Source organism: Colius striatus, chromosome 12 (genome assembly GCF_028858725.1).
Source record: "Colius striatus isolate bColStr4 chromosome 12, bColStr4.1.hap1, whole genome shotgun sequence".
NCBI classification, from domain to species: Eukaryota; Metazoa; Chordata; class Aves; order Coliiformes; family Coliidae; genus Colius; species Colius striatus.
Genome location: NC_084770.1, coordinates 24218370 through 24275913, shown reverse-complemented (window position 1 = coordinate 24275913; position 57544 = coordinate 24218370). Strand labels below are relative to the sequence as shown.

The window sequence follows — 57544 nt, the reverse complement described above, 5'->3', positions numbered from 1 at the left end:
CAAATGTTAATGTCTTTTTTTTTTCTTCCATATTATGACTTAACACGTACTCTGTAGTTAGACCACTAAACTTTGACTTGATACTGATATTTCAAGCAAATATTTGCTCTTTTATAGTCCTACTTAGAACTGTCCAACAATACGATGTTGTCTGTGTGTTCGCTGGTGCTGTGTGTATGCGTGTGGCAGTGGGAGTAGGGGACTGGTATGTACTTGTCTTGCAGAAGCATTCCCAATTGAGATAATGTAACACAAGCTCCCTTGAAGTCTAGCAGACTCTTCAAATTTTATCATGAGAGAAGATCATAAGCAGAACTAGAGTAGCACCAAGTATGTCACATCAGCAGATCAGAGGCATATAATGAGGTCATCACAGTACAACAAATGAAATTAACAGGCAGTCGCTTCCTACAGCCTCTCTGAGTCTCAGTATGAAGCAAACTGGGTGCTCTGTCCACATTTAAGAGGAGGGTAAAAACCCTGTTAACTTCGTAGCTACATGAACAACAGATGACAGGTCAAGGTTCTCTACATGGGCAAGTTCTTCTGAAAAAAAATCTCTTCATAGAGACAGGAGAGCAGGGGCTTAATACTAAATGGAGTGACTTTCCCCAGAGTCTCTTGGCAGCTAAAAGCCTTACCAATATAAAGATGTTATATATAGGAACATCCATTCTAGCCTGTTTGGTTAGCGTGCTCTTTTAAGATGAATTGTAGATGTGCATATGTGCCACTGCAGGTCAGTTAGTACTATGCTTATAGAGCAGCATTACCTACCTGGCTAGTGCTGTAGAACTTGCATTTCTCACTCTATATCCACTACGGTATGCCATAAGTTCAGAAGCAACTATCCTTACCAAACTGTCAGTACAAAGACAGCTTGCAAGGCAGAGTTCTTAAACTTATTTACAACATCTGTGGCTGCAATTGTACTGACAACTGCTGAGCATTCAAGATACACTGTAGAATAGTGGGACTTTGCAGATGCTTCATATTTTAAGCAGCATGAATTCCTTAACCTCTCTGGAACTAATGGTAATGTTTTACTGATAGTAAAGCAAAGGTTGGGTATCTGCCACAAAATTTCACTTCCCGGTATGAAAGTTTGTCACCCCTAGGTGAACATGATACTGGGTCAAAACACTGGTGTGCCCACAGCCACGACTGTGAATCTTTAAAACTTTATGAGGTAAAGAAAGTTTTAGCAACTGAGTCTAGTCAGAGTTCTCAGTCACAAATCCAGCACAATGTTGTCATAACTATCGCATAAGCTTCGGTTTCAGCTGTTTAGGATTCAGCTACTGTTGTGCTCAAGCTACTCTAACAGCTTCCCGATTCTCAGTTGTGTGCTCAAAGTAGACTGTGAACTTGACAAAAATCGGTCTGTCTGGAAAAAAAAAAGGCTGTATGGAAAGTTTGTGCTATGTAGCTGTGACCTACTGGACTTGGTAGCGATGCCAACTAAAGCCCTGGCTGGGGAAGGAAAAACAACCAACTAAACTACTCTGTTCCTCAAAAGCTGCCTGTAACAAACTAGAAACCTTGAGGCAGAGGTATACTTGTGCATTCCAGCACATGTGGTCAACCGTTACAGAAGACGTAAGAAATACTGACAGTTTCCTTGTTATTACAGTTTTCTGTGATATGTCATGTGGTCTGGCTCTGGAATAACAGTAGAGCTAAGTCTTGGCAATTGCTCCTTCCCCAGGAAAGTGCTCAAGAAAGTCTTTGATGAAGTCATATTGGTTAATGTCTTGGATAGTGGGGATTCAGCACACTTGGCGTTAATGAAGAGACCTGAGCTGGGTGTCACACTAACCAAGCTTCACTGCTGGGAACTGACACAGTTTTCAAAATGTGTTTTCATGGATGCAGACACAATGGTAAGTGACAGCTCTTAATGACCCGGTATGGGAATTGTTGAATCTTTTCCTGTGTGTTGCTTTTAGCTTTGTTACTTGAGTTTCGAGGGGGATGGGGTCAGTGGTGGCTTTTTTAAGATGGGTAACTGAGGCCTTTTTGCTATTTGGACTAGTAATTCTAAAAACTGTTGATCCAAATTAATTGCAATGTCTGTGGGGACTGTCTGTCTGAACTATTCCATAAGACAAGAGTGCCAATATGAGAACTCTTTGACACCCACCTTAAGACGTGAAAAAATCCATTAAAACTTGATATCCCCCATTCCTAACCTAAAAAACGGGACACGTTTTTTTACCCCTTTTACAACTAGGTTTTGTCAAATATTGATGAGCTCTTTGAGAGAGAAGAGCTGTCTGCAGCACCAGATCCAGGCTGGCCTGACTGTTTTAACTCTGGAGTTTTTGTTTACCGACCTTCCATTGAAACATACAATCAGCTGTTACAGTTTGCCACAGAGAAAGGCAGCTTTGATGGTATGTATGAATTTGTATTTTAATACAAGTTAGGCCAAAATGGTAATAGTGGTTGGGATGGCTCAGTAACTACAAACATGTCATATGGAGGGGATTCTGTAGGATAGAATCCTGAACTCTGTTTAAATAACAACCCTCTCATAATAGAGGCTATTGTTACAATATGTAGTAATAAACTATTTTTTTTCAGACTTCATGAAATAAAGAAACCCTAAGTTTGGCCTCCAAACTAGCAGCTGTAACGAGAAATCTTAGGGTGGAGCAAGCACAAAGCATGCACTAGCAAATGAAACTGCACTACTATGCTTCATGCCTTCCTAAGAGCAAAGACATAAACGTCCCACGCTAACTGAAGTTGCTGTGGGAATAGTAGCACTGACAAACTGGAATGTAGGTTCAGAGAAACATTTAAAGATGCTACTATGTCTTCAAATGCTACATGATAGCTTCCTGAAGGAGGGTGACCATCTTTTTCCCAATATCAAGTGCATGTTGGCTGCTTTGAAATATTGGTCACTAGGGATTGCCCACTGTGCCATGTTTAAGCTTGAGAAGACAAGTTCTGTTGTCCTGTAAGTCTCAGTCTACTACTGTTGCAGTAGTATGTGTTGCTTGAAGACTGCTGTAGTTAAAAGGCTTCTGAATGAGTTACCATTGTCTCCTGTCACTAGATTTCATTATGTAACTACCGTGGTACAAAACACTCTTAATAGAAAAAGTTACAGAAATAACACCTTGAAATGGAACTCTTTAATGGAGGGTAATTAGAGAGCCTGACTTACTTTCCAGTACTTGGTAAAATGCAGAAGTTCTGGATGTCACTCAGTCTGCAGAATAATCCCTGTTACTGTGTGGGCTCCTGTGTGTGGCCTCTTAAAAAGAACTGATGCTTGATGCCACCATATGAATAAACTCTAGGGAAAACGAGTACTGTAATGGAAAGTCTGTCTGCACCTTGCTGCTGACAAGGTAGCAACTGGTAGCTCTAGAAGGGCTCTCAAATGATGGGTCTAAATGGACCATTAGCCATGACAAAATTGGTAGCATGGTACTGAATTTTTGCATTTCAAAAAAAAACCCCACCAACACCCTCCAACCCCCACAAAAAGCACCCCACAAAGCAAGCACACCGTTGTGCAAACTGACTGCTGAGTAGCTCCAGTAACATCCTGACTTGTGATTGACTCCTCTGAGCTTTGTGCTCAACTGCCAACAGACCTTGTCTTCTAGGGCTAAGGCTCTTGTCCTTTATAAAACTAGAACTGCTTTCACAATATACTTTGTGACTTGGAAGTTAAAACCACCACACGATGGTGAAACTTCCTCAGTGTACTACATGTGAAGCAATGGTTGCAGCTCTTAACAGCAAAAATGGTGGGTTAATGGTTTAGGTACCAAACTTCTAGAACTGTAAGCCTTAAAATTTGTCTAGTTTTTATTAAATGGTAGCACTGATGTCAGTTAAGAGACCATGGAGAATTACACTACCCACATAAGTTGTTGCTGAGCTCATGAACTTAGTCGGGAGAAAGAAGATTCAAACATAAACTGATCAGGACAGTAATAAAAGTTTATAGCCTCAAAGAGAAATACCTGTGAAGGGTGTTGTGGTTGAAGCCCAGCTGGCAACGCAGCCACTCGAGCCACTCGCCGCCTCCTCCTTGCCACGCTTCCCCTAGCATGGGGAGGAGAACTGGAAAAAGAAAGCAATTAAAACTCATGGGTTAAGATAAGAACAACTCTAAGAACTAAAATATAACAGGAGTAAGAAGAATAAAGTATAACAACAGTAATTAAGTGAAACAAAACTCAGCAAAAAGACAAATGCTGCCCAGTGCAGTTGCTCAGCATGCACTGACCGATGCTCCAGCACTGATCTGTCCCTCCCAGCCAACCCCCCAGTTTCTATACTGGACATGATGTTCGCTGGTGTGGGACAGCCCCATGGCTGCTTCGGGTCGCCTGTCCTGCCTGTGCTCCCAGCTTCTTGGGCACACACTGCCCTCCCGCCACCCCCAGTCCACTCACTGGCAGGGCAGGGCAGGGAAAAAGGCAGAATATGGCCTTGATGTATGAGCACCGCTCAGCAATAACCAAAACATCCCTGTTATCAATGTTCGCTTCAGCATAAACCCAAAATATAGCCCTGTAGCAGCTACAAGGAAGAAAACTCTATCCCAGCTGAAACCAGGACAGAAGGATAACTGCCCTTAATAAGGGACTGGGATGCAAACTCAAACAAGCTACAAAGCTGTGCATACTTGAAGTAAAGCTCTAAGCACTTTATCTGCGCCAGCAGAAATTAAGGAGTGCAAGATTTACCGAGTGTTTTGTATTTATAACAGCAGAGAGACGCATCCTGTCTAATCCTGTTGTCCAGAAGTGGTAGAGTGATGGCTACTTCTGTAAACAACTACTTGGATTATTTGAACTTCACCTTTCTAGTGAGGAAGACATCATGCAGTAATTCTGGATGCTATCTGAAAGGAAGGGTGGGGGAGGAAGTTTGGTTTTAAAAGAAATCTGGTAGTACTGATACCTTAAGAATATCGCTGTTGTGTTGACAATCCTCTGGCTCTTTAGCCTGTGAACTAAAATGCTTGCTTTTACGTAGACATAACACAGCAAGACTGTATCTGTAGAGGTGTATCTAACCAAAGTACTGCCTGATGTCTAAAATCCAGTTGATAAGACTAATGTTGAAGTCTGAACTAGGACAGCTAAATGCTGCTTTCACTAGCTGCTTTGGCACAAAAGCATCCATCAATCTGGAAAAAAAGCTGAGTATGGTAAAACAATCTGTAAGAGAAAGTCCTGTAGAGTGATTGAAGTACATTGTTGCTGCCCCTTCAGTTATGAGTTATCTCTTCTGAGAGGGCATCCCAGGCTCATCTTTTAGATGACCTTACTGTTAACGTATACATTCTTAACATATAATTAGAAGGTAAAATGAAACATAGCTGAGTAAAGAGCAGGGGACTTGCCTGGTTTCTTTGACTCATCTCTTGTGATGGACACAACTTCTTCAAAATGCTTTCCCTCTTTTATGAGCTGAGAGGCAAGTCAGAGGTTTGAAGTTACTGGACTGAGTCTCTAGGCAATTTCTCACTCTGCAATCTGCATGTATGCTGACAGCTGTAACAGGACACTTAGAATTTATATTTGTCAGTGTAATTCTGTACATCTAAGTTTATGCCCCGTGTCCAGGTAATTCAGTTTCAAAAAAGCAAATTTTGCTCAAACAGCAGTGAGGGTATAAACCTTAGTACTGCCCTAAATCTAATTGTAGGCCAATTAAAAAATACCAAAAACCAACCTTTCCCAAGTCAGCAGAGGTGGAGCACTTTAGAAAATTAAAGATTAAAATAAGTTTTACCTGTTTATCTCCTCTATAGCAACACTAAGGTTACAGGTGAAGGGAAGATGGCAAATGAAAATTGAGGGTCTCCCTTTGGTCTCCTTCATAAGAGGAACTATTAGCATTTGAAGACTAAGTCACTGCAGTAAGGAACGACTGGATATAAATAAGTACTTTTTACTTCTCAGGAGCTGCTTATAAACTAGTCTGCTTTGGGCTAGAGGCTTTTTTTTTTCCCCACCTACTCCTGACATTAGTGAAGAACTCCAGACTCATTTGACCTCATTACAATCTCTACTTGCAAATTAAGAGTTGACTCTTCCCAACACAGTAGGGCTGGCCGTAGCTTAGATGGTTATCCTCACTTAGAAGTTAATCAGCAGCTTTTAAGTACAGAACTAGGAATGCTCATTGCCTGTTAAAAGATTTCAAGTTTTACTAGAGTTGTTGCCAAGAGTGAATGTGCTTATCAGATCACAGTGTAGGTGGATGCATTCTGCACTCCAGGTCTAACACACCACCGATACCCTGACTCTGCTGTTGAGATGGAGGTCACACATCTGTGTGCAGAAGTAATGAAACTAATTGTTGACACTTAATCCTCTCAGCTGTGGCTTTCCTGAAGCTGAATGGTACTCGGTTGTCAAGTCCTGTTTTTTGCTGCCTTATGCAGCTGGAATTTAGGCTGTAAAAGAAACTGAATGGCAGAGGTTGCACACAGCTTGAGTGCTTTTTAGCAAAAGTAACCTCACATGTGATCTTTTTAATTCTCTGCATTTTTTGGTTTTTCAAAGGCTGCATGGTTTACAGGGTTGTTCCCAAACAGAACTCTAGCAGCCTGTGCCAAACTTCTACTGGACAGAACTGCATTACTGACTTTTCATTATCAAAGTGACTGAAAACTATCCTAAGCAAGCTATTGGATGCTTGTAGCCTATTAATGCTTTCTCTTCCAGGTGCAGATCAGGGGTTATTAAACACCTTCTTCAGCAGCTGGGCAACAACAGACATGAGCAAACATCTACCATTTATTTATAATTTGAGCAGCACTTCTGTATATACGTACCTTCCAGCATTTAAAGCGTAAGTTCACAATTCTAAGACAACTTTCAGAGCTTATATAAACTAATTTCCTGTAACAGAATAAACAAGCACAATATAAACTTGGACAGTTTTTTCTAAAAGAAGGTATATTAGTTTCCTTAAAACACAAAAAAGTTGAATTAATAGTAGTTAAATGATTCATCTCGTGATAAATGCAGAGGAAGATGTATCTGTAGTTTAAACTGCTCATCCCTGACAGTATCGCTGAAGTGGATTTAGATTAAGCACATTTGGCAGGTCACTTGCAAAAGAAAGAACCTCCGGTATGGGATAGTCTATTACAGCTCTAATCAAAGGCAGCAGCTCTTGAATCAGCTTGAGCTGAACTTCATGTTACTGGTGCTATTGTTCCCACCTAAATAATTTGCCCTTTCCTCACTCAGATTACCTAGGGGTATTATTTGAAGTAATCTAATCAACCTGTACCATTCAAATAGGCACGGTGAACAAAGACTTGTATAAAGCTAGAATCCTTTCCCAACAGTCTCTCTAGGTCTCGGATAGTTCCTTAAATAACAGCAAGATGGAATAAAGACTTCAGCCAGCCACCATAACGTTGTGTGTTTCCTGTGTTGGGAAAACAACTATCCACCCTAGCTAGCAGTATTAGATGTGGCATGTGAGTAAACCATGTATCAGTGTCAGGGTCACTCAAAGTGTTGTAATAAACAGAGGAAAATGGGGGAAGCATGGGAAGCTGAAAAGTTACACAAACTCTTACTCTTTAAGAGTTGCACAAGTGAGAACAAGTTGAGGGAAAGTACCAATTGCATAAAAACAATCTGATCTCTGAATGACATCAGGTTACGAGTGTCTAAAGCAGCAGCTAGCATAAGCAGGACTGTTGCTGGCTCAAGATCCAACTATGTCTTGTGATCAGAATACCATTTGAAATCCTGTCATGCTAAAAGTGGAACACTTATTTAAAGAAATACATGCAAGCGTAAGAATGACTAAGTAGTTGGATAGCATTCGATAAGTTAGCATCTATTGTAAAGTACGTCCTCATTCCATGGCTGGCTGGTTGCTAGTCACTTGACCTTAAAATTAGAAATGACCTTGTTGCCACAAAAGCCTAATTGGACACGAGGGCTCCTGAAAAAAGATTCCATTTAACTGACTGGATCAATTGCCTAACTGATTTCAGCAGACCTTCAAAAGTAGAATGCTGGAAGTACAGCACTGTAAGTAGAATGCCCTGCTCAAGAGGAGGAACAATTTCCCTTGGTTAGATCAGCAGATACACTCCTGATAATCAGCAATTGGAATAAAGTGAAATTTAAAGCTACTGACATCAATAGCCAAGTTTTTCGCAGCTTTGTGCAGCGAGACTACATTTCACAGCAGTCTCAGTAATCCTTTTTCCAAAGGAAAATGCCAATTCATGACAAACGCTCTGTAACTTCAAAACATTGATCAAGGACTTTTCTGGGAGATGGGGAAAGACGGATTAGTTGCTAGGCCAGTGTGGACATACAACTTCCTAACAGTTGAGCTCGAACATTTAAAGGGAGTAGTGTGGATCCAGAAAGTATCTATAAAGCAGATACTGAAAACACTGCAGAAGCTTGGCATCTGTCAACTGTTAAACAGGTCTTAGGTGGACAGAATGCTACGAGTACACTTTCTGCAGCAAGTGTAATGTAACACTACTTAGGCATTCTCTAAAAAGGCTATTTAAATTAAACAATGATAAATTGCCTCACAACGGCAGCAGCCTAAGATAAAGAAAACTCAGGCCATTAAGTAGAGGTGTGACAGCCAGGAAGATTAATGTACTCTTCTCATTCCAAATCTTGACATACAGAATTCAACAGATCAGTTCCTGATCTTTAAACACAATTGTTGGGGTTTTTTCCCCTCTTGCAATTAGTGCAAATAACCGACGTTTCACTCACAAATAGGTTTTGATTCTGCAAAAACATCAGTTGAGTTCAGAACACTGAACATCAATACTGAAACAGGGCCAAGGACCTTACAACAGCACAAATAAAACCCACCCAAATGCACACCGCCTTATTTTGAATATTAGAAAGGTTTTGAAACGCACCTGCATTGTCTCCATATGTAAAACCCCTTAAACATCCCAACCCTGGTCAAAGTGAGGGTGTGCCTAATGAAACATTAAAGCCAGTTTGGCACGATTGTCCATTTAATTGTATGATGTTGAGAAGAAGTCCTAACATGGTACAAACTGAACTAGGTGGGACAGTCAGTTACTGGAGAGACTGAGCGTCGCTTGTTCACAAAACTGACTCAAGCTGACCTCTAGTTTGGAACCACAGAATAAAGGAATGAATGTTGTCTCTTTGCTTTAAGCCCTTTACTTCAAAAGGAGTGCATATCTACACACTTAATGTACAACATACTAGTAACACCTGGGACAAATCTTGAAGTCCATATTGCAAATACAGTTAAAATAGTTTTTAAAAGAAACAAGCAAAAACCCCACCTCTACTACCACAAAACCTACACAACTAAGGTTATTTAGGAAACAACAACTGGTTGTCCAATGTGACCCTGCTGCACCAAGATAGAGGTCTTCTGAAATGCCTACGTTATGCTAGGTTACAGTTTTGCAGGGTCAGTCTTCCTGCAGCAGGGCCTTCCAATGATCCTATTCTATAGGGTCGTAAACTAAAAAGGTAACTCTTAACAGAGACCCTTCTCTATATAATGCTTGTTATGCCTGAGTATCTGGATCACTGACTTTGGAGTAGAATATTTTTCACTTTTAAAACCAGTTCCGATTGCAACGGCTGCTTGAGACTGCTCTCCTGAGCTATGGACATCACTCTACCTAAAGACTTGAGTTGGCTGTAAGTACTTACCCAGCCCAGACCATCAGGTTTTGGCTTATATTCTGACTAGTGTAATGTAGCATTCCCGTTGTGTTTTCTTTGTTGTGTAGCGATGCTTTCAGTCCCTGTAGGCATTGGCAGTTCGATCATTTAGCGTTTAGCCTTCTAAATACATTCATACTTCTGTTCTCTGGACATTCACAGAAACTGCAGGTTAAAAACTGTCTGCCAGTCAAAACTCTTGTTTTCTAGACACCTGAACAAATGGTGGGTTCTAACTTTTTCTGTCCAACAGGTTTGGTGGAAATACTAAAGTGGTGCATTTCCTGGGAAGCACAAAGCCATGGAACTATACATATGACTCCAGAACAAAAAGCATAAAAGGCAACATGGGTGACCCCAAAACATTTCACCCAGAATTTCTCAACATGTGGTGGGATACCTATACAGTTAATGTATTACCATTACTAGAACAGCATGGAATTGTTAAAGAAGCTACTACAGGTGTAAACATGGTATGTGCTTTAATATTCTTGTAGAAACTACCTAAGTATGGATGGCAGGTTCTTCAGTATTTCACCCATTTCCCTTCTCTCGATCCATCTCAAAGTGGTTTAGTTTGTGGGATGTGGCATCTCTGGATTTCTTCTTTTAAGCTTGGAATAAATAACATTACAGAAGCACGCTCGAGTGGTCTCCAATGTAGCTGTCTGCCTGCCTAGAATAAACCACATAAGTAGCTAATGGGCCACCAGAAATTACACTATACTAACTTATTTAATATAGAAGTTCAGCGTACGGATCTTGCACGGTGAAACCAGTCTGGGTAAACCCAGGATAACTGGAGAATGAATATTTAGCTAAACTGACAGTGATGAATGCCAGTAGTTGTCAAACATGAAGTAATGCTTCTAACTCTAGTTCTTAGTTCAGCACCTTGCACCTGACTGCAGTCTTAGCTTAGTACATGGGCCAGTTTAAGTTCTCAACCTTTCTAAGACCAAAGTTACTGCTCTCTTTAAGATGTGCTTTCTCTTGTTAATCTTACATCTTTCTAATGAACTATTTGCAGCTATCGGGCTTGGTTTATACTCTGGCTTTCTCTTGTGGCTTCTGTAGAGAGGTATGAAGAACTTAACCTTTATTCTTCCTTTCTCCCAGCTAACTTCTGTAACTCTGCTTTGTTATTTTGCTAGGAAAGCTGCACAGTCCCTGCCCATTGGCAATGCTTGCTGCTGTGCATGTGAATAGCTACATTGTTGTCCCATTCTTGTTGCTCACTTTAGCTATGCAGAGCATTTCTGTATTTTTCTGCTCTTCCTTTTAGGCAGAGGTTACAGAGGCAGTGTCCCACATATCAATATCAGCACCATCACCAGCATTACCAACTGTATCTTCAGAAGAACGCAAAGAACGGTGGGAGCAGGGCCAAGCTGACTATATGGGAGTGGATTCCTTCGACAACATCAAGAAGAAACTTGATACCTACCTTCAGTAGAAATGCCTGTCTCAAACAGTGGTGATGCAAGGACTTGTTCCAGAACTAACAGCTAGAAAGGTGTAGATGGTGGTCAGTTACACTTGCTAGTAGCTTGATGAAAAACTTCTTGGCTGAAGGTCTCTGCAGTGCTACAGATGAAGACTGAGCAAAAGATAGGAAGCAGAACTCCTTGGGCCACCTATTACTGCCCCATTTCTAGATAAAACCAGGTATTTTCAGCTTAAATTTTCTTCTGTTGTGATCAATTGGCTCAAATGTACTCCTTGAAACTTGGTTTGTTACCTCACCGCAGTAAGGTGATTAGCATTGATTCCTTTGCTTGCTGTTTTAGATGTAAAATCTAATTCATGGGATTGCTCAAACACTAGAGTGGTAGCGATTCTGCTTTACCATTTATGTATTAATGACACTGGGATACATACGGATGTAACGGTAATAGCACTGCTTTGCTCTTCCAGTCACAATTGCACTGAAGTTTTGACCAGGTTCTTACGCACAGTGCCTACAGCATGGCAGAATGCATTTTTCAGTTCTGTATACTGCGGGACTAGTAAACTGAGTTTTATCTGTTACTTGCCATGTTGCACTTGATACAAAAATAAAAAATGTTGTCATGCATTTCTGACTTCCCTAAACTCAACTGAAGAACAAAAAAAGGGGGGAGCTCTGAAGCAGTCTGACTGAAATAGTCAACAGGTATAACCCTTAGAGGTGAAGTGGCATTCGCAAAGCTTGTCTTCTAGTTCTGCAACTATTTACATAATATTTACAATTACAGAGAATATAGTCATTTACCAGGGAGCTGTTTAGGGCCAATCCCCTTATTAGCTTGCCCCAAGTACAGGACAAGGCAGCAGAGGAAGTACCTGCTGGAGCTACACACATAAGCAACATGGAGCTTTGGAAGAAAGCATTTTCTTTGGGTGACTAAAGAAACATCATTCCTAATGTCAAGCCCTGTACACTGCAGAATTGTTTTTAAACACAAGCGTGATACTTGGCAAAGATGGACTAAATAGCTGCTTAAGAACCTGCACCTGCTCTGATTGGAAAACTGCTCTTTCCATGTGCACCAAAAGTGCCTTTTTTTTCTCCTTTTTGCTTCACTTAGGCTACACATTGTCTTGTAAGACACATGGAAAAGCAGTAAAAATACCACGACAAAAAAACATGCTCAAGTCAGACAGAGATTGGCTGTTACCTGTACCGAGTTTCAGATCCATCCTTTCAGCAAGTCTAAAAAGAACCTAATTAGTGTTCTTTACCAGCTCTACTCTGTGTTAGTCCAGAAACAAAGAAAATACAATTTTATTGTTTCCTAATTAAAGAGGATTTTGGCAGGAAGCTACTGACAGTGCCAAACCTGGAGATAAAATAATCAACAGGCTCTCAGCATTTGCTGGTAAGGCAGATGCCACAGTCTGTGTATCAGAGCTTGTGTTAATTTGTTTTCACTACTTAATTGCTCTGAGATTCTTTGATCACCATTTGGCAAAAATGCTGAAAACTGAAAACCAAAGTAGCTTGTAGCTATTAAAAAGTACATAGCATCTGAACTCCCAGCTTTAACTAGCCCTTTCTTGTGTGGGTTTTTCTTTTGCAGTGTTGGTCCTGTGAAAGCAGGAGGGATTACTGGTTAAAACCTGTAGCGCAAAAGCGTTATTTTTTTCCAACAAATACCACAGATGCTCACAAATACATTATGGAAAATATAAAATACTCTTTAAGACAGCTAAACAGTCATAGCTTTTGCCCCCCTTGTATCTGTAACAGAGAAGAGGCGTATTACTTTTTTGGCTTAGTTGGTGAGCACTGAAAGCATAAAAGCGCGAGACTACACCAACCTGAATATTAGCTTTAGCATGTCAATTTTGTTATGGTAACAAGAAGATAATGAGACACATTGAATAAGATGATAATCTGTGTATTTTTTGGTTAATAAATACAGGTTGTAAAGAGAGAAAACCTGTAAAACTAGTCCTAGCCTCTTAGACACATATCTGTGGTCAAGTGCTTACCCATAGACTCGGGAAAGCAAAAGTAGGCCATCTATGCCAAACTCTATGCAGCCTGTTTTCAATAAAATGCCCTTATGTCATTATCTACCACTATTTCCTTCACAATTATCGCAGGCAGCATCTGCAGAAAAAAACCAAAGAGATCTCTTCATATCCTTTATAATAGTGTCACTTGATAACATCAGTTTTCTGCTCTAAATTCTAAGTATTCAAAGCAGTAACTGAATTAAAACATTTTATTCAAAACATCATTATTCAAAAGAATCATTGCCTTGCTTTGATCACGACTCAAGTATTAGAATTCCATTTGCCTTTAGAAAGCATGTCATCTGAGGTGTTCCTTTGATCACAGAATGGTAGGAGTTGGAAAGGACCTCTAGAGATCATCTAGTCCACCCCCCCTGCTAAAGCAGGTCCACCTAGATCAGGTCACACAGGAACCCGTCCAGGCGAGTTTGGAAACCTCCCGAGAAACAGCCTCCACGCCCTCCCTGGGCGGCCTGGGCCAGGGCTCCCTCACACTTACTGGGAAGTAATTTTCCCTTACATTTAAATGGATTTTTTTGTGACAGCTCTGAGCAACTCTTAAAAAAAGTTCAGAAGCTTTTTCTTTTCCTCTGTCTTTATGTAGGGGGCAAAAAATCCCCTGAATGATAGACTCAGTCTTTGAAATTAAAAACATTACATTTATAATTGGCAAAAGCTCATATTCTAGAACACAAAACTCCACATAAGAGAATATATATAGCCAAAGACTACTCAGAAATCATGAAAAGTAAAAAGAAACCCAAAACACCTGCAACACACTGATTTTTAGCCCTGTGAGTTAACAGCTCCATCAAGTCAGACGGGACTTCTCTGTCCCAGCTTTGACTCTTCTCTCAGATACGTTAATGGCTTTCTTGGGAAAGTTTTTCTTTCTTTGGAACATGGAAACCATCATCTGGTCGAGCAAAAATAATACTAGTAATTGTTTTCATAATCATAACTCAGACACCCTGCAAATGTCAGTATATTTTAAAAACAAGGAATGCTGTAGCTTGACAGGCCATAGAAAAGGGTCTCCATGGAATTTTAACTTGGAAAATGGCAAGAATGACACAAAGCCAAATCTCTCATTCATAATATAAAACTATTTCTTCAGCTTATTGCAACACCAGAATCTGAGCCACAAAAGCCCAAAGAAACTATGCACAAAAATAAAACAAACCAATCAGGTGTAGCCTTTTCCTTGCTCTTTTGTCAACTTCGATGTGACAACCACTCAGTGGCATTCACACTGTCTTTAGTCATTCATGTTGTTTTAATTCTTTCTCTGACAGACTTAAAACACTGTTCTCCATTGACAAGATGATGGCTCCCCAAAAACTGCCTCAGCTTGTTAGATTACATATGCTGAATTCCTTTCCCACTCGTTTCACTGCCTCACTGTATCTCCAAGTATCAGATCTCTTTCCTTTATCTCTCAGTCGTTTTCCTAAGTTTGCAATTCATCTTGTAATCAGCTGGCTGATATTCTAAGTCATAAGAAAAGAGGAAAGGCATTAGAAGCAAATCAGATTCCATTTCTCTGCTGACAAATACACAGGTTCCTCAGTCTAAACAGGGTCTAAACACAGCATTCTCTGCCTCCAATTCAAAGCCTGAGTGTTACAGGGAAGGCAGCACAGTGTTACGAAAATGAGTAACTGAAGACTAGAATCCAATAGAAAAAAAGAAGAGCAAGAATATGCAACTAACGTTCAACTCCAAATCTCAGTGGTATTTATTATTTTGCAGTACATGAACATAAGCAGTTCTATCAAATTCTTCCCCTATAAACCGTGACACATGCAGATGGACATTCCATTAAGACACATGTATGGGAAAAGCAGTAGCTGGACAAGCACTCAGCAGTGCAAGGAAACCATTAGAAAACTGGCAGCTATTCCAATACTTTGTTTCATGTATTTTGCAAGGGCTAACATTTACTGACAAGTGGGTCATTTTCTGTGCTGCATACAGCACAATTATATTGTTTAAAGTACGTAAAGAAATTAGCAGAATGCGTGTTAGTGGTAACAAGCCGAATGCTAGCACATTGCCCAAATCACAAACCCTTTACTTTTACCAAAATAACTGGAACTCTGTTTAAGGGAAGTAAAATATTAAAGTGTTTCATAAAATTAAGGACTTCAATTTTTACTAGCTCCTGGGAAGTGATCAGAGGAACTCTCTGCTGCACCTGTGTATTATTCAGAAATAGTGAAAAAAAAAAGTTATATACCATCTTGGAACAGTCTGCAAAAGTAGGAATTCCTTAGGAAGTGATCACTGACCACCTATTCAGAAACAATCTGAATAATCTGTTTGGTTTGAGACTGAAACATTAATTAATTTCTTAAGGTTTTTCTCTGAAAGACAAAACACATTATTTACTTTTTGCTACCTTTTCCCCTCTAAAAAGAGATGAAATTCCTTATTAGAACGCATAAATACACAGTTCTGTTTTCAATGATTTTTATGTATTCTTAAGTGTTGTGCATAGTAAGCAACATTCAAAGACATGAACACTGGAGAGATTTCATTTTCACAAAAAAAGTTTGAGCATTTCTTAATTAACATGCAGGAGCACATCACTTTTCATAATTATTTGAAGCACTTATGTTTTGACCCCAAAGACCGAAAAACAAACTTAGCATGAGACATGTAACTTGAAGAGCAACATTAAAATAATAAACATATTATTTACTCAAAATACCACAGTTTCAAGCTATAAATCAATTAGAGTCTTAATGTCATTAATTTTGATTTGTTTTACTTCACTTGCTGCAGGCTTTTTGGTAGCAAACGCTCCTGCTGCAAGTTCCCGCTTCTTCTTCTGGATTTTCAGCATATTTTCTTCCACTGAATCCTTCACAATAAACTGGAATACAAAAAAAGCAGCACTGAATGAAATGACTTCTTTAAAAAACTGAAAGTTTATGATGAGAAATGTAGGCATTTGGTTAAAAAAAAAATTCAAAATGCTGAGTACTTTAAAGCACAGTTACATGACTTCACTATTGTTCTGTACAGAAAACCCGAGTGGGAAGGGTTGTAAAGCAACTGGAGGAAAAAAAAGGTTTGGCATTTTAATTGTGTTTTTAAAAACTGAACCTTACATGAAGAATACCTATCTCATCTGTGCTACTTAGAAGAGAAACCTGACATCAGTTTCCCAAATATTATTTTTGTGACTGGGTATTAAGTGAGACAGACCAGCTGCTCTTCTGCAGCTAAACTACCCCATCTTAGTCACTCCAAATAGCTCAACAGAGGCATCTCATTTCTGTTTCATAAGAAATAGGTTACATTACAATCCAAAGCCCACGCTTCAAAAAACACACCAAAGTTTAAATTTACTGGTGAGACATACAAGATAAAAATTCTAGTAAAGACACAGTAAAGCTTTTCTGCAAAATATTTTTTTTACTCATAACCCAAAACCTGTTCCAACAGTTCATGTCTCAACTCACCTTAGTAATAACAACATTATTTTTCTGACCCAGCCTGTGACACCTGTCAAAACACTGGTCTTCTGCAGCGGGATTCCAAGCCTATCAGTAGCAGCAATGAAAAAGTCAGATAACATCCCTTCAAAATACATAGTAAGATGCACAAGAAATCACAAAGAACTTATGTAAAAGTCACCTGTTGAACAAATACTGCTTTCAGATTCATTAACCCCAACTTAATGTCTCACTGCTCAAGTATTCTGCATAAAGAAAGTTTTGAGAGCTTAGGGTTCTATATTCACAAGAAGCAGGAACTTCAGGTAAATGCTTTAAAAACTGAGCATTGTCAGAGACCTAGGAGACATCAAAACATTCTCATTCTGAAATAAACTGTGCATATACTAACTGCCTCACTATCTTTTCCCTGACAGCAAAATCTAAGCCAGCTGAACACAGGCAGTTTTTTATCAGTAGACTAGGTCTCCTAACTGTTAAGAAAGCCCATATATACTTCCCTTAGTATAAGTTAGGAAAACAACAAGCTTGCTGAACAGAAGACAGTAGTGTAGCTGTTCCTACAGACACTCAGGATATAACACTACAAGGATTTGAGAAAGAATCTCTGCTTTGCATTTTTCCAGTGTGTTTTTTTTTCTAATCTGAAGGTATAATACTAGTAGTTCTCACAGAAGAGATATTCAAATCTATCTAAAATGTAATAATGTTCTGTGATAAGCAAGTCTTGTGCAACGGGCTCACCTTGCTATATTTAGCTTGGTGTCAGGAGGTTGGGGCATCCCTTTTTTCTATAGTAGCTAGCAACAGGACAAGGGGTGATGGGATGAAGCTAGAACACAAAAGGTTCCACTTAAATATAAGAAAACCTGTTTCACTGTGAGGATGAGGGAGCAGTGGAACAGGCTGCCCAGAGGGGTTGTGGAAGCTCCTTCCTTGGAGGTGTTCAAAACCCACCTGGACATGTTCCTGTGTGACCTGATCTAGGTGAACCTGCTTCTGCAGGGGGGTTGGACTAGATGATCTCTAAAGGTCCCTTCCAACCCCACCATTCTATGATTCTATGATTCTACGCTACAGTTCTACAATAAATCCACAGAATTTGAGTATGAAAACTGGTCAACTCCACTGACTCCAGAGGAATTTCTGCTTCTAAAATCCAATTATTTCTGCTAATCCCTTCAAGGAATGCTAATGCATGACCGAATCTCATTTGTCAGTGAGCACTCAAAAGTGAGATCATAAAAGGATTATGTGGTCGAACTGACCCCCCTTCATCAAATACCAGTAGTCAACCACTGACACTTGGGATGATTATCATCACAGGCTGAGAAGTTGTTCAATGATGTATAAAGGCTGCAGTTGGATTTGGCTTTGGTTTATGAAGTATATAATATAGATGCCTCACTTAACAAGGCTTAGCTTATTTTCTTACAACCACTTGCCAAAGGACTGTGTATACATTAACTCAATTATCTTCACAGAAAATGAAAACTCTTGGACTTTCCACAAGTTTTCCTAATCAGAAAACTGTTTAAAAAAGGCAGTTGGACTAGATGGTGGTGTTTGTAGGTCCCTTCCAACTGAACTGTTCAAACACATACAGAAACAACGCTTTCAAAGAGGTATCACAATTAATGAAAAACCTTCTTCCAAGGCACCTGCTCCCTCCCTGCCCTTGTCTCCATCCACAAGGCCCTTGGTTATCTTTTTTCCTCCCACCTCGCTGGGGCCTCTGCCATCCTAAGGAGACGGGGGCAGGGGTCGAGGGGGGATTAGTAAGCAAGAGACGATGTGTTGCTGGCTAGGCCTAAACCATGACAATGCTCTAGTCCAAAGCTACACTGTTATTTTCATTTACTTTGGTGTTGCTTTCAACTGAGCAAACTATAGATTTTTTCTCAGTTTCCAACTGCCAAAAAAATTGGAAATTGGAGCAGAGGAACAAAGAGTGAGGAAGTGAAGAAGTGAACAGAAATACTTTGATTTTTGTACAAGAAGACACAAACCAGTTCTGCTAAGAACATCATTTTTGCTATCAAGAAGTGCAATTTACATTTTTCTCCCTTACAAATAGTTTTACATTCCTGAGTGCTTTAATGAAAGGAAGAAACTTCCAAAATTTAGATATCACCATGTTTCGCAGCACCCTATAACCACAAAAAGTAACCTCAGATTAATGTCTATTTATAGATTCACAAAAATGACAGAGAAGACCAGAGCAGAAAACCCCAGCAAAACAAAAAGACACTGCTCCTGAAATTCAACTTTCTGGCTTTTGAAATTCATAAATATAAAAAAAGAGAAAGTCACATTCAAAAGTACCAGAAAGAAAGAGAAATAAAGCAGGAACGGATAGGAGAAATGCTACACCATAATGTGTCACAGTACTTTGTTAATGGTGCCACTAACATCCTTTCCATTCACAGTAAATAAATGGACAGCACAAAGATATTAAACCAAAAATATGTCAGTGAAACAAATGGAGAAAAGTACTATTTGCCCTTTAACAGATACTCAGTGTCATTCTGTCTCAGAGGTGATCTCCTTCCACCTCTTAGAAAAGCACCAAAGGAGCTTCACCTAGATTATGCCAGATCCATTACTCACAGGTTCCATTAAAAACACTCGGGAAGCTGCTGTCAGATTTAATCCAACTCCACCTGCTTTCAGAGACAAAAGCATTACAGTTGGGGATCCCGCTTGACTGCTTTGGAAACACTGAATTGCTTCTACTCTTTTCTTCTGTGCCATTGACCCATCCAAACGAGTAAAGGCAAATCCTGAATCTCTGCAGAGAAAAGTTAAAATGTTCAATTTAACTATCCATTTTCTGTGACAACAGGAAATAAATATTATTAAAATCCCAATCTCTACTTTGAAATGCGTGTTTAGAATTCTGCACTTAAAGGTGATACATTAAAAACAACAAGAGATTCAGGCCTTTATTCCACTACACAAAGCATTTAAGCAATCAGTTCTCTCTTCTGAAGTTCTAAAAAGCAAAAGGATACTGTATGCTTTGAGAGATCTTTCTAAAAAAAAGGTAAAAGCATGTGTTTATTAAAAATTAGAGTAGTTGTACTTACTTCAATGGATTTTCAATCAGTGACAGGAAAGTTGTGAACTGAGAAACAACCAGACATTTAGCAGTTGGATTATCCTTCCGCATTTCTATCAAAGCATGCATGAGAGCATTTATCTGAAATCAAATGAAGACTTACATGACTTGTTTAGACTTAGATTCCATTCCTACAGGTATTTTCATAAAGTTCACCTCAATTGAGAAATCACTATTTAGTAACAGATTTTACACAAACTAATCTTAAATTCTGTGGGTAGGGTTTCTTTTAGGTCACAAACTACAGGGTGATTAATTATGCTCTGGGGAGGAGGATTCACAAACCCATCTTCCAGACATACTGTCGGGAGTCAACAAGTCCCCAGCCTCCAGATCACATGGAAAAAAACAAGTAGAGTACTGGGACTCTGAAAAATAAGGCTTAAGCAAAGGACAGCCATAGGCAAGCACTCTGCTGTAGCAACACTCAAGCAGCAAGGAAGGCTTCTCCCAGGAATATTCATGCAAATAAACTGTGCCAGACCCTTGGCCAGGTATGACAGAGGATTGGGAGGCACCAGAATCACTTTTAGGACCGACATGAACAAAAGGAGCGAGAAATTGGATTGTTTCCAGTTTTGCCATGTAAGATTTAGCTATGATGAGGTGAAGAACTGCTAACTAGAGAAAGAAAAAAACCATAAAATGTCAATTTATTCTGGAGTGCCATGTCCTAAATTGGTTTTTAGGTCTCCACAGTAAGATATTTAGGGAATACATTTATAACCAGCTTTTGAAAGAACAATCTCAAACCAAAAAGGTCAAAGCAGGAAGATTTAACTTCTGGCAACAAATGCACAATGAAGGTGAGGCACAAAATGATGTGGCAGACCTTGAGTAACAGGTCTGCAAAGTAAAATAACAGTATCAAACCAGTTTATCTGACAACTATTATATGGAACATATAAAGCCTATTTAGTTTTCACCTCTAGAGCAGATAGGCAAGTTTTAACAAAGTGGAATTTATTTAGATTTTGAGTTTCCGAAAAGTAAACTGAGATATGAACAGTTTCAGTGGTTATAGAGCTACTGTCTTCAGAAAGAGAAACAAGAAGCAAAGTAACAGCTATTTTACCAGAAGTCTTTTTTAATTAATACACACCTATCTACTGTGCAATGGCCAGCATCAAATTACAATTGGGGCTCCTCTTATCTCTTTTCCCTGCTGCAAAATCTGTTTGTGATGAGATTTTATTACACATTTTCTCCTGTGCTGGCCTGACATGCTGTACAGGCTTTTAATAGTAATTTAAAGTACATAAAGTACTGTTTTGCATACGTACATAGAAATTCCACTGCTCTCCAAAACCATAATGAAAGTCAAATAAACCAAAATGGAACACACCTTTGAACTGGATATCCACTCCTGGTCAGAATTCTTTCCATTACTGTAGTCTGTTTCCTCTTCTAGGGGATATTCTACCAAGTGCTCTACCCGAAGTTCATTCCTACAGAGAGGGCATTTGGCATTTGGCTGCAAAAAAAGCACGAATAACATTAGAACATATTGTCAAATTATTTATACTAAGCATTGAAGATGACCTTTTCTAATTACCTTTATGAAATTACTATATTTGTGCTCACACAAAAATCCTCAAGGCAAGTACACTGTGTTGTTATTTCAGACATAAACAAAATATTTTACTTGTGAGAACACAGAAGTGACATAAATGCAACATTACGTTTTAAAAAAAACCCCAAACATTCAGCCATCTTCTTTCTAAGTATATTTGTACTTGAAATAAGCAGCTCAGGATTTAGAAGCAAGTACTTGGGCTACGGGGTGAAGACTATTTAAAATACCAGAAAAACAAAGTGTCTTTCAAAGACAAGATTTTCTTAGTTAAAAACAAAGAATGACCTTTTACCCTTTCTTCTTCAAAGCATGCACAGAAATAATAGCAGCCTGATGAAATATTCTTTGTCAGGGCCAGACATGGAGTATCTACTCTTTTTCCCCAACAGACATGAGAAATGAGACATAATTAAACACCAAAAGCTTTTTCTCTGAAGCATACTCTAGACAGGAAAGTTTAAAATTTACACAATGTCGTTTCCAAGGACTGCTCTCAAAATTTCATGAAAGACTGTGCACACTAAACCAATGCACAACTTTGCAAAGCAAAAGTGACAGACATGACAAACTTCCACCTAACAGAGCAACCCTTCAAAATTGGCTAACTCAGTTCATATAACAATCTGCCCAGAGAACCAAGGCATCTTTAAACAGGCTGCAATGCAGATCTCACAAAGCAGATGAATACTGAGGGCTGCTAATCTGGAATGAACCTCTAGCCAACTAAAGAGGCTGTCAGTCATGGTCAGGATATGTGAATTTATTGCAGCAATGAAGAGATCCTTTTAAGAGACAGAATCCCAACACAAACGAATCTAAAATAAGTGTGTCTCCAAAACACAGTTACAACGAACCATTCCTGATCTGGCAGAAATCCCAAAATCCTCCAGTTACAAGACAAAATAAATGAACTCTAATAAATCTGAACACGTTTTCTGGAAAGAAAAAAAAAATATAAACAGCTCCTACTTTTATTGAATAGTTTTTTGTAATAGAAGGCTGACATACTTCTGCATCCCTTCTCCAATTCTGTACTTGATTTAAAAACAACAGGAAACCCTACAACACAGACACTGAAGACTTGCAGTGAAAGCATACTGAAGTGCAAAATATGTCTCACAATCAACAACTACGACAGTTTTGTTAATGCATATATGGTAAACTTTTACAATAATGCAGCTAATACACAAAGACATGAGATTACTGAGGAGATCTAGCTTCACTGGGACTTTGACATAGGATCTTTAATTGCTTGTACAACTCTGGAGCTAGCCTCAATAAAAGACTGACATAGTGTTAAACCTCAAGCTGTATACTAAAACATTTTTCCAATTTCAGCAGATACTTTTACGTTAATATTAGAAAGATAAAATGGTCTCCAAGTCTGCAATACATCAAAAGGCCAAACTTTTCACTCAGCAGTCTTTTGTTGGCAGCTTCACGTCCCATTCCTCACCGATGGCTTAATGCTCTCATTTCTATTAATAATGGAAAACAAAGGCTCTTGCCCGGAAGAATCCTATTTGAATACAAGCTGTTTTGGGGGAGGAGGTGTGTGTCTGTTGGTTTGCTTTGATATTAAGGTGGCAGGTAAAGTACCAAGACATTGACTTCCAGGAGAGAGCTGCACTGTCACCACTGAGGCATAAGAACTGAGATGCAACACTAGAACAAGTACCTACCACTTGGAAACAGTGAATTCCCAGAATTCAGATGTCTAGAAGTTGCAAAATCTTCCTTGGGAATTGAATTAAATCGGGAATAATTTTGAATGTAAGAAAGGCTTACTCACTTGCTGCTTTATAAACTCATGATTGTTCCACTTCAAAGGAGCGGAACATCCATCTCTGTTCAGACGCCACTGCTATGAAAGCAATCTACAGGACAATACAGGATTGGACAAAGTCCCTAGTTCTGTACATTCCAAGGTTTTTTTCTAGGCAAAGCATAGTAAGTAACCTGACTTACAGTCAAGTAATATATGTTCCATAATGTCATAACCCAATTTAATTCTCTATATGCCTACCATACACCTGAAGGTTAAGCAGGGGCACCAACTCTGTTACAGACACATCCAAAGCCTCCACATTGGAAACAGGCCTCTGCAAGTGGCCTTAGAGAATACTTCATTCTTTATTCCTCAAACAAATAAATAGTTTTCCTCAGAATTCTCATAAACTCTCAACTGAGGTATCAACATCGGAACCTTGCAGTGCCTGGCAATGAAACAAAGTCAGCCAACCTACATGCCATGTAGACAACACATCCTATGTTTGTCACAGCTACTGTCTCCATAGTTTGTCTTCAGGTCTATGTTTTTTATAAAACAAGCTAGTAACTAGATTTACCCTGATCACCATTAATAATTAAAAAGAACAATAGCTAGATGGCCTTCTAGTGATAATAGTTAATTGCTTTTTAATAGCTATTACAATTCATGTAACCACAGAACCACCAACCTGTTCACTTCTGATGACTTCAAAAATACATGGCTTACAAAACACATGTGCACAGTGTGTTATTACAGGAAGAGTCAGTGATTCCAAGCAAACTGCACATTCTTCATCTGAACCAGAGCTCAGAACCAACTTCATTTTATTCACTAATGTCTCACGCAGTTCTGTGGGAGTTTTATTATCTGCAAGTATAGAAAGATACTTAAGATTTCCATACAGGAAACACTCTGAGGTGCCACACAACAGTTCCACTGATCAAACTGCAATCAGGACAGTTTATGTACAATAAGGACCTAGCTTACAATGTATAACAACACAGCTGCCAAATACTGTAGAAAATTCTGACCTAGTATTTCAAAACAGGTTAAGAGCAATCTTAGAAAAAATGGGAACTGGAATTCACAGAACCCCAACAGCATGCTCAGTGTTAAATACACATGTGACACAATGACTAATGGGAACAAGCAACTGTCATATGGCAGCCATTCAAATAGTAACAATACTACAGAGATTACATTATTTATGGTTAAAACTGCTTTATTTTTCAGGTAAAGAAATTCAAAGAATACCTACTAGTTACTAATTCATTTCTAAATCAGTATTGAATAATCATACAATTATTTCTCCATTCTATATTTTTCAGGAAGACAAGTGATAGCCTTCTAAAAACAAGTTTCTAAGCACATCTCATTGGTCTTTTGATTTCTTTAAAACATACCAACAGCATCTCAAAGGATTTTTCAAAACACTAACTATGAGAATTCTCAAAAGTACTGTTATTTCAAACAGAATATACTTTCTTCTGAAAGAAAAGCATACAACTTTCACCAATATGTAGCTGTACAGTTCTGGCTTGTCAAAAGTAAATTTTTCCTCTCTTCTCAGTGCCCTGTGTTCCCCTTTCCTTGTACTTGTATCTAAGTCAACAGTTTCCTATTCTGCTGAAGAGGCATTGATTCTGCTGACATGGCTACCAATCTACACATCACTCCCCAAAGCTCCTCTACATCTTCTCTCCTGAGGCAAAAAAAGAAAATAAAATTGCTGTAAAAGCACTTCTGTAAATTATTAAAACAACAGATAAACTGCTTTTAACAAGCCTTCCGCTTTTGGCTCTTCCGTATGGGCTCTTTCGTATGGGCTGTCAAAGCTTATTAACTCCTGCTTCTAGCCTTTGTAACTACTCATATTTCATTGCTTTCATTCATATTTGAGTATGTGCTCAAGTACCCCCTTCTGAAACATACTCAAACATACTACAGTACAAAAAAAAAATGTAACAAAGCTAAAAGTTCAGTAATTCAAGCTGAAAAGAGGAAAGTGAAGCTAGAAAGACTGGACACACAAACATGTTTCTGTTCTTGAATACGAAGTGCAGGTCCTGTTTTTAGAAAACACAGAAATCAAAAGCATTCACTCACCAGCTGAAAAACCAGAAGATGTATTTACACAAAGACGAGGATAACAACAAAGCTGCCTCAATCTGAGCAGGACACCAAGGATGTCAGCGTAATGAGCTAGTACAGTCCCCTCACTGAAAAATCTGAACGAGAGTTTTATGGTCAGTGTGAAATGCTACTGCCTGAAGCAACAGCTGACATATCAGGCAATCAAGTTTAACTGTCAGAATGATGTTCTGAGCTTTCACTTTCCTGTTCGAATGTATTTTCTCAAATCCCCTTCTGAAACAAGGTACAAAATGCTACCAAGTAGCATGTTCACCTAGAATAAACGCTAACACATGGCATCAAAAATATTAAGGTGAAAAGTGGCCTATCTGGTATCCTTTTTCCGCTTCTCACAAGACACAGCTTAATGTATTGCTCTTTACTAGTCTCTGCTTCACTCTTCACAAGTGAACAGATGCTATACTAATTTGAAGTTGGTAGCTTATGGCATACGAATTGATGCACTTGGCTACCAGAAGTGGCATAATCAGAACTTCTGAATGCAACCTTCTACTTACCTGCTAATTGCAGCTTTGCCTTCCATCTTCACAGACTGATAGATTTTCCTCTCTTCCTCTGTAAGTGTAACATGCTGAATAAGTACTTTACGGTCCGGTAATTCCAAAATGGGTTTTCCCTTAACTTTGCTTCTTTTAGTTCTTCTTAGGGTAATACTCCTAATCAGAGACTGTAAACGCCTAAAAATACATATATAGACAATGTATTACCCTGCTAGAGTTGGCTTGTTGGTTGGCTGGGGTGTTTTTTTACAGTTTATTGCACAAATCTAAGCCAAATAGCACAATAAATGTCACTATTCTGAAATGGTTTGTATTATTGAATAGTATCATTTTAACTACAAAATTGAAATAAGAATCAATGACACATGCATTTCAATTTCAAATGTGAAACACCAATTTGTCACACTGCCTAAGCACAGCTAGTCATACTTGTTCACAAACCCTTTGGGAACACTTCATACCCAAGTCCTCCTGCAGCTCCCAACGTGACTGGACGTTGAATTGTCCTGTGCCACCACTCTCGATCAGTAAAAGGTTTCAGTTTTAAGAAGGAAATAAGAGACCACAAATCCTTTACAGAATTCTGAATAGGAGTGCCTAAACAGAAAACAAACAAAAAAAACTGAAGAAAACCTTCACGGAACTGAAAGAACACTATTTTTTAGTCCAAGTGAAACTTCTGTGCTTTCTCTGAACCACACACCATAGGCAAAAACTAAGGTTGACATGTCATTAAGTATAATACATATACATAAGTTTAATACATTATTTTTTTAAATAAAACAATTAAATATGTAAGAGAAAACTGCAGCCCTCAGTGCTGGAAGACTTTAATGTTAATCTTTCTATTCCAGAGTCACCAGCAGCAGTTACAACACGATCTTCTTTAAATTCCATCCAAGGATCATATGCTTACATATCCTCCAGCAATTTGAGGACAACTACTATATTTCAGAAACCTACTGCTGTTTGGATAAGTACATAAAAATGTGAGCTTTTAACCAGACATAAACACATCAGTTTCACAAATTCTTTCCTTGCACTTCCACCAAACCTGTGTATCAAAGGTTATTTTAAAATTCGTGTCTACAAACATATAAAAACAAAAAACACCAAAAACCCCACAACAAGTCACAAAACCAAGGAAACAAAATCAACAACTGAAAGAAGCCATACTGAAATCATTGCTCAAAGACAAGTTTAAAAACATTTGAAATGAACCTGAGGCAGGCAGATGTTAGTCATCTCCCAGAAAAAGCCAAAGCTGAAACATCAAGTAGGAAACACAAGATGGTGTTATATGAAGATGATTTGCACTGCATTTCCTCTGATGTCAAATACTTTACCTGTAAGTACCCATCTTCTCTGTCCCTCCAGATCTAAGACAGCTTTAGTTTGCTGAGCATTTGGATTCCGTATAGTGTGCCCCTCATCCAAGACAATCCTCAGCCACTTCACTTTGTGTAACGGGCTGTCACCTCTGACCTGAAACACAGTATTGTTTTAATCTTTGACTCAAACTGCAATACTTCTTTTGCAATTTGGATTAAGTAAGCTTTATTAATTGTGGGATTGTTGAGGAAAGTATTTATTTGCATCTTGTTTATTTCACAGCACAGACGAGCAAAACTAAAAATGGAGCATTCCTCCTTTTAATGATTCTTGGAAAACGTTACCAGTCTTCTCATACTCGAGTGTGAGGAATGAGCTACAGCAAAAATAAGCTAAACCTGAAAAGAAGAAAGGCTTCAAAGACAGAGATACAGAAAATGCATCAGTGAGAAAATTAAAAGTTTCCTTTAAAGATGCAATATTCAGGCTTTTAAAACATCTGGAATTTCTATGATAGCATCATTTTAATAACACATCTCATGCAATGAACTACCTGTTCACAGTTCATGGGCAAAAAGAACTATGGAATTATGTTTTCATACTATTTTCATTCAAAAGGGGAAAGCAGAAATGGAAGCATCAAGCCATTGAGAACTGGGGAGATTTACATACTTAACATCCTTTTGTACCCTAAAAGTCTCTTCCTTAAGTTGGCGTAACTGCAGCTGTGCTGCCATTCAGTGGGATCTCGACAAGCCTGAGAGTTGGGCAGAGAGGAACCTTATGAGGTTCAACAAGGGCAAGTGCAGAGTCCTGCATCTGGGCAGGAACAACCCCCTGCACCAGGACAGGCTGGGGACTAACCTGCTGGAGAGCAGCTCTGCAGAGAGAGACCTTCGAGTCCAGCAATGTGCCCTCGTGGCCAAGAAGGCCAATGCCACTCTGGGATACATAAAGAAGAGTGTAGGCAGCAGGTCGAGGGAGGTTCTCCTCCCCCTCTACTCTGCCCTGCTGAGGCCTCATCTGGAGTCCTGTGTCTGGTTTTGGGGTTGACAGCTCAAGAGGGACAGAGAACTGCTGGAGAGAGGCCAGTGCAGGGCCACCAAGATGATCAGGGGACTGGAACATCTTTCATATGAGGAAAGGCTGTGGGACCTGGGGCTGTTTAGGCTGGAGAAGAGGAGACTGAGGGGGGGGAATCTCATTAATACTTACAAGTATTTAAAAGGTTTACATCAAAAGGATGGGGCAACACTTTTCCAGTAATGCCCAGTGACAGGACTAGGGGTAATGGACAAAAGCTGTAACACAAAAAGTTCCACTTAAGGAAAAACTTCTTTTCTGTGAGGGTGAGGGAGCCTGGGCCCAGGACGCCCAGGGAGGACATGGAGGCTCCTTCTCAGGAGGTTTCCAAACCCTCTGGGACACACATTCCTGTGTGACCTGACCTAGGCAGACCTGCTTGTGCTGGGGGGTTGGACTAGATGATCTTTAGAGGTCCTTTCCAACCCCTGCCATTCTGTGAAAACAATTTACAGGACAAGTCAATAAAAACCTCTTCTCATTACCACAGTGAACCGGTAAGGAAGGACATAAAGGAAAACTACAGGTATAACCTTTTGACTGTCTACCAGAATAGCACTTGAATATAACTGCCATCATTAGCCCAAAGATTGAGTCTGGGTCAGTAAGGGTTCTTCAAAGGACTCTTTTTCTCTTGTTTACTTACTCCATAATCAGTCACTAAGATGTTGTACGTTGTCAGTACGATGTCTTGTGCTGAAAGAACTGATGGGTCTTTGCTACGGTCAGAACCATAATAAACATAAATATTTACATGAAAATCTTGGTGAATATGTTGTTCAAACTGGTCCTGAAAGAAAAGTTGTCAAAAGTCATCCAAAAGATACTCTGTTACAAGAATATTATTCTAATAAGTCATGTAGTAAGTTGCCTTACTAAAATCCAATTCCTCTGGCTCTGTGACATTCTACATCCACTTACATAACAGATGCAACTTGAATTTGGGTTTCTTTTTTAACTCTCACTCAGGTGAGAGGTGGGACCAGAAGAAATCACCTCAGTCACTAGTCAGAGACACAGCATCACATTCTAGTAACTCTAGCTCTACTTCTTGCAAAGTATTAATTCACATCCTGATGGTACCTGCACTTCAAAACCCACTGTTCCTCCCAAACTGTAATGGAAGAGCTTTCACTTTCTACCTTCATCTCCTCTTCGTTTATTCTTTTACTTCACCTACTGCTTTTTCTGGGTTAACCACATAATTGTGCTGTCATTTATGTTAAAACTTATCAAAGTACTAATTTTAAAACCACCATTTAGATTGCCTACATTTGTTCTCTAAAGCACTCCATATACAATAACCTCGACAGTCAACAAACATCAATGATTTTGTTTCTGAAGCACTAGACTCACAGGTTTTCTTTTCAAATGCTTAAATCAGTTTTGAATTGATGACAAGAATACTTTTTTCTACACTGTGTGATGTTTCCAAATGCTATGATTTCAATGTTTTATCTAGAGTCTAAGATGAAATTGGGCTTTTTCTAATTAATACCCTACTCACAGACATCAAAAACTTCCAAATAACACATAACCTGAAGGCCTAAAGATATTCCCTTAATATTTGTATTCAAAATGTCATGAAAACAAAGGAACTTAATTAATACAGAGACATAGCTAGAAGGGCTCTTCAGCCCATTAGCCCCAGCAGACCTACTCTCACAAATCACCAACAGGACCACCAAATTACTGAAGTAAATGACATATCATGTGCACTATAAATAAATTACAATATTTTATTCTGAGCATGCAAGAAGGACTCGTCTTCTCCACTTTCATTTTAAGGAATTACATCACACAAGTTCAAGAAGCGCCAAAGTGAATTTGCCTTGTCAAAAGTAGGGAATAGAAAGCAAGCTCAAGCTTTCTGATACAAGTGAGCTCGCTACTTGGGGGACTAAACCTTCCTTGTGAAAACAGATCACAGCTTTCCTTTTTTCACGAAATAGAGCTTTTACTATGACAAGGAACTACAGGGAGTACTAGTTCTACAATATCATAGTCAACACCTATCACATTTGCACATTAGAACAGCTAAGCACTTACAATCCAGTTGCTTAGGACAGACAGTGGACATAAAATCAGTGTTGCTCTGGGGTCATCATCAGAGCATTTCTTCTCAACTGACTGAAAACTAGCGGTACCTGAGAAAACAGAAGTTGTATTTAGCGGCGTAACAGCTGACTTGAAAGCAAATTAGTTCAAGAAACTTTTGGATCCCTGAAGTGCATCTAAATTTCTTCGCCTGAACAGCAAAGCAATTTGCAAAGACATAATCTTTGTTTATTGAGTCAAATATATAATACTCCAGCTTCAAAAAACTAAGAAATTAATATTATGTTTATCCTTTCATTACCTTTTCTCTTTGTTTGTCTTTTTAAGCAAGAAGATGAAGACAGAAGAACAGAAGCAAAGCCTGTATCTTCTTGGATCCCACAGGAAGTTCCTGCAAAAAGCCACGCAACATAGATTTTCCACACCATGCAGAGCATACATGTGCATTTGACTTTTACAGAACATGTTACACAAATAAACCTGTTAACCAAATTACTTTTCATCCCCAATACATTAATGTAGAATATCTCAAGTTGTTAGGGACCCGTAAGAATAATCAAGTCCAACTCCGTGCTCTTTGCAGGGCTAGTTAAACTAAACCATACAGCTACAAGCATCATCCAGACACTCCTTGAACCGACAGGTGTGTGTACAGAAATATAATACTATTTCAGGTTACAAATCTTCAGAAGAATGCAGTTTACCAATCATGTAAAAGAAATAAAAACAAAGCTCAGTAAAAGTTTCCTGCAAGTATTTCACAAGAAAACTTCACTGCCCACTCCAGAGTACCTCTAGCCTGTCATTTTTGTTCCATGCAAGATACTTAGTTCAACAAATGAATTCTTGCTGCTTCATCACCACAGTTCAAATATTCACCCAAACAGATGGACTTAATTTTTTGAATCTGTTTTCCCAGCCCTAGTGCTCAGACAACAAATCTCTTCAATTCTAAAAATCTTAGCAATTACATTTTTCACAACCTGTTTGACTGTGGCTCACATAGCTTGTTACATCACCACTCATTAAGCTAAGGAAACAAAACCACAACACTTAGGACTAAAACACTGTTTTTCCTTTCACCAATTTCTGAACTTTTATGCTTATTAAACAAACCAACCAACCAAACACACAAAACCCCTGAGTAGTCTAGCTAACTCCTTTTCTGGTTAATTAGAAATCTTTTTAAGTCTGGCTTCAAAAAGGAAGACAGAATGTGTCACAGCAACCAATTAAAAAAAAGAAGAGAGACAAAAAAAGTCCTTGCACTTACTTTCTGTTTGCTGCAGTGGCCATTCTTTAGACTCTCCCAAGTCACTGCTTCCTGAACACCTGGGTTTCTTGGCTTTATTTCTAAGACATCAGCATTGAGAAAGAAAGTTTAAAAACAAACTCAGAAAAATGACAAAAATCGCTCCACAGAACTCTACTATTGTTTGAATTTAGATATTAATCTCAGAAGCACAAAGCAAATTAACTTAATATTGCAAGTAAGACACCACTGTGACTTGAAAATTCTCTTTTCCAGATTAGAAAAAAAAAATCAAAAACAGAACACAGAGTGGGAGGGTAAGTGATGCTCATAAAACTTAGGACAGGTCACTACTGAAGTTCACACCAATTATAAGAATAGGCTAAAGAGGTGGGAAGGTTCAAATACATCAGTAAGCTTCACAACTTTATCAGCTCAAAGCTGTCTGTCAAAAGCATGCCTGCCTGACAAGTATTAACCACTTAAAAATTCAATTGATAGCAGAAGAAAGATTACTTCACAGCCAGTTTTTAGATGCTCCACACTGACATTGTTAGGCACTATTATTACTGAGACATCCAGGCATGCAGTCACACAAGTCAGAGAATAAGTTAATGCTTTTTTAATGTATTCCAAAGTGCAATGAAGATACAGCAAACTTATGATAAATATAAGAAGAAGTATAGCATACTGTAAGGTGAGAAGAGAGCAGGAACACATTTTAGGCTAAGGTTAATCATAACGAAATACTTTCTTTTTAATCAATATCTACATATCAAACCAACAACAACAAAATTAGTCCAGCTATCTACCTTTTTGGAAGACTACTTGAGCGTTTCAACGGAGTAGTTTTAAACTTTTTTACATCAGAAGCAGCAGTCTCCATCACACAGCTGGAGTCTTCATAGAGAAGAAATTGTTATTTAAGAAAAAAGATTCATAGTATTCAGCTTGGTTATAAAATCAAATTTAGCATCACTTCATCAAGAACAAGGACAAACTTCCCTTAAGATAACCTTAGTTCTGCCCACGACAAGTAGTACTGCTATGGGTATCACCACAAAAACTGAAGTACTCTTAAAAATATGATAAATACATACAAAGTCATAAAATCTGTAGTGAGTTTGCAGGTGGTCAAACCCAAACTTCTGCAAAAAGAGGAAAAGCCAGATGCAAGCACTGTTAACAGTAAGGGTAAATAATGCTGAATGGTAAATGTTTAATTAGTAAGATATGACTCATAAAAAATGGTTTCTACATTGCCTAAAACTAAATAATAGCAACATTAAGAGAAAACATGTTGTAAGACCACAGATGCACATGTGGAGGTTCTGGGGTAGATGCCACAGGAAGGACTGTTTTGATGGGTTACTTTAAAGTCTTCTATGAGGCAGTGAATAAACTATTACTTCTATGCTCTGTCAAGAACAGCGTGTAAAGAATCAAGTGTAAAAATAAGGAAAACCATTAGGAGAGTGTGGATATCAAAATTGAAAGCAAAAGCACTTGTGGAAAGAGTTTTGCTGTAACTCAGGTATGCAGCATGTGTGAATCATGGAGGTAAATTCTAGTAAACTTTGTTTGGTTACTATAAAATATATACATGTATGTAAAGATAAGTAATATTTTTAATATTAAAAAGTTTATTACAGTCCTGAAGATGGCAAAGTGTACAAAGACTTCAGAAATGGATATCAACCTAATGAACAACAGAATGAGAAACTGGGGTGGGGCACTGCAAGGGTTTGAAAGACATTATCTTTTTCCAGATTAAATCATAAGAGAAAAAGGTTCTCCCTTCACTCCTGTAAATAGTTTCCTGTTCACATGCTCAATGCTCATCCTAACCTGCTCTCTCCTTACCAGACCCATTCATGTCTCTTGTGCTGTTAGGCCGTTCATATTAAAATTCTTTGCATGGAAGGACAGAGAGGGAAAGTTACTGTAAGAAAACTTCAAACCATGCATTTCTTCAGTCATTTTCAAGAGCATGATGAGTTATAAAAACATGCTAACAGCAAGTATATTTTTTTCATATACATCTATAAATTCTCCTGATACAAACTGAAAACTACAATTGTGATAAATCCTTCCAAATAATTTGCCCATTACTTGAAAAATCTATTTCTTTTTAAAAACTGACAGTACAGAACCTCATTACAATTCAACTACTAAAGTCTCCTGTTTAAACAAACAGGATTGTAACAGATGCACAAGTGTTCCTATCTACAGGGAAAAAGAAAAGCAAAACGAACTTTTGTGCACCTTTCTCACAAGGCACTTTTCTCGTATGTCAATTGAAATATCGTTAAAGGTATGTTTTAAATACTTCTCCGAGATACTCAGAACTTTACAAGAACTTGTAAAGACTAGTACTATCCACAGATCAAGAGTACCCCAGGTAACAACATTAACTATTATGCAAACAATACTGGACTTTTTATAGTTTACTATCACCTTTACATAGACTGTGTCCAACGTTGTTCATGCTGTTAGTAGTCGATTCCTATTGAGGAACAGAAACTTTTATTCTTTAATGCAGCAACTGAAGAAAATGCCAACAACACTATTACACTTATCTGACCAGTGATTAATTACTGCCTTGAAACGTAAAAGATTTCCCAGTATCAAGTCAGCCAGTCACATAAAGGTGCTCAAAAAGTTTTTGGTTTGTTTTTTTTACAGTGGCCACATACAGAGTTCAAATGAAATGTAGCAGAGAGGCAGAGGGGAGAGAAACTCAGTGTACACAGCTGCCCTAAAAAGAAAACATACTAAGGACACTGCCCAGTTAACATTCTAAGATCAAACACAAAGCATTATTTTGTTAAGTTTACCTCCAGCCTTAGTAGTGTCAGGGAATGCTGCACAATAAATCCCATTGTTTTGAAAATTGAACCATAAAGAAAAGCATACTACACTAAGATGAGTCTGAACACTGGTGTTAATCCACTAACTCTAGTTTTCTCTCCTCTTCATTTTTTCCTCCTCTTCATTTAAAGTATTTGGCAAAAATACAGACTGAGATTTACTTCTTTATTTATGTACTTTATACCAAGACCCTCTGCTCACTATTTCAGTTGTTGCAGGCACTTCCTCCAAACCACCTAAGAACTACACAATAAAAAATACCACTTCTATGTGTGGTCACAATTAACCTATAAAATAAATTTCTAAGAAACTAAGAATTTATAGAAATTGACACTGAAAATGTTCATGCCTTCATAAATTCTTCCTTGGAATATACTTAAAACATATAATCCTAAGTCAACCTAGTCTACAGCTCAATGATACACTCTGAAGTCACGCAGTCCACCTACTTCAACCGATCTACTGTTTCTCCTCTTATTCAATGTACTTGAACAACTCTTCCTACAAAATGTATACAAAGGTCTCCATATGGAAAGCAAGTTACTAGGCACTGAGGTGGGGCAGGGCTGTATTAACTAGTTTACTAACTGTTTAGCTATCGTTTACAAGCGATCTATTTCTTTCTTCTCACCTCATAAAACTTAGCACTTGTGATCCTTTCAGCAGGAAGAGGCTTGCCATCTTGAAAATTTGTGAGAATCAATGCAATAGTAGTAAGTGTTTTACCCTGCATAAAGAATATTTCCATTAATAATTATTTTTTTCCCCCACATATTAAAGTAAATCAAAGGCCAACCAACCAAGCAACACACACACGTTCTATACAAAATTCAACCTTGGTAGGTATTATTACCAGTCCCATATCATCAGCCAGTATCCCTCCAAGAACATTTTTAGGTCGCTGCTTTTGTGCAAAATTTGTAAGTATATTGTAGTAGAAGTTACTTCTCTCTTCCCAAAACGGTGGCAAATCATTATTGTTCTCACGTGAAACCATCCAAGCTAAAGCCTGCTTTTGATGGGGAAGCAAGAGTGTGCCAACAGCCTGCAAATTAAAGAGACATATGATGCACTGTTTGTACATTAAATATGACATTCCATTTCTGGAAAATTGGTTTTTATTGAATTATTTTGTGTGTACTATTTTTTTTCCTGATATAAGCATCTCTTCTGTCCAAAGACAAAATATGCTTCTAGATGTATGTTTCTATTTTTATAGAAAATTGTTTCCAGTCAATACCTCTGCTCCTTCCATTTCGCAAGTTTTATCATCTTCCTTCAGATCCTCAAACAACTTGTCAAATTCGCTTTTAAGCTGCATAAATGAACACAAAAACGGAATGAAAGTTATTGCAATTCAAAATAACTTCACAAAATAATCAATTACTCTATTGAATGACAATTATTGGTCATGTGGGAATCAGTATAGATAGGTCTATCACTTTAGACCTGATTTGCTGAAACATGTTTGCTAGCTACTGTTATATAAAAATTAAGCTCAGTTTTTTCAAGACAAACACATACCAACAGAAGCAAGACCTTGAGAAAGGATGGCTAAATGTATTCACATCCTTGTACAACACTCACTAAAGTAACTATTTTCCCTCTAATTTGAAAAAGCAAACTAAAACCAAACCACCACTCAAACCTCCACAGATCATCCTGGGCCAAATCTGAAGATAAAAATCCAATTCGATTTTCATTTGATACTTTAACATATTTGTTTTCTGGTAAAGCTTTAGGACAGAGAAAAGAAAACACACCACCACAACAATGTGAAACAATTACTGAACAACCACAAGTTTACATGTGACACGTGGCTGTTCCTGCTAAAACACGTGCCGACACTATAAAAATTAAAAGATGACTTCAAAGCAAAAATGTGGTTCAGAAAACTAAATGTCAGTCTTACACTTCACAAGCACTGTTTTATTAATGAAAAAGTTAAAGGCCTCCACTGCTAAAATTCCACTTTTCAGGTGTTTAAGTATGAAATCCAAACCTGTTCACTTGTCAACTGCACAGCAGCATGAAGTGGAGCGCTATAACTTAGTCCAGCTCTCCCAGAAATCCAGTCTGCTCCAAAACCACCTTGTGAACCTGCTTGTCATTAAAAAGATACTGTTTTGAAACACAATGGTACAATGACTTCCCAATCTAGACCTTGACTGGCTCGTGAGTAACAATGCTGATCAGAGGTTGAAAGATACCATCTTATAGTTCAGAATGTGTCTTTTAGCCTCAATTTATCCTTTACCTTCAGTGGGCCAGAAGAGCTTTCCACAAAGCTTTGCAAGACTCATAGATAATGAACTATGGGTTGGAATCCTTTAAGGTGGCAGTTGATTTTCTTAACAATTGTCATGCTATGTGAAATACGACTTGCTAAGGGTGTGAAAATTGATTATGCAACATACTTTTCCATTCTAACCTTTTTTTCTGCTAATCCTGTGCGGTACCACCTGTAAGATAAAAACTGAAATCTTGCTAGATGTAGAACACATCTATCCCTCACCAGCTGTTCATTTCTGCACACATCCTTACTCTCAGCTACCACTGCTTCAAGAAAGCCTACTTCCAGGAGTACCTGTGTTTATGGGAGGCTGGCTCTGCAAAGCATCAGGTCTGCTAAGCTTATTTCTTCAGCAACATCTCTATTTGCTGTCATCTCACTAGTAGGATATATACCCTAGCACTCTGCTAAAAAGCAGTACTGTTCCTGAAATCCTCGTCATATGAAAAGGGTTTAACCTGCTGCTTTTTTTTTTTCAGGTCTGAGGAAATACAGGGAATCATCATGGATTTTTAAGGAACTTATGGAATTAAGTCTATTTCTAAGGTTGCTCAAATGCCTCTCCAGTTGTCAGCAGGTAATATTAAAACACAAAAGTATACACTCCATGAAGTTTAAATGGATAGTTGTGGACTCTGCTTTATTCTCCAACTAAGTTAAAAGATCATTCTATGAATAAGAATTAAGTCCTTAAACATTTCTTCCAACCAGTGGCAGGTTCAATCTGAATATTTCAGAAAGGAAAAAAACCCAAAAATTCAAGACGTACCTTTCAAAGGAGGAGCCAATTTAAACCCATGCTTTTTTAGCTGATCTTGCACTGCTTCCTTGTTTTCTTCTCTTCCCCAAAAGCTCATTTGTACAGGCATAGTAAAAGCATTTTTTGCTCCATAAGGGACAATCCTGATAAAACAAAGGAAAAAAAAAATCTTGCACAGCAATCATCTCTTCATTGGTACATTTCTCATAATAAACCTTGTTATTTCTTCAGCAAAAGGCACTCCAAAGTGTTTCTTTTTATCAAAACATGTAATGTTCAAGACAGGTGTTAATACTCACAGTTAGTACTTATACTGGGTGAGCCTATTATACAAACCACCACATGCAGTTAATTTAAGAGTTCTGCAACAATCTTTAAGGAATTTACCCTCACTAGTATCTCTACATTTTATCATATATGGGAAAGAACAAACTGTATTCAAGTAGTTCAACAGAAAAGTCTGAAAACACAAAGCTTTCATCATATTACCAAGAAGTGTCATTTCCATCAAAGGAGAATACTTTTGCAAGAGTTTTCAGAGTTTGCTAGTTTAGCAACAGAAAATATTTCCATGATTTATATTATTGGAACCAAGAGCATAATCTTTGTACTTACCCTTCAACTAATGCTAGTTTGTTGTCCATAATGACTGCCAATGCTGCTGCCAGTTCTTTTTTTATATGGCCTACCTGCTCTCCATTTACATTATTTACTTTCACTGCATTTTTATCATAGGGATTGTTGGGCTCCCTCTGAAGTGCAACCATTTCATTATTATTAACCTAACAAAGCAGAAGAACAAAAAAAAAAGCCAGAAAACATTCACTTATTTGTACATTATTTGCAGAAATATCTAATATCCATTTGCTTAAATACCATGAAGCTTAAAGTTTAATTTGTTGCAGCACTCTGTTCAATCTTATTCAAAATACCAGAAGCATTACAGAAGAGCTATCTGACAGAGGGCAGTGACCTCCACCTGCTAGCACATTTTGTAAAGGAACAAACATCCATTTTAGTCCATGTAAACAGTTCAAAGACCTACCTAATTTCACATTTTCACTCACTTTTAATTTGGGTGAACAGAGCTACCTACTAACTCCACTAGATTTGAAAGCCTTCTATCTTAAGTAAATTTTGAATCAAAGTTTTAGATCAAGTCCTTCCCATGAAGAACACTGAACACACCAAGACAGGATAAAAGTCACAGGAATTTTTAAAATTTAATTAAATGGATCCTTATCTGAAGCTGACACCAACTTTTTCTTCTGTTTTATAATTAGCATGCACTTACAATCCCTGTGTAGTACCGTAATCCAACAATGCTCCCTCGCAAAGTTCCATATAAAACAGCTGAGTCTGTATCTTCCTCTGCTCCAGAGGCGTCACCTACAGAGACAAACTCTTCCAACTCAAGCCTGGAGTAAAAGTCAGAAGAGGAAGAACTAGAGTAGCTTCTCTTGCCTCTGCAGAGTTTATATTGAGAGTACTCCCTCGCAGAATCTCTGCAGAAACACAAAGTATGAAATATTTGACAATGGCTCTAATAACAACAACAGAGTTTTTTTCAGTTTGCTCTATTTTGCCCCTTTATATAAGGTTACATATAAACCAACTTTTACAACTTTATTCGGATAATAGTTACATGAACATATTCCAAAAAGTTTCATATTTGCCATTTTTAAAACCCAAATTACAAGAAAGAGCTAACAACTGAACTGACTTTGTGCATTCCACTCTACCTTTTCTTTCAGAATTATCTTTGCCAACAACATCGAGCAGTCTCCAGATTCAGTTACAGCTCCAATTATATCTGGCATGGCAAAAAATTGTATGTGTTTTCCTAACACCAACTTTTATCATCCAAGAAAAAACGTTAAAAAAGCCTCATTTGTTATTAACTCTGTGTAACTTCATACACAAAAGCTGACGTGCCAAAACAACTGTTTACAACGTATTTATGAAGCTCACCTTCACACCTTAAAATCTATTATTACTTTCCCATAAACTTTAATTAGCAATTCCAACCTAACACAGTTAATTACACCACAGATCTCTGATACAAACTTCCATCACCCTCTAGGCGAGGGGATACAACTAGTAACTCACATTATTGCACAGGAAGAGATGGAAACATCTCCGGCCACGCTTTGAATGTTTGTTTTGAGTGACTGACATACTAACAATTGTTTTAATCAAGTAGTAAGTCACAAGAAAAGCTCAATACAAGCTTCAACTGATCCGTAGGAATTACGAGCTTTGGCACATCTCAAAACTACCTTGCCGTGTTGCTGGACTGAGTCCCTCCAATTAAAAGAAATACTTTCCACATACTAGTTATTCAAAGCTTGGCATTGCAAACTTTCGTTTGCTTTTGCAAATGGTACCTAAGATTACTGTATGATCGACGCCCCATTGTCTCCGACAGAATTAAACCAGACTACTTAAGAAGCTTTGCTCTGAGCTAATCGTAGATAAACGCCTAACCAGAGGCCATTTTACCACTGCCCGGCGAAGATCTCCCGGGGAACCCTGCCACAGTGCAGACGCTACATGCACGGCCTGGGCACCCAGCACTGACAGAGACACGACGGGGCAGCCAAGTTCCCGCTCTAGCCCCCCCTTACTCGCCCAGCGCCCGCACGCCCCGCGCCGCGGCCGGACGAGCGCAGGCCAGCCCCGCCGCCACGGAGCACGGAGCGGCGACCCCCGTGCCTGCCATCCCACTCCCCCGGCTCACTTGGGCAGCCTCCACGGCATAGCGGCGACAGGGCCGCACGACCCGCAACGCGTGGGGAGCGCAGCGCGGCGGCCGCTGCCCAGCCGCGAACACCCGCCGGCGGCTGCCGCCAACCGCTGCCAGCGCCGCCCCGGGGGCGGGCCCATGGCGGCGCCACGCACAGGAAGAGGCCGCTCTCTCCTGCCAGCCCCGCCCGCCCGGCCCCACCAGCCTTCCGGCAGCGCGCAGGGGCCGAGCGGCTGCCGCGGCGCCGGGACCCCGGGCGCCGGCATCCACACCCTTCCGGGGGAACCCGGCCCTGCGGCACGCCGCCTGGAGTTCATGTTGGTGCCAGTGCTGCGGTAATCTGTTTACAGCCGCGGAGAACACGGGCAGTTAACCCCGAGTGATGGGCAAGAAAGTGGTGACGAGTTTGCAAAGATGCCAAGAAAATGAAATAGGAAGCAAAGGGAAAAACATGAGGTTATTGGAATGTGATTTTCTGAAAGTTGTATCATGTAATAGGAATCTGATTTAGGAAGTACCATGTCTGATACACTAAACAAGATAAAAGCGTATGGTACGCTACGCAGAAACACTACATTGTTGAGAATCATTAAGTGTGAACTTGCCATTTGTTGCCACAGTCAGCAATAATTAAACGCATTTCTATCCTTGCAGGATAGAGCCTTTTGAAAAAGCACAGTCACTTAAGTGAAACCATTCTGAAGTTCCCTACAGCTTCTTAAATTACAGCTTAATTTAACTCAAAACATAACTTGCTGTAACCAACAACAGATTAAGCAAACGACGTTCAAAACAAAACAAAACCCACCAACAAACAACAAATCCCAAACAGACAAAAAACGATGCACTTCTGTTGCTGAAAACTGAATGTTTTCACTCATCCTTCCAGACTGCTGTTCCATTCAGTTCAGTAAATATATTCACAAAGTCACTGAGGCACCAACTGCTATTCATTGAAAGAAATGTTTTGGCAAATAGGGATTTATGCAGCAGTTGTCTTGGATAAACCTGGATGCTAGAGGAAAGAATAGTATAAAAAAAATATTTAACTATGCCAGTTCATGTAAACAAATCCCAAACAAGACCAAAGAACCACAAACAACAAGAAGCAGCAAAATCACAGCTTTTCAATTATCTTTAAAAATTCTCACAGATTCAGTGGCTCGACATGGGAGTTTAAAATCTCTGTACCTGTTTTGCTCAATGCCAATTTGGAGGTCACAAATACCAAAATAAAACTTCTATTTCAGCTTTTAAAGCTAAAGACTTACAAGAAAGCCTGTAAGACAGGATTCTAGGGAACTATTTATTAGACTTTCTTTGCAGGGGAAAAAAATGGATAGAACATTCTCCCATAAGGACTTGAATGTTCATGAATCCCAAAAGTCACAAAAAGAGTTCATTTCTAGTAATTTTTCAACAGCAGCTCTTCAGCAGACTGGTCTGGATCACATTTGCTTCCTAACTCTTCAGCCGTGTATGGGGCAGACTAAAGGAAACGCTACTTGTAGGCAAGCCAGGAGGCCTGGGAAGTGGAGTCTAACAGTGAGCTTTCAACATCCAATAAAACCTACAACAGAGGATGTCTTGCAGTCAGAAATGCTAATATTTGCACAGTTGGCCACTCTCTGCCTTTCACAGAATCACATAACGGTAGAGGTTGGAAGGGATCTCCAAAGATCACCTAGGTAGGCCTCCAGCATAACTCAGCTCCACTGATCACTACCTTCTGAGCTATGTGTCATTCAGACAGTTCTCAATCCTATCACCACTGAGGCATGACTGCAACCCTGTCCTCTTGGTGCCACTACAGCTGCTGCAAGCAATAAGCCTCGCCTTCTTAAGGAAAGTTAAAAAATACCTCAAGGCGAAGGATTATTATTTTTTTTAATATTGAGTCTGTATTTACCTTTGCTCTATTACACGTATTTATAGCCCTGAATAAAATTCTTCTACTTTTTTGGTTTTCACACACTTGTAGATGGTTAATCTTACACCTTGCCAAGCAATACATATTTAATAATTTTAATCTCCTATATCTCTTCTCTTCACAAATAACTTTGACATTTAAGATAGCTACACATTTGAACACAAACAACTTTAAATATCAAAACCCTTTCAGAAACAAAGACTTTTCTCCATTCACTTATACTGTTTATTATCCCCATACAGTTTCTATATACTCCATATAGTCCACCACCCTTCCTCCACAGCCCTGTAGTTTTTCTAGTCATAAAAAAATTGCAGGATTTTTCTTACCTTCTCTTCAATATACCAGAAACACAGAAATCTTTAAAATAATACCATATTCCAGTCTGCCTATTTTCCAGTCTGAAAATTATCAATATGGCTGAGACCATAAAGATCAGCACATGCTATCATCTTTAAAGGGCTAGGTATGGCAGCTTATGTCCTGCCTTGGTTTTCAAAAGGACTATATTTTCTGCATCAGCAGTTCAGACAAAATATCCGGCAGTGATGCAACATCAAGACCTTTTAGATTTTTTTTAATGGGATTTTATTTGGTCATTTCCCTCAAAGAATTCATGAAAAAGGCTGAATACACAGTCCTTCTCAGATGCTCTTTATAGCCAACATCTTTGAGAACTTACTTTCTCAGAATAATGTCCTAAAGTCAGAGTCATATACAATGACATTGCCTCTAATTTCTCCCTTTGTTGAGGTTAAACATCTTTTCCATCATTACCATAAGATGGCAATGCTGCATAGGCCTATTGTTTTTTTTTCTGTTCTGTGCCAAAGTCCTTGCTATATGTATAGAATAACTGCCTCTTAGCAAAGACTTATGTCCAACAAGAATTGAGGTGAAAAATCTTCCAGAGCTCACATGACCTATCAGGCTACAATGGTTATGTACAAGAAATTCTGCAATTAAGAGTATATATAGGAACTTGACATCTATAAAAAGGAGGAGGACAGGAAGCCATTTTGGTGGGCATGTTGTCTCTTTGTGGGGGGGGCAGGTGGTGATACTGCGCGGCAGGAGGGTAGGTGAAGGATCAGGAAGACATTTTGGGGGGCAGGTGTCTATTTGGGGGGCACAAGGCTCGTCCTGCTGCTGGAGAGGAGGCAGACATGGGAGGTGGGCGAGTGCCTGGTAAGGATGGGCCCCGAGCCCCAGCCCCAGCCTGGGCAAGCTGTGCCCCTGCCCTCTGCTGCAGCCCATCCTGGGCACAGTAACCACCCGGCCAGGGGGAGAATCAGCACCAACTTTCTATATTCTGCTCTCCCCAGCTCTCGGGGTGCAGCAGCAGCAGAGCCGGGCACTACGTGCAGGAGGCCGTGTGCTGCCTCTGGAGCCAACAGGAGCCCGTGCGTGACGCAGCCGTCAGGTTCATCGGTGAGACACGGCCCCTTGTCCCTCCCTGCCCCATTGCAGCTCGGCCCTCACAGAGCTCCAGAGACCCCCAGAGACCCTTCCTGAAGCAGTTTCGATTCCCAGACCTAGGTGGGCACTGCTCTGGACAGCCATTGTCTGGAACGTAGCTAACGTGGATGCCCTGCTGCCCCCCAGAATGGCTTCCAGATCTCCAGCCTACCCTCTTGTGCCCCCCAAATAGACACCTGCCCCCCAAAATGTCTTCCTGATCCTTCCCCTACCCTCCTGCCGCCCAGTATCACCACCTGCCCCCCCCACAAAGAGACAACATGCCCACCAAAATGGCTTCCTGCCCTCCTCCCTGCCCTCAGGAAAGTCTTCATTGCTGTCTGCCAGGAATGACAGACTGAAAGAGGAGCAAGAACTCTCTCCTCCACTCTAACATCTTGTGCTACTGCTTTAAACATCAGAGGCCAGAAATGGGGAGCACTGGGTCATTTTTGACGATGGAGCTTTATTGTTTTTAGCAAAGCAGCTGAGAGGCCAGGAGCCACCAGGCCTTCCCCTCCGGCTCCAGTGGCCCCAGCACAAGGAGCTCCCAGGGTCTGCTCTGCACGAGGCTCCATCTGCCCAGTCAGCCATGGGCCCAGAGAGAAGTGCATCTCTTCCAGGCCCTGCGGAGCCGGTATCGCAGGCTGTGTCTGGAGGAAGCTGCTTCTACACATTTTATGAAGAACAGGGTTTGAGCCGAATAGTTTTTGATTGAAAGGCTGATGTTCTCTGGGATCCTTTCAAAGGCTGCAACAGAGAGGAACAGAGCTGAGATCAGAGCCTGGCTTCGCCCCACAAACCTCTTCTGCCAGGGCCACCCCTCCACCTCTTCCCATGGCCCAGAGGGAGCAGAAGCCAACAGGATCAGCGGGAAGGTGCAGCCCACAAACACCCCACATGCCACTGACATCTCTCTGCTCTGCCCACACTGTGCCTTGTCCACACAAGAGCAGAGCTCTCTCTGGCCAGGGCAGGAGTTGCAGCTCCCTGCCCAGGGCCTTACCTCCTCCCTGCCTGTCCCCACTGACACCCTGATGTGCTCACTCACCATCATAGATGTAGCGGAATTCTTCCTCGTCACCCCCCAGATTCGGCACAGCGAGCACTGGGAAGAGGCATTTGGTCACAGCTGCCCCACAACAGCCCCTCCAGCCCAGCCTCCCACCCTCTCCCCTTGCCAGGGCTGAGCCCCGGGTGTTCCCCAGGCACCGGGCGCTCACGGCTCCGCAGCCATGGGGCCACTCCTGAGGCCACGGCACAGCCGGGGCTGGGGCCGAGCTGCAATGGGGCAGGGAGGGACAAGGGGCCGTGTCTCACCGATGAACATGACGGCTGCGTCACGCACGGGCTCCTGTTGGCTCCAGAGGCAGCACACGGCCTCCTGCACGTAGTGCCCGGCTCTGCTGCTGCTGCACCCCGAGAGCTGGGGAGAGCAGAATATAGAAAGTTGGTGCTGATTCTCCCCCTGGCCGGGTGGTTACTGTGCCCAGGATGGGCTGCAGCAGAGGGCAGGGGCACAGCTTGCCCAGGCTGGGGCTGGGGCTCGGGGCCCATCCTTACCAGGCACTCGCCCACCTCCCATGTCTGCCTCCTCTCCAGCAGCAGGATGAGCCTCCTCTTCTTGAGGAAGATGGCAGCTCGCAGCAGGGTTACCCGACAGGCCTGCAGGGACACAGAGAAGGGAGATGGTACCACGGACCGTGGGACAGAGGGGCTCCCCAGCTGCTGCCGGTATCCAAGGCCAGGAGGAGGCAGGAGGCGGCCAGGCCACCTCCTGCAAGGACACGGACGGCTCAGAGATCCTCACCTCTGCCACCTCCTGGCTCTCATCACGTAGGTGGCACAGCAGTCGGACCAGGCTCCGGTGCACAGGGCTCTTCAGCAGCTTTCTCGCGTCTTTCTTGACCAACTCCATCACGTGCTGCAAGAGCTGAAGGGACAGCAGCTGCACGTGGCTGGTGTCCTGATGGGAAGGAAGAGGGCAAGACCTCAGCACTGGCTGCTGCAGGCCCACCTGGGCACGGGTCTGAAAATGCACAAAGTTTCCTGGCAGCAGCCAGTGCCTGTGGTGGGGGGCACAAAGCCTTACGTGGTCAAAGAGTGGCCGGAGCCTCTCAGCCAGCACCAGAGCGATGACGTTGATAACTGTGCTGTTGATGGCCCGGAGCATCTTTCTTAGCAAGAAGAGGGTCAACTCGACCACCTCCACATCTGCGTCCTCCAGTAGCTCCATGAGCCCTCCCTGCAGCTTCCACATTCTCTCGGCCTGCGTGGAACATGATGCTTGTGGTGAAGCCGTGAAAAGCTGCACTGCCAAATCCATTCCAGTGGTTCAACCCCACGCTGCTGCCTCGGGACCCAGAAGCCAAAGGCCTGCCCCAGAGGACTTGAGGAGGCCAGTGGGGAGGCAGGAGGGCTGGCAGCAGCTGCCAGAGCTGCCAAAGCCCAGCCAAGTCCCAGCTGTGTCCCCCAGCACCCCTCAGCCAGCCCCACACCCCCAGCACGGCTCCGGCCGGCTGCCCCCTGCTCACCATGGAGGGCCCGTTGCAGAGGGCGATGAGGGCTCTGAGCACCAGGCACCGCATCACGCTGCTCTCGCTCTGCAGGTACCTCGGCAGCAGCTGCAGGACACGTTCATCGCAGCTCCTCATGTCAGGAGAAGCCAGGAGCTGAAACACAGTGAGCAGTGATCCTCTGCCCCAGCCCACCAACGGGGCTCCCCCCGCAGCTCAGCTCATCCCTCGGGCTCACCTCAGCCAGGAACGCCATGGCAGGGACCTCCCAGCACGGCTTCTTCCTCCTGAGCATCTCCACCAGGGAGTGAATGAAGTGCCAGCGTGAGCTCTTGCAGACACCACGCATCTCTCTGGCAGAAGAAGAGAAAGAAGACACTGTTGACTCCAAGCAGGGTGGGCAAAGCTCTCCCAGGACTGACTTGCCGACGGCTGCTCTTTCCCCACCAGCCCTCTCCAGGAGGAAGGCAGTGCCCCACGGGAGGGGCCGCTGGTGCTTTGGGGGGTGTCTGCTCCTGTGCACTCACCTCTCTCAGACCTCTCCAATCTGGGGGGCCAGCCCTCAGTGACAAGCCCCTGTCAACCACCAGCAAGGGGATTGTGGGGGGTGTCCTATTTGCAAGGGGAGAAAGGGTGGGGGGAGCAGGGAGGAGGGAGCTCTCACCTGGCCAGCAGCCCCATTGCATGGTGCCGGGTCTCAGCGCTGAGCAGCTCTGCCCAGCCATCCTGATGCTCAACTTTCAGCACCATGTCCTTATAGCCCAAGCTGCAGAGCAGCTCTTTCACGACATGCAGCACAAACCTGTGTGTAGAGCAAAGCCCAGGTCATACTGGGAGCCCCGGCCCCAGCTCCAGGCTGTGGCAGGGATGGCAGGACTGGCATGGGGCACCTGCTGGGGGAGGTGTCAAGGTGGCCTTCCTGCTGGCATTCCTGCCAGAACGCATTGACCTCCTCGGGCAGCTCCTCCGTGATGAAGAAAATTTGGAAGAGCAGAGCCAGGAAGAGCTGTGGGAAAAACACGCTCAGGCTGTCGTGGCACCTGGGCCTCCGGATGATCTCCAGCAGTGCCCTGGTTGCCTGCAGAGAAGAAAACACCCTGAGACCGTGCTCAGTGCCGAGACGTCCCCGTGGCTGAGCCCGAGCCCGGGGGTGAGCAGAGGCACGGGACAGAAACTCACAGCCAGGGGACAGATGTCGATGCTCCTCCCGTCAGAGGTGGACGTGCGGTGCAGGGGCCAGTCCGTCAGCACACAGAGGAGTTCCTCCAGCACGTCTTCCAGCATCTGAGTCGTGGAGACAGTCTCCCTCCAGAGGCTTTGAGCATCTCTGAAAGGCCAGAGATCAGTGTCAGAGGAGGCTTGGCCATAGCCCCATGGGCTGGGCAATGGTGGGGGCTGGAGCTGGCTGCCAACTCTGCCTCTGCTCACTGCCCTGAGCGATGGAGCCTTGAGGGGCAGGGAGGGAGCAGGGCAGTGGGCTCTGGGGCTGACAGGCCAGCACTGGCAAACGGAGGGACCAGAGGGTCCTGAAACCCTCCATGGGACGGGCTCTACAGCTGCTGAGCCCCAGACTCTCAGGGCAGGCGGCCACGTTACCTGCTGTACCACGGCACATAGTACAGGAGGGCCACCATCAGGTCATGTGGGTCCCAAAAGCTGTCATCAGCCGACTCATCACTGAAGAGATTCTCTTCTGGCATGTTGCAGGCTGGATGGGACAAAGAGCGAGCTGAGGCAGAGCTGAGGGGAACACAAGCGAGCCCTGCGCTCCCCAGGCAGGGCCAGCTCTGGGACAGGGGCTGCTGGGGATGTTGACCCGCGGTTCTCTGGCTGCATTCTGGGTCTGGGGGTGTGCAGGGCTCTGGGCATGGCTGTGGGGAACAGCCCCGGCCCCTCTTTCTGTGGGGATTGGCATGGGGATGGGACAGGGCCCAGGCGGCTGCAGCCACTCACCAGCCTCCAGGTACAGGACGTGCTCCTCTTGGGGCTGTCCTGCTGCAGCAGCCCCAGGGCTTTCCTCCTCAGCTTGCTCCTCTCCCAGCCTGGCTGGCCTGGGCACGTGGGGAGGTCTCTCCGCCATCCTGCTGAGGCCTGGCCTCGAGGGCTGGGAGACACTGCGCAAAGCGCCGTGGGCGCGGGTCAGGGGGAACAAGGTGTTTGCGCAGGGGCTTCTGGCAGCCACACTCTGTCCCGTCCTGTCCCGGTGCCTCCTCCGGGCACTATGAGGAGGCCACGGCAGCGCCAGCGCTATATCATGTCAGTGATGCAAGGGCTCTGTGACACGCTGCCACGTTCCGTGGGGCCCCGTTTCCCCCTCACACCGGCCCCGGCCCGGCCCAGCCCCGAAGGAGCTCCCTGGGCCGGCACCTCGGAGCCCTCCACAGCCCAGAAACCGCTCCCGGGCGGGCTTAAACCACTGCAGCCCTGGAAAACCTGTCCCTGCAGATGCCCACAAACACTCCCCCAAGCATGAGCCGCCGTTCCTCTGCTGCCTGGGAGCGGTTTATGGGCTATGGAGGGCTCCGAGGTGCTGGCCCAAGGAGCTGCTCCGGGGCTGGGCCGGGCCGGGGCCGGTGTGAGGGGGAAACGGGGCCCCACGGAACGTGGCAGCGTGTCACAGAGCCCTTGCATCACTGACATGATGTAGCGCTGGCGCTGCCGTGGCCTCCCCATAGTGCCCAGAGGAGGCGCCGGGACAGGACGGGACAGAGTGTGGCTGCCAGAAGCCCCTGCGCAAACACCTTGTTCCCCCTGACCCGCGCCCACGGCGCTTTGCGCAGTGTCTCCCAGCCCTCGAGGCCAGGCCTCAGCAGGATGGCGGAGAGACCTCCCCACGTGCCCAGGCCAGCCAGGCTGGGAGAGGAGCAAGCTGAGGAGGAAAGCCCTGGGGCTGCTGCAGCAGGACAGCCCCAAGAGGAGCACGTCCTGTACCTGGAGGCTGGTGAGTGGCTGCAGCCGCCTGGGCCCTGTCCCATCCCCATGCCAATCCCCACAGAAAGAGGGGCCGGGGCTGTTCCCCACAGCCATGCCCAGAGCCCTGCACACCCCCAGACCCAGAATGCAGCCAGAGAACCGCGGGTCAACATCCCCAGCAGCCCCTGTCCCAGAGCTGGCCCTGCCTGGGGAGCGCAGGGCTCGCTTGTGTTCCCCTCAGCTCTGCCTCAGCTCGCTCTTTGTCCCATCCAGCCTGCAACATGCCAGAAGAGAATGTCTTCAGTGATGAGTCTGCTGATGACAGCTCTTGGGACCCACATGACCTGATGGTGGCCCTCCTGTACTATGTGCCGTGGTACAGCAGGTAACGTGGCCGCCTGCCCTGAGAGTCCCGGGCTCAGCGGCTGTAGAGCCCGTCCCATGGAGGGTTTCAGGACCCTCTGGTCCCTCCGTTTGCCAGTGCTGGCCTGTCAGCCCCAGAGCCCACTGCCCTGCTCCCTCCCTGCCCCTCAAGGCTCCATCGCTCAGGGCAGTGAGCAGAGGCAGAGTTGGCAGCCAGCTCCAGCCCCCACCGTTGCCCAGCCCACGGGGCTGTGGCCAAGCCTCCTCTGACACTGATCTCTGGCCTTTCAGAGATGCTCAAAGCCTCTGGAGGGAGACTGTCTCCACGACTCAGATGCTGGAAGACGTGCTGGAGGAGCTCCTCTGTGTGCTGACGGACTGGCCCCTGCACCGCACGTCCACCTCTAACGGGAGGAGCATCGACATCTGTCCCCTGGCTGTGAGTTTCTGTCCCGTGCCTCTGCTCACCCCCGGGCTCGGGCTCAGCCACGGGGACGTCTCGGCACTGAGCACGGTCTCAGGGTGTTTTCTTCTCTGCAGGCAACCAGGGCACTGCTGGAGATCATCCGGAGGCCCAGGTGCCAGGACAGCCTGAGCGTGTTTTTCCCACAACTCTTCCTGGCTCTGCTCTTCCAAATTTTCTTCATCACGGAGGAGCTGCCCGAGGAGGTCAATGCGTTCTGGCAGGAATGCCAGCAGGAAGGCCACCTTGACACCTCCCCCAGCAGGTGCCCCATGCCAGTCCTGCCATCCCTGCCACAGCCTGGAGCTGGGGCCGGGGCTCCCAGTATGACCTGGGCTTTGCTCTACACACAGGTTTGTGCTGCATGTCGTGAAAGAGCTGCTCTGCAGCTTGGGCTATAAGGACATGGTGCTGAAAGTTGAGCATCAGGATGGCTGGGCAGAGCTGCTCAGCGCTGAGACCCGGCACCATGCAATGGGGCTGCTGGCCAGGTGAGAGCTCCCTCCTCCCTGCTCCCCCCACCCTTTCTCCCCTTGCAAACAGGACACCCCCCACAATCCCCTTGCTGGTGGGTGACAGGGGCTTGTCACTGAGGGCTGGCCCCCCAGATTGGAGAGGTCTGAGAGAGGTGAGTGCACAGGAGCAGACACCCCCCAAAGCACCAGCGGCCCCTCCCGTGGGGCACTGCCTTCCTCCTGGAGAGGGCTGGTGGGGAAAGAGCAGCCGTCGGCAAGTCAGTCCTGGGAGAGCTTTGCCCACCCTGCTTGGAGTCAACAGTGTCTTCTTTCTCTTCTTCTGCCAGAGAGATGCGTGGTGTCTGCAAGAGCTCACGCTGGCACTTCATTCACTCCCTGGTGGAGATGCTCAGGAGGAAGAAGCCGTGCTGGGAGGTCCCTGCCATGGCGTTCCTGGCTGAGGTGAGCCCGAGGGATGAGCTGAGCTGCGGGGGGAGCCCCGTTGGTGGGCTGGGGCAGAGGATCACTGCTCACTGTGTTTCAGCTCCTGGCTTCTCCTGACATGAGGAGCTGCGATGAACGTGTCCTGCAGCTGCTGCCGAGGTACCTGCAGAGCGAGAGCAGCGTGATGCGGTGCCTGGTGCTCAGAGCCCTCATCGCCCTCTGCAACGGGCCCTCCATGGTGAGCAGGGGGCAGCCGGCCGGAGCCGTGCTGGGGGTGTGGGGCTGGCTGAGGGGTGCTGGGGGACACAGCTGGGACTTGGCTGGGCTTTGGCAGCTCTGGCAGCTGCTGCCAGCCCTCCTGCCTCCCCACTGGCCTCCTCAAGTCCTCTGGGGCAGGCCTTTGGCTTCTGGGTCCCGAGGCAGCAGCGTGGGGTTGAACCACTGGAATGGATTTGGCAGTGCAGCTTTTCACGGCTTCACCACAAGCATCATGTTCCACGCAGGCCGAGAGAATGTGGAAGCTGCAGGGAAGGCTCATGGAGCTACTGGAGGACGCAGATGTGGAGGTGGTCAAGATGACCCTCTTCTTGCTAAGAAAGATGCTCCGGGCCATCAACAGCACAGTTATCAACGTCATCGCTCTGGTGCTGGCTGAGAGGCTCCGGCCACTCTTTGACCACGTAAGGCTTTGTGCCCCCCACCACAGGCACTGGCTGCTGCCAGGAAGCTTTGCGCATTTTCAGACCCGTGCCCAGGTGGGCCTGCAGCAGCCAGTGCTGAGGTCTTGCCCTCTTCCTTCCCACCAGGACAACAGCCACGTGCAGCTGCTGTCCCTTCAGCTCTTGCAGCACGTGATGGAGTTGGTCAAGAAAGACGCGAGAAAGCTGCTGAAGAGCCCTGTGCACCGGAGCCTGGTCCGACTGCTCTGCCACCTACATGACGAGAGCCAGGAGGTGGCAGAGGTGAGGATCTCTGAGCCGTCCGTGTCCTTGCAGGAGGTGGCCTGGCCGCCTCCTGCCTCCTCCTGGCCTTGGATACCGGCAGCAGCTGGGGAGCCCCTCTGTCCCACGGTCCATGGTACCATCTCCCTTCTCTGTGTCCCTGCAGGCCTGTCGGGTAACCCTGCTGCGAGCTGCCATCTTCCTCAAGAAGAGGAGGCTCGTCCGGCTGCTGGAGAGGAGGCAGACAGGGGCGGTGGGCGAGTTCCTGGTAAGGATGGGCCCCGAGCCCCAGCCCCAGCCTGGGCAAGCTGTGCCCCTGCCCTCTGCTGCAGCCCATCCTGGGCACAGTGACCACCCGGCCAGGGGGAGAATCAGCACCAACTTTCTATATTCTGCTCTCCCCAGCTCTCGGGGTGCAGCAGCAGCAGAGCCGGGCACTACGTGCAGGAGGCCGTGTGCTGCCTCTGGAGCCAACAGGAGCCCGTGCGTGACGCAGCCGTCAGGTTCATCGGTGAGACACGGCCCCTTGTCCCTCCCTGCCCCATTGCAGCTCGGCCCCAGCCCCGGCTGTGCCGTGGCCTCAGGAGTGGCCCCATGGCTGCGGAGCCGTGAGCGCCCAGTGCCTGGGGAACACCCGGGGCTCAGCCCTGGCAAGGGGAGAGGGTGGGAGGCTGGGCTGGAGGGGCTGTTGTGGGGCAGCTGTGACCAAATGCCTCTTCCCAGTGCTCGCTGTGCCGAATCTGGGGGGTGACGAGGAAGAATTCCGCTACATCTATGATGGTGAGTGAGCACATCAGGGTGTCAGTGGGGACAGGCAGGGAGGAGGTAAGGCCCTGGGCAGGGAGCTGCAACTCCTGCCCTGGCCAGAGAGAGCTCTGCTCTTGTGTGGACAAGGCGCATTTGGGCAGAGCAGAGAGATGTCAGTGGCATGTGGGATGTTTGTGGGCTGCACCTTCCCGCTGATCCTGTTGGCCTCTGCTCCCTCTGGGCCATGGGAAGAGGTGGAGGGGTGGCCCTGGCAGAAGAGGTTTGTGGGGCGAAGCCAGGCGCTGATCTCAGCTCTGTTCCTCTCTGTTGCAGCCTTTGAAAGGATCCCAGAGAACATCAGCTTTTCAGTCAAAAACCAGACGGCTCAAACCCTGTTCTTCATAAAATCTGTACAGACAACAGCTTCCTCCAGACACAGCCTGCGAGACCGGCTCCGCAGGGCCTGGAAGAGATGCACTTCTCTCTGGGCCCGTGGCTGACTGGGCAGATGGAGCCTCGTGCAGAGCAGACCCTGGGAGCTCCTTGTGCTGGGGCCACTGGAGCCGGAGGGGAAGGCCTGGTGGCTCCTGGCCTCTCAGCTGCTTTGCTAAAAACAATAAAGCTCCATCGTCAAAAATGACCCAGTGCTCCCCATTTCTGGCCTCTGATGTTTAAAGCAGTAGCACAAGATGTTAGAGTGGAGGAGAGAGTTCTTGCTCCTCTTTCAGTCTGTCATTCCTGGCAGACAGCAATGAAGACTTTCCTGAGGGCAGGGAGGAGGGCAGGAAGCCATTTTGGTGGGCATGTTGTCTCTTTTTGGGGGGGGCAGGTGGTGATACTGGGCAGCAGGAGGGTAGGTGAAGGATCAGGAAGACATTTTGGGGGGCAGGTGTCTGTTTGGGGGGCACAAGAGGGTAGGCTGGAGATCTGGAAGCCATTCTGGGGGGCAGCAGGGCATGCACGTTAGCTACGTTCCAGACAATGGCTGTCCAGAGCAGCGCCCACCTAGGTCTGGGAATCGAAACTGCTTCAGGAAGGGTCTCTGGGGGTCTCTGGAGCTCTGTGAGGCACAGCCCTGAATTCAATTTTTCTATCTACAGCTCAGGGCATTGTATCCCCGTAACGAAGCTTCTCCTGGTGTTCCAGAGGCACTTCCCCTGTTGCAGGGTGTGCCCGTCAGTCCTTGCTTTGACCCTGCCCAGCGCAGAATACACCCCGGCCCCATCCTCTTGCCATCTTCAGGCATCCATCAGCTTTGAGAAGGGCCCCCTGAGCTCCGCCTTCTTCTCTGCAGGGCCCGCAGCCTTTGCTCCCCACAGCCATGTGCCATCCCCTCAGCATCCCAACACCCTCGAGGCCTCTCTCCAGCAACTCCGTCCCTCCCACCCTGACTCTGCCTCTGGCTGTGGCTTTGCAGCACAGGGCGGGAGGAGCCCGAGCCCGCCCTGAGGCGCTGCCGCCTCTGATTGACTGCGGGGCTCTCAGTGCCCTGGGCTGTGCCCACCCTCCAGGTCCATCCTTGGGACAGTCGATTTCAGGTGTACTGAACCTCTGGGTGCCACATCCTAGTCAAGCCACTGCTTCGTGGGTGTTCCCAACTCCAACCACCGGCCTCGAGCAGCCGTCAGAGCCCGTGCAAGTACCGCCGTCCAAGGCCAGCCCGCGCTACGGTCTCACCACGGCCTTGCGGCCAGAGGTCGTCCCGAGCCCACCGTGAGGCACCGCCACGCCTGGAGACAGCCCCGTGGGCCAATCGGCGGTGTCCGCTCGCCTCTCGGCCACGCGGATAACAGACAACGAGGAGCCAGCTCGCGAGGGCGGGCAGTGGTTGTCAGTTGGTGTCGTTGGCAGGCGGCGGGGACGTGGCGTGGCACAGCCGGAGCTCCTGAGCTGAGCACGGAGGCATCACGGTGGGAACGGCATCCGCGTGGCTGGGGAGGAAGGGTGTTGGCAAGAGCTTCTGCTGCTGCAGTCAGGCGGGCTCGGGGCCGCATGTGGTGGATGGACCGGCGGGCGGTCTACGCGCGAAGCCTCCGCGGTGGCAGCAAGAGGGAAGGATGAAGGAGAAGGAGGAGGGAAAATAGTGTAAGGGCTCGTAGCTTAGTTGAGGCCAGGCACAGGAACTGGCCGGCGGAGTGAGAGGAGGCTCGTAGACAGGCCATGGCGGTTTGTGCGTACCGGGCGCCTCTCGCCCGGGAGCTGAGGGGATGCTGGAGGCGGCGGCAGGGCGAGAAAGAGAGGCCGTATCGCGGCGCCGCCTCGGGGCCGCCCGGGCGTGCACAGCAGCAGCGCCGCCGCGCAGCCAGTCAGAGGAGAGGGGGGTGAGCAGCCAACGGCACCGCGGGCGCCGAGAGGGAGGGGCGGGGGCGGGGACAGAGTGGGCGTGGAGACAACGGACGGCGGGAGAGCCTCGGGAACCCGGTGGCAGCCGAGCCAAAGTGCAAATAAACACCGAGTGAGGCTCGCTGGGGAAAGACTCCTGACAGAACCACGGCGATGAGAATGAACCGTGGAGTTGAGAATACCAGTTTTGATGAAACTATCAAGAAAATCGGAAAAAGCAACCTAAACACACTACTTTTTAACTTAAGCTTTTTCCTAGATACGCTGTAACAGTGAAAAAAACAGCTTATTTCCATGTTGAGTGTAAGACAGAGTTGTGGTACAGAGGGATTAAACATACATGGCACAGCTGCATAAAACCAAAGGTGCTGCCTGAAGGTGGACAGATGACCTTTGACTGTGACTCTGGGATGGCTTCACGGAGGAAATCAAAAACATATCACTTGCCAGGGGCTAGACATCTATGTGCTTAGTATAAATGAAAACATAGTAAGTGGTCCTGTGCAGGAAGGATTCTTCCAACAGTTCTGTAGTACACAATTTGGCAACAAATAAAGGCAATTTGGGGTTATTCTATGAAGAAGTCTTACAAAATCAAAGGCAGGTTTGTAAAAAAACCCAGAAAATTAATACATGTGCAGCAAGGTAAGGGATAATGAATCTCTATTCACCCTCTGTTCACAGGTTGTCTTTAAGGTCTTGCAATATTCTCAGAGTCAGCCCCTGTCAACCAAGGTGAGGAGAATCTTGACAGCAGCAATTGGGTAAGTTAAATTGTCACTTGAGCAACCAGTGAATACTGCAGCAGAGAAAGAACATGGAAAGATACAACCCACAGATAGTGAGCTATTATGGGAATAAAATGTAGAAGATAGATAGCTCCATGTATCATCATCATTGTTCTGTTTTTAATTTGCAGCGTGAGTGCATATCCACATTGGTCAGGCTGGTGTTCGGATTGGCAATGCATGTTGGGAGCTGTCTTGAACATGGGATCCAGCCTGATTGTCAAATGCCTAGTGATAAAACAACTGGATCTGGAGATGATTCATTTAACACTTTCTTCAGTGAGACAGGAGCTGGTAAACATGTTCCCAGAGCAGTGTTTGTGGACCTAGAGCCAACCATCATTGGTACGTCCACCATGTTAAAGATGCCTAGTGTAGAAGCACCTTTGGAAAACATTATGCTGATGCGTTGGTACTTTTGAGAAAAAGACACTCGTGGAAAAAAGGGAGATCACCTTTCAAGAATGCTGGCTTTTTTAATTATAGCAATCTATTAAGAAAAAAATACTTTTGAATTATTAACTTAATAATGCTTTGTCCAAAATCATCAGTAACTGTTTTTTTCTCTCCCACTTTTTTTTCCACCCCATCATAGGCTGATCTGTGCACCGGGCTGCAAGGTTTCCTTATCTTCCATAGTTTTGGAGGAGGCGCTGGTTCAGGGTTTGCATCGCTGCTCATGGAAAGGCTCTCTGTTGACTACGGCAGAAAATCTAAACTAGAATTTGCAATTTATCCAGCACCACGGCTTTCCACTGCTGTTGTGGAATCCTACAACTCAATTCTAACTACCCACTCAACAGGAGAACATTCAGATTGTGCCTTCATCGTAGACAACAAAGCTATTTACGATATATGTTGTCGCAACCTTGACATTGAACATCCTACTTATACCAATGTAAACAGATTAATTGGGTAAATAGTGTCATCTATCACGGCATCACTGCACTTTGATGGAGCTCTCAACGTCGACCTGACAAGAGTTTCAAACTAATCTGGTTCCATAGCCATGAATTAATTTCCCCTGGTAACATACATCCCTGCGATCTCTGCTGAAAAAGCCTATCATGAGCTATCTGTGGCTGAAATTACCAATGCTTGTTTTGAACCAGCCAAGCAGATGGTAAAATGCGACCCTCGCCATGGCAAATACATGGCCTGCTGCATGCTGTACAGAGGTGATGTTCCCAAGGACGTCAATGCAGCTATTGCAACGATCAAGACTAAGCGTACCATTCAGTTTGTGGACTGGTGCCCAACTGGATTCAAGGTACTTACGTAGCTTTTTAAGCACCTGATATTATTAGGAATTGTAGAGTGTCCAGAGGTAACAGTCATTCTACAGTGTTGTCATGTCCTTGTCAAATATTCTGATGAGGTACAAATTATGTGAAAGCTATTTTATTTGTTGTAACCTAGTGATTTTGGTTTGCTAACAGCAATTAGTCTTCAAGCCTTAGCACTCCTAAAGAAAGTTTTTGTTTGCTTTCTTGAAGGTGGGTATCACCTACCAGCCTCCAACTGTGGTGCCAGGTTTGGACCTCGCGAAGGTGCAGCGGGCTGCGTGTATGCTGAGTAATACAACTGCAATTGCTGAAGCATGGGCTCGCCTCGACCACAAATTTGATCTCATGTATGCCCAGCGGGCCTTTGTACATTGCTATGTTGGAGAAGGAATGGAGGAAGGAGAGTTTTCTGAGGCCTGCAAAGATCTGGCTGCCCTTGAGAAAGATTATGAGGAAGTCAGCGTAGACTCGGGAGAGGCAGAGGCTGAAGAAGATGAATCCTGAGAAAACTGAAGGCTGGAAAAATTAATTTTAAAAAACCCCAAATCATTGCAGAACCTTGTTCACTAGTCTGATTGTTTTCAAATAAAGTTTCAAATGTTCTACCTTTATTGTTTTTTTTTTAACTACTTAGGTGTATACTCACTAAGTAAGGACCACTGGAGATGGCAGGGTTTGGTAGCATCTATTGGTGTGCAAATTATAGAAGAA

At 43.8% G+C, this 57544-nt stretch overlaps 2 protein-coding genes and 1 pseudogene across 3 annotated transcripts in view; 2 read left to right on the top strand and 1 right to left on the bottom strand.

The window, feature by feature from the left end:
* Positions 1-12570, top strand: part of GYG1 (glycogenin 1) — a 16247-nt gene extending 3677 nt beyond the window's left edge. Inside the window, exons 3-7 of the mRNA XM_062005668.1 lie at positions 1709-1883; positions 2234-2396; positions 6711-6837; positions 9955-10174; positions 10987-12570. Of these exons, the coding sequence (XP_061861652.1) occupies positions 1709-1883; positions 2234-2396; positions 6711-6837; positions 9955-10174; positions 10987-11157 (856 nt within the window). The 3' untranslated portion in view covers positions 11158-12570. The remainder of the gene's footprint in view (positions 1-1708; positions 1884-2233; positions 2397-6710; positions 6838-9954; positions 10175-10986) is intronic.
* Positions 12571-14919: 2349 nt separating this feature from the next.
* On the bottom strand, positions 14920-40285 carry HLTF (helicase like transcription factor). Of its 2 annotated transcripts, none has more exons than XM_062005870.1 (24): positions 40181-40285; positions 38735-38945; positions 38056-38222; positions 37450-37583; positions 36390-36490; positions 35628-35702; positions 35241-35432; positions 35019-35114; positions 33974-34022; positions 32329-32416; positions 31538-31617; positions 30566-30655; positions 30256-30353; positions 28853-28996; positions 27138-27276; positions 26253-26388; positions 25789-25968; positions 25244-25365; positions 23826-24004; positions 21136-21264; positions 19759-19871; positions 19280-19460; positions 16676-16756; positions 14920-16083 (listed from the first exon to the last, which is right to left on the bottom strand). In XM_062005870.1, exons 1-24 carry the CDS (start codon positions 40198-40200, stop codon positions 15931-15933), a joined length of 2958 nt encoding a protein of 985 aa, XP_061861854.1. In that variant the 5' UTR covers positions 40201-40285; the 3' UTR covers positions 14920-15930. The 2 variants fall into 2 exon arrangements, with proteins under 2 accessions (XP_061861854.1, XP_061861855.1); XM_062005871.1 differs by having other exon boundaries at positions 36390-36487.
* Positions 40286-55695: 15410 nt separating this feature from the next.
* On the top strand, positions 55696-57337 carry LOC104552633 (tubulin alpha-8 chain-like; annotated as a pseudogene).
* Positions 57338-57544: the final 207 nt, after the last annotated feature.

Bases quoted from the DNA above. Each gene is read 5' to 3' on its own strand.
- HLTF (XM_062005870.1), bottom strand. From the start codon at position 40,200: ATGCCGTGGAGGCTGCCCAA. The intron at 24,005-25,243 runs GTGAGTGAATGC...CTATACTTGCAG, and splicing joins ATCTTCTGGTTTTTCAGCTG to ATAATAAAACTCCCACAGAA. The intron at 19,461-19,758 runs GTAAGTACAACT...TTTTCTCTGCAG, and splicing joins CTGATTGAAAATCCATTGAA to AGATTCAGGATTTGCCTTTA.